The sequence below is a fragment of the Nicotiana sylvestris genome, chromosome 10 (genome assembly GCF_000393655.2).
Source record: "Nicotiana sylvestris chromosome 10, ASM39365v2, whole genome shotgun sequence".
Classification (NCBI taxonomy): Eukaryota; Viridiplantae; Streptophyta; class Magnoliopsida; order Solanales; family Solanaceae; genus Nicotiana; species Nicotiana sylvestris.
Window position 1 is genome coordinate 13,573,794 of NC_091066.1, and position 72,089 is coordinate 13,645,882.

At 35.4% G+C, this 72,089-nt stretch overlaps 4 protein-coding genes and 1 long non-coding RNA gene across 5 annotated transcripts; 4 read left to right on the forward strand and 1 right to left on the reverse strand.

The window, feature by feature from the left end:
• Positions 1 to 4,135: 4,135 nt before the first annotated feature.
• Positions 4,136 to 5,559, forward strand: LOC104230612 (probable glutathione S-transferase). Its single transcript, XM_009783469.2, has 2 exons — positions 4,136 to 4,522; positions 5,131 to 5,559. The coding sequence occupies exons 1-2, from the start codon at positions 4,214 to 4,216 to the stop codon at positions 5,482 to 5,484; spliced, it is 663 nt and encodes a 220-aa protein (XP_009781771.1). The 5' UTR covers positions 4,136 to 4,213; the 3' UTR covers positions 5,485 to 5,559.
• A 3,999-nt stretch (positions 5,560 to 9,558) lies between these two features.
• LOC104230607 (protein BLISTER-like) lies at positions 9,559 to 24,307 on the forward strand. Its single transcript, XM_009783463.2, has 13 exons — positions 9,559 to 9,980; positions 10,780 to 11,530; positions 11,694 to 12,217; positions 13,084 to 13,203; positions 13,815 to 13,880; positions 15,035 to 15,145; positions 16,037 to 16,113; positions 20,735 to 20,802; positions 21,934 to 22,047; positions 22,148 to 22,326; positions 22,466 to 22,534; positions 22,888 to 23,043; positions 23,724 to 24,307. The coding sequence occupies exons 1-13, from the start codon at positions 9,924 to 9,926 to the stop codon at positions 23,802 to 23,804; spliced, it is 2,373 nt and encodes a 790-aa protein (XP_009781765.1). The 5' UTR covers positions 9,559 to 9,923; the 3' UTR covers positions 23,805 to 24,307.
• Positions 19,510 to 20,162, forward strand: LOC138880461 (uncharacterized). The gene is made up of 2 exons (XR_011403135.1): positions 19,510 to 19,967; positions 20,052 to 20,162. It is a non-coding gene; the product is annotated as an uncharacterized lncRNA (long non-coding RNA).
• Positions 24,308 to 27,926: 3,619 nt separating the features above from the next.
• On the forward strand, positions 27,927 to 29,633 carry LOC104230600 (uncharacterized). Its single transcript, XM_009783455.2, has 2 exons — positions 27,927 to 28,395; positions 29,276 to 29,633. The coding sequence occupies exons 1-2, from the start codon at positions 27,993 to 27,995 to the stop codon at positions 29,500 to 29,502; spliced, it is 630 nt and encodes a 209-aa protein (XP_009781757.1). The 5' UTR covers positions 27,927 to 27,992; the 3' UTR covers positions 29,503 to 29,633.
• Positions 29,634 to 55,276: 25,643 nt separating this feature from the next.
• LOC104216355 (26S proteasome non-ATPase regulatory subunit 13 homolog B) lies at positions 55,277 to 60,972 on the reverse strand. Its single transcript, XM_009766375.2, has 6 exons — positions 60,689 to 60,972; positions 59,429 to 59,875; positions 58,144 to 58,224; positions 56,316 to 56,512; positions 56,118 to 56,217; positions 55,277 to 55,721 (listed from the first exon to the last, which is right to left on the reverse strand). Exons 1-6 carry the CDS (start codon positions 60,836 to 60,838, stop codon positions 55,536 to 55,538), a joined length of 1,161 nt encoding a protein of 386 aa, XP_009764677.1. The 5' UTR covers positions 60,839 to 60,972; the 3' UTR covers positions 55,277 to 55,535.
• Positions 60,973 to 72,089: the final 11,117 nt, after the last annotated feature.

Genomic DNA, 72,089 nt, shown 5'->3' on the forward strand with positions numbered 1-72,089 from the left:
TTCATCGATAGCTTCAACATTTTCAAATTGAGCGTTTCCATTTGCATGAGATCCATCAGGAGAGCCTTCACGAGACCGCCGAGGAGAGCTTTGTGGAGATGGGACCGAGGTTTGATTACCCTGTGGATTTTCTTGAAGTTGTTGGTTTCCTTGAATGTTGTCATTGTTGTTCGATATGGTTGATGCAACAAGGAAAGTTAAGCTAAAAGAGGTTAGATTATCAGATTCCGGGTAACGGAACCAATTTGTTTAACCAAAAAGTGGGATTTTGGTCAAAGCGATAATTTAGAAGAACTCGGGTTACTGATAATCAAAGAAAGTATAGAAGAAAGTAATTTTACTAGCAATGATATAATCAGAAGAAAACAAGTAAACCAGTATATTCAGATAATTTTTCGTGTATGTTACAATTGACCCATTCTCCCCTCTTTTATAGCTATTTGGGGGTATGCGTTTTGCCTTTATCATAATAAGGCAATTATGGACCATTAAAGACATTAAATGCTACGTAACATAATCATTGCATTTAATATGGATTCTCTAACGTTTTTAGTATTTAAGGCTCATTAAATATTGTATTTGTACTCCCATGTAGTGTTAGATTCATTCTCCTTGATTCATGGACTTAAATAAGTACGAGCGTTGAGTCTTTTACATAACCACTTGTGCCTCTTCCTTTGCCTTTGCTCGTATCTGTTGCAACTCGTGCCTCTTTGCCAATTGTAACTCTTTGACCAGTCTACGTGTCATGACACGTCATCTTTACACCACTTTAATATGTAAACTCAATTTTCCCAATACAGAAATTTATTTGATGAATTTCATGAAACATATATTTAAATTGGAACTTTTTCTGTTACATTATTATGAGAACTCCAGTTATATTTTAGGAAATTGACTTCATAAAATCTACTAATCTAGAACTATGTACTCATAATCACTTTCCATTTTTTGAAAAACTCATATTGCCATATTCAAGTATCATGCCAGTTTAGCAATATGGTTAATAAATAAGATTCTAAGTTAAATGTCCAATTTTAGAACAGATCATGATACACTTGACAAAAAAAAATTATGATACACAAGATTCTAACAACGTTTTATTTCCTTCATTAAAATCCAATACATGATTATAGTTTTATAGTGTCTATTAAAGTTGTTTGCGTCGTACAAGTTTGACTAATGGTGAGCCAGGAGATTTTCCTTTGGATTGTTACAACGCTCGTTAAACAATTCAAGTAGAAGTAAATAGGTAGAAGTAGAAAGCCCATATCAATCCATCTCCATAGGAGATAATATGAGCAAAAGACAGAATCTCTAAATCTCACCAAAAAAAAAAAACTCATTCCGGAGGGAGTGAGAGGGGGGTATTCAAAAAGGGGAGCCGTGGGTTCTTTCTTTCCTTGTATGAAAGGTCTTAGTTTGGTATGGCATTAGAGAAAATTTATTATGGTTATGCGACTATATAGAAAAGGTGGATGAGGTTTCATGCGGCTTTTTTATGAATAGTTTCAATCAAATACCATCGATTGTAGCTAGTGATTGCTCGGATCGGTGTGTGATCTCCAAAAGAGAAGTAACCCTTCAAATGCTATCTCCACCCATGCCGAATACCCCCGGCCGGTTCCGATTGGTTTGTTTGGAGTTAGAAGGTGTTTTACGTTGAAGGTAGAACAATCAGAAACACATAATTAATTATATTAAGGACATGCGTAAGCCCAAATTCTTGCGCTAATAGATGAACCAGAAAACTAACATCGTTTATTTACATTATGTTTTTTATTTGAACACACATTACATAGAATAATGAACTTATTCCCTCACTAACGAATCATGCAAAAGTATTCACACCCATAACAGAACAACAACAACAACTATCGCTACGACTATACCTCAATCCCAAATAAGATAAGATCGAGTGAAATAACAACCATTAAATCACCAAGTGGAAACTATATATTTTTTCCTTTTATCATCTTCCAAAAAAAATCCTGTATCCGTCACTGACCATCTGCATAGACGAGTCTGACCATCAAGTTGTGAATCTTTAATACATCCATGTAAAGCATTAAACACTTCAAAAGCTTTATCTTTTGAACCCCACCAAAAGTGACAAAAATAAAGAGTGTTAGACAAAACTTGCTCACGAAATGACCATTCTATTTGGCCATCTTTAACAAGGTCATGGTATCCAATATCATCATTTTTAGAAGCACAATGAACTCTCAAGATAGGTGAGTTTATAGGAAGGGAATTCACAACTTGAACATGGAATTTTCTTGTAACAAAAAAATCTTTTAGCTTGTTGCTTCTTACTTGTAAAATATTTATGGATAATATGAATAGTAGGAAAGCTGCTTTGATGTTGGAATAACTCATATTGAGAATGAATGGTAATGAGAATTTCCAAAGGAATTCACAATCTAACCACTTTTTTTGTTTTTGGGAGCAAGAAGTGGTTAGATTTATTTTGTTTTCCGAAGGAAATTGTTAGCTTACATTTCTTTGTTATTGCTACTTGAATTTATAATGCAAAATTAAGGCACTCATAGTTGCAATGAATGGTAATGAGAATTTCAATGAAGAACGTCACGTTGAATTATGTACGGAACGCCATAAAAAAATGTGAGTATTTTTTCTTGTTATTTTTGTAACCACTCGATAACCCGTGCACTGCGCAGGTAGTTCTTTTTAGTGAGGTGTAGATATTTGTTATGGTTTGTAGTAATAATATTGATAATATTATCACTTGCAAGTATTAGTGTTCCCTACTATAAATCTTACTAATTTATCTTGATTAAGTGATAAATTAAGATGAGAACGTAATCGAATTTATGATTGGGGCTCCTTTTCCAAGGTGTGAGTTACAATCCTATTTTTAATATCAATCTCAATGTTGTAAAGATTACGGTCCACAATAAGTGACCATTTTACCTTTTATTTTGGTTCAAAATAAGTATCAATCAAGATTTAGTGAATAAGTATTAATTTTTTTTTCAAAATTTGGCTTTATTTACATATTCCAATGTGTACTGCCAAGGTAACAATTAATTAAAATTAATTTAGTGAATATATCTTTTTTTTCTATAAGAGTTCGTATTTCTTTAATGGGTGTAAATGGTACATGAGGGTGAAGTAATTATCTGAAATTAATTATATATATATATATAGTCAAAGTCAAACTTGTCGTTACAGTTTCCTAAAGGTCATGCGTTCAGTAAATTAAAGGGATTAGTTGATGAAATTATTAATATACTCCACATATCTACCAGGACGAATATTTTTTGTTTTAAGATCATTGTGGCAGCTATTCTAGCAAGACTTTTGATAAATGAAAGATAAGAAAATGTATAGTTTATTGCATCGAGGTCACCTTTAATTTTTTAATGAAATATCTCAATAGACTTTTCCTTTACTTTACTATAAAGATGACAACAACGTACCTATTCATCTAATTGCTAATAATTATTCCAAATCCTTATCAGATATAGTATATATTTATTCAAATTACTACTGTATATAAAGAAAGAGGTTAAGGTATCAGGAGTTAGACTTTTGGGGAAAATCGTGCGAGCTTGGTCCAAATCGGACAATATCACACCATGTTAAGAGTATCTTTGGACCGTTTTAGCCTAATAATTAATATTAGAGCCAATGGTTTGGCGGGACTATGAAGATGACAGAGTGTGGCGTGAGGGTCCGGCTTAGTGCCTTTGGCCGTCTACGAGGTTTATGACCTTTACCCGTAGCTTTGAAGACGCATACACAGCCTTTGGGCTTCCATGATCATAAATACTCGGATCATGTGGGTTGCAGACAGTTAATCTCCAAATTAGCCCATAAATGGTGATGGGTCATGTGGAACTTAGTTCAAGGGAGATTGTTGGGTGTATGTGAACAAAGTCTCACATGGAAAAAAAAATTCAACTCTTAATGGTGTGATACTTTTTGGGGAAAATCGTGCGAGTTTGGCCCAAAGCGTTCAGAGTATTTTTGGACCATTTTAGCCTAATTTAGTATATAACTTCAACTAATTAAGAAGGAAAGAAGTCAACAACAAACATTGACCAAAGTTTTTTAAACAAGAGTGAAAGTGAAATAAAACTTATCTTGAAACTTGGAAGTTGCAATATTGCTCCCTAAGAAATACACATAAATACTACAACAAGTGAGCTTTTCATTCTTCAATTTTCTACTGAATCCAGATTTTGAAATGGAAACAGTGAAGTTAATAGGGACTCCTTTCAGTTTTTTCACATACAGAGTTATTTGGGCACTAAAGCTAAAGGAAATAACTTACGAATACATAACTGAAGACATGTCCAACAAAAGTCCTTTGCTTCTGAAATACAATCCAATTCACAAGAAAGTTCCTGTGCTAATCCATGGTGAAAAGTCAGTCTGTGAATCCCTGGTCATCGTCGAATACATCGACGAGACATGGCCACTGAATCCATTACTTTCGGCTGACCCTTACAACAGAGCCGTGGCTCGGTTTTGGGCTAAATATGTTGACGATAAGGTATGATGTTATTAAGATCTACGTTCTTTTCCTTCTACTTTCTTTAGCAAAATTGTAATTTCATACTATCCAGGTGCGATGAGATAATTGAGATTCCTCTATCTTTTACTAAAGGTTTGGAGTCGGATTTGAGTTTTGAGAGTGAGAATCTTTCGATTTACTGGCTGAAATATGAATTAGTCAGGCCAATGAGCTTTGAATATCGATAGTTAATATGTTAAAGATAAGGGTGTAGTATTAATATAAAAATATATATGTTAAAAATAAGGTATGATGTTATTAAGATCTATATTCTTCTCCTTTTATACTTTATTTAGCAAAATTGTAATTCCCTACTATCCAGGGTGCGATGAGATGATTGAGATTCCTCTATTTTTAACTAAAGGTTTGGAATTTGAGTTTCGAGAACGAGAATCTTTCAATTTGCTGGCTAAAATCTGAACTAGTCAGGTGAATGAGCTTTGATATCGATTGTTAATATGGAAAAGAAAATCACAATTTCACCCCTTTTTATACAAGCTAGGAGACCTAAAATACAGAAATAAATGCCTTAGTTTCTCTTTCTTTCCTTTCAAATGCTTGACAAAGGATGTTAATTTGTGCTGCAGTCGTATAACACCTGGAATGTGTTTTGCAACACTGGAGAGAAGCAAGAAAATGCCATAAAAGAGAGCTTGGAAATGCTTAAAACTATAGAGGAAAATGCTTTGGGAGAAAAGAAGTTATTTGGTGGTGAAAATATTGGGCTTGTGGACATAGCCTTTGGAGGGTATGCTCAATGGATGGAGATTATAGAAGATATTGTGGGAGTTAAGTTACTTGATTCTCAAAATTTTCCTCGTCTCAACACATGGATCAAGAATTTCAAAGAAGTTCCAGCCATCAAAGCAAATCTCCCTGATCGTGATGAGATGTTTGTGTATATGAAGAATGCTAGGGACAAGATGTTAGCATCTCCATAAGGAGATTTCTCATATGTTGACTCAATCAACTATGCTTTAATCTCTATATATGAATTTTCGGTATCCATTTCGTTATGTGTAATTGTCAAATCTATCTATAATTAAAAGCAGAAGACAAAAGCACCTCATGAAACCAAATAACAGAACAATAGAATGACACATGTAAAAAAATTTGGACAATCCCACCAACTACTCCCACTTCTTCCACTCCCCTTCCTTTTAAAAACTAACTGAATTACACTTCTTTTTTTTCAAAATTCAAGCAATAGAAACTACCAATAAAAACCACCAACTACTCCCACTTCCCTCCACTCCCCTTCCTTTTAAAAAGTAACTGAATTTCTCCTCTTGCATATATTGAATTAGAAAAAACGTATAGTTGAATTGAATTGACAATCCTCTTCCATTTGTATCTCATATGTCGAAATCAGGTTAGTCTTTTACACCTCTTATGTCAATGTATAATTTAATTCGGATTAGCTTCAGTTTACAACAAGAATTAACTTTTCATAAGATTAAATTTTTTGAGGTTGTCAACTGCAGATCAGAAAATTAAATTCATATCAATATGCTCTTTTTCTTTGTTTTTTCCCCATTCGTGATTTTGTTTGTTTTCTTATATACCACATACGAGAACTTTCGTCGTAGAGGACTAAGAGGAGATAACAGGATCAATGTGTATGACCGGGGGTGCACGAACAACTTTCTTGAAGTATTCTGCTCGAGGATAGAACCTTCGAAAAACAATTTCCGTGGATATGTACATGAAGCATTAAAGTCTAGCAAGGCAGGAAACATTCAAGTAACAGAAGTTGATAACTCCGACGGGGATAGAAGAGTCAAGGTAGAAGAAGATCTTGAGAATATTCTCATTAAAACTCATAATGTATTAGGAATGATTAAACTACATGGATTAAAATTTGTAATTTGTGCGACTCTAAATGGTGCTCTTTTTTTATTCAAAAAGTGCAGGTTCTGCATTTCAATTTTAATTAATTTACTTCTAAGTAGGTTTTGTTTGTTTTGTATTTTTGCAGTATTTTAACAACGAAAATCTGTGAGAGAATTCTTCTAATGTGATCAACGAAGGGAGTATATATTCAGTAGTAAGGTAAGTTTTATTTTGCCTATTTTTCCTTTATTAATCCAATTTGGGTATTATTCTTCTCATTCTATTGAGTTTAATAGTAGCAACTTTTTTGGATCTTCTTCTTTTTCTTCTTTGGGCTAATTCATTCAAGACCTTTGGCAGAAATCCTCTACACTGCTATTTTTACCATTGCGCTAATTGCTAAGAAACTACTTCTACTTGCGGAACAAATTAAAAGAAAATACAATCTCAAAATTTTCATCCAATTGGACCTTCATTAGGAAGAGTCTACTTCAATTCAACGGTGCAAACTTATGTCATTTCCTAATAACATTGATAAAACTGATAAATAGATGACATTCTTTCCCTCTAAATTTAGTGTAGATATATAATAAAAGGATAAGAATACAAAGGGGAAGGAGAATTTAATTTAATTGCTCATAAAAAATAATACAAAATAATAACTATGATGCTTATTAGTAGATTTATAATATACAATAAATAATAAAAACAACTTCTATGCTTACTCTTTGAATTAATTCAAGCTCATCCATTTAGAAAAACAATACAATAATATTTGTATTATACATAAACACTAAATGCGAAAAAAATTAAAATTTTGATGAACATAAATTAATTTATAAAGAGGAGAATAGATATAATATGATTATATTCACAATTTAAATTTATTTGATAAAATTAAGTAAACAGATAATACTTAAAAATATTGTTGATATATCAATAAATAGAGTAGTTGACAACGATATTAAGCCATGTGGGACTTTTAGGACAAAATCTAATAAGATTTAGGATAAAGTCTAATAATATTTAGAATCAAATATAATAGAAATTAGCACAAAATTTACTAAGAATTTTTAATAGATATTTTGAATTGAGTAGTTTGAGATTATGCCAAGTGGCAAGCTAATAAAAAGCCACTTGATAATTTTAAGATAATATATGTTAGACTATGTAATAAATTAAAATTGTATTCAAAGATAAATTTTTGAATCTATATATATATACACACACATAAAAGTAAGAATATAACATCACTATTTACAATCCACATAGCTAATTGAGAGCTATAAGATTTCATAAAATAACTAAATAAGTAAGACCAATAAATCGAGTTACTGAATTAAGAATCTATCAAAAAATAAGTTGAAAATACCTTCTAATTCAGTCAAAGATAATTTTCACATTATTTTTTAATTATTAAAAGCCATAACATTATTTTTCTCATATGAGACTATTTCTTTTTTTGATTTGCATCGGGTGTCCAAGTCTCTTCGAGCCCCGACTAATCCCGGAGGTGCACAGGCCCTCGGCAAGGAGTTTTCTGCAAGTGCACCACGGTTAATTCAGGTTTTACCCAGTTCGATGGCCCTCAGAAATTGTTTGCACCCAGTGGGTTTCGAACTTGAGACCTTGAAAGGGAGCAAACCCCAAGGCTCTAAATATACTTCTCTTTACAAAAGAAAAACTTTATGATCTTCATTACGAGGACAAAATTAAAGGTTCTAACAATGATTATGATGACAATGATGATCAAATAACAAATAAAATTATAAAAATAGAAAATCAAGCATTTTTTAGATTCATTAAATTATAATATATTCTAATCTGTGTAGAATCGTGTTATATTTTTAGATTGTGTGGAGCACAAACTATATAATTATTTCACCCGTTTTAATTATGTGACACTTTTTTCCTTTTTAGTCAGTCTAAAAAAGAATGTCACCTTTCCTTACTTAGAAATAATTTTGTTAGTAGAATGTATACTTTACCCCTTAATGAATTGATTTGTAGGCATATAAATATTTATGGTTTATTTTAGACCACAAGTTTTAAAAGTCTTTCTTATTTTTTACTAACTCATACTGCCAGATAAATTGAAAAGAAAGGAGTATGATATTTTAGTATCATCCAAGAGTTATTCGATGATTATATGATTTATTTAATTTAGTTACATATATTTTTATTATAAGGGTACTTACATTGAGATAAGACGATAACTACAATTTTGTTAAAATGTATACAAACAAATCAGATCATAAATGTTTGATATGATTAATATTCTTTAATAAAGTCCGTGCATCGCGCGGGTAGTAATACTAGTTAATTATGTATAAGATGTCAGCACATCACCATAAGGAGATTTCTTTAACAGTAAAACCTCGACCAACTCTCTTCATTAACTACGCTTCATTCTCTATATGAATTGTGTGTATCCATTTTGTCTTGTTCAGTCGTTAATCAGCAATGCTGCAATCCCTATATGAATACTCTGTTAAGTTAATAGGAACATAGTGTTTCGACTTCGAGTCACTGTCACATACAAAACCAAGATATATTTCATGGAAAAAGAAGCTTTTATTACGTCAGTTTTTATCGCTGTCTAATTGGTCAAACAAAAACACATAATTAGGAGCATAACTAATATACAAATTGTTTTCGTGTAAGTTTCGGTATATTACGTTGTTTGGTTGCATAACAATTATAGTATAAATTTTACCATAAATAATAATTGTATTTCGCTTTTTTTGTATGATTAATACAAGCATAAGCTATACAAAATTTATAGATTATTTTCTGTAATACGGAATAACATTACAGAAAGTAGTACTACGATGACAAAATTACCTCGTCACTTCAGACTAGATTTTTTTTTCTTTCCTATGTCTAATATGCAGAACCACGCTTCTTATGTTCAAAGTTTTAATCAAATGCTTCGTTAATATTTCAAAAGTTATTCAATTATTTTTTGTATTACTAATCCATCTATAATTTGTCTTTGAACTAAATGATTCCTAAAGGTGTATATGTCTCAATCCCAAAAACTTCAAAGGAATATATATATATATATATATATATATATATATATATATATATGAGCCTTTAAGTAAAAGAAAAATAAAAAGAAAGAGAATAAACATAAAATAAGGGAAATTAATGAGAGAGAGATTGAAAAAAAAAATAAGAGAGAAGAGAGCGAAAGAGAGATCTTGCTCCAAAATCAAATTTACAAAAAAAAAAAAAAAAAAAGAGAGCCGTTCTCCCTCTATTTTCTTCCTCTCCGATCCAATTTATGGATTCCTTTTAATCGAATTTAGGATTCATTTTCCTCCTCAATCTTTCAAAATTTACCAATTTTCTCCCATTAAATACTTGTAAACGGCAATTCAATTCTATATTTATTTCCATTCGTGCACCAATTGATTTACAGATTCACTTACATTGCTAATTGATCTGTGTTTTAGAGGACAGCCTGATAATTATTTTAGGGTTTTCGACAATGATTTAAGTGATTTTTTTTCTAGTTTTGTTGATTGAGATTTCGGATTTAATGGCGTCGGCTCAGGTGCTGCGTAAGCAAGAGCATTTGCAAGCTGGGAAAAAGAAGGTACGAATTCGAACATTTTAGAAAGTTTTAATTTGATTGCTTTTGTATTTATTGATTCATTTATGTGTTGAATTACTAGATTGGCGGAAAATAATGAGTCATTGTAGTTAAGGATATTCTTACTGTTTGTTTGATCAGTTTTTTATGTTATCTTTTGCTTAATGTTTGTTCTGAATAATGTTAATGAACTGATTACGATTTGTGGTATGCGTGAATTGCTATCAGAAATGTTGATTTTGTATGAGTTTAACTTATATGCACGACAGTGCAACTTTTTATACTATCGGGTCACTCAAATGATATCTACCAGTAACCCTCCATAAAAATGGCATTCGTAATCTTGAGAATAAGGCAGGTTACCTGCTACAACATGTAAAGGTGATAACGAACTTTGAGCCTTAATGATCTGAATTTCAATTAAGATCAATGGGATCTTCTCGATACCTATCCTATTTGTAATAATGTAATCTCACATGCGCATTATCTTTTAGATAGGGTGACCATTTGCAGAATAGCGTTTGCCTCTGTAATGTAATCTCACATGCGCATTATCTTTTAGATAGGGTGACCATTTGCAGAATAGTGTTTGCCTCTGTAGTTTCTGTTTTCCCTTGTGCCTATTCTTTTGAGAAAGAATATGCCTATTCGTAATGCCTTGATTAGCAATAGCAACGATGTGTGATGGGGAGTGTTGATTTTGGTGAATATTTGGTTGGAGTATCAGAATGGTTTTTTTATATTAAAATTTTGGTGCAATGTTTCTATGATCTTTTAATTATTTATTTTGTATCATTTGCAGCTAGAGGAGTTTCGTAAACAAAGAGCAGCACAGAGGTCTAAAAAGTCTACTTCCAACAATCAACCTCACAATTCGGATGGAGGCTTTGAGAATCAGCCTCTGGAAAATGAACCCACAAGAATCACTGACTCTCGTGGGGCTGGTACATCTGATGCAGTTGGTAGAGCATTTTTAGAGTTACCTCGAGCAGATGTTAAGCATGATTTCATGAATCCTGATCTTGCCCAGAAGAGTAGTTTAGCTTCTTCCTATGATGCTAATGCTAGTTCAACTCATAGTTTATACAACAATGACAATGATGCTAGCGCTTCTTCTACTGTTAGTGGAAACAATAATGGTTTTGATTCTTCCATCTCAGTGTCATCTCATTCTGGAGATAAAGTGCTTAAGGGTGATGAAAATCTAAAGTTGTGTAAACAATTCAGCGATGGTTATGATTCCTCTGAAAAGACGGAAAATTATGGAGCCTTAGGAAGTGTTGGATTTGGATTTAAGACTAGTCATTCTACAGCTAATTTTCAGTCATCAGCCCCCAGTTACAATAAAATTTCCAGTCAGTTTACTCATGATGGTCTGGGTAAAAGCATACCAGAGGAAAACAGCAGAAAGGATCTTTCTGTAATAGATACTGGTACTTCTCATTCTGCACCTGCTAGGATTTCACCTGAATATTCCCTTGGTCCTCATCTGCAAGAAAAACCAGGTTATATGGATCGTTTGGCTAGTAGATTGACTTCCTCGTCATATGAAGGTAATTTTGTGGTATGTTAAATTTTGCTTTAACTTCCTTTTATCCCTTGTATTCTGATTTCCCTTTACCTAGCAAACCTCATTGCATATATGCTATTCATTTATTCAGTTAATCACTTGGGGTTGCATAATCTGACATCTATTCCCCCCTTTTTTCTTTATAGATTATATGCACCCTGCAACCAGCAGCACAAATTTTTCTTTGCAAGTTGGGCAAAAGGACAGTGCTGTGGAAGCTAATAGTTCTATGGTTTCTGATACTGGGTATGGCCAGTTTAGCAGCTCCGGTTTTTATATGACCAACAATTCATCTTCTTGGCCATCTGATTCTAAATATGATGGCATCAGTTCTGAAGCAAGAAGTTCTTCTAGTTATTCAAAATTGCCTCCACCCACTGTTGGGAGGAGATCTCGTCCATCTTTCCTTGATTCCATCAACATTTCAAAAGTTCCTGCTATATCCTCTTCTCCAACTGAATCAGTTTCTGCAGACAGATTTGACCCGAAGGTTCATCCCACGGACACTTTGGAATTGTCCAACTCCAGGAACATGATGAACTCTTCAACTTTTTCTGCTAATGGGTCTGATAAGTTGAATCATCATACTGAGAAAGACACGGGCAACATGGACAACCATTATCAGTTTAATGCAAAAAAACAGAATGAAGATTTTGCAGCTTTAGAACAGGTTTTTTTTTTGGCATTTGTTTCCCTTGCTTTAGAAGTGATAAATTTAGGTCAGTATGTCTTCGAAGTCAAAATTTAGTTTGAAGATACTGCTATGTGATGGCTAATATATGAAAAGCACTCTGCTGTTGAAAATTATTCTTAGTAGTGAGAACGTTGCACTAATAATAAAGCCGTCCACTTGCCAGTTGTGTGATGCGTCTTGAAGAGAACTGCCGAAGTTGAGCTACCAAATTTCCTATATAGTCTTAGATGATCCAGATTCTGTGAATTGAATGCAAGATTTTGAGTCTTTCACATTGAAATATGAAGACTAAAAAAGTTTCATTATAAAATATAGTGGATGGTGGCTCGGTAAAATTGAACGCGACGCAAAAAATGTTAGTAAGGTAGAATACTGCCGCTAACCTTGAGGTCTGCGTTAGTTAAATCGATTTAAATTTATATTGTAGTACATGCACTTGGAAAAGACAGTGATTGTGTAGAGATTAAGCTGAAAGAAGTAAATTAATTTAACATGTTAAATATCTTAATAAATATGCTCTGATGTGAAGTGAACACTGGCTAATCACGTTTCTTTCACTCAAATCTTAAAAAGATCCTTTGTTTACTAGAACGAGAATATTCACATTTCCATCTGTTAGTCATTTCTCCTGTTGAATGTTTGTCAGTACAAGAGCACACTTCAAGTGCTTGGTTAGAGAAACTGGCAAGATTAAGAATGGTCTCTTGCATTTACATCGAGGTGCAGTGAGCGAGGATAATAGGGACCATACGTGATTGCATAACTCTCAGGGTTGTAGGATTTTGCATCAGGGTATTAAATTGTTAAATACTTGTATGATGTTTACTTTTGCATTTTGACAGCATATTGAAGATTTAACACAAGAGAAGTTCTCTTCGCAACGTGCTCTTGAGGCTTCACGAGCTCTGGCAGAGTCTCTAGCTGCTGAAAATTCAGCCCTGACAGAGAGTTATAACCAACAGGTACACATTATCTGTTCATATATATTAAACAGATTGGCTGAATACATAGACAGACACTTGAAAAGGTAACAGTGTCACATAAAATGGAATAGAAGGAGTAGTAATTATTTCATTAACGTGGTGGAAACTTCTACACAAAGTTATGATTTGCTATAAATAACACCTAAATCATCTTTACTAGTATGAACTTCATGGGTGCACTGAAAAACCTAAGAAACACAATATAGGCCTTCATTTGTATAAATCATTTTCCTTGAAGGATCTTTGGTTCCTTACTCCCCAAAGAACCCGCATGATAGCTAAAAGGGCTACATCCCATGATCTACATCTTCTTTTTCTTCTTCTGAAACACCTGCTGAACTTCGCATGCTTAACTATAGCCAACATTGACTACTGTATTCCAAAATGATTCGGTACACAAGTGATTAACAACCTGAACGTGTAGCAACAAGTAGTCCAGTCTTCTCCTTGAGGGTTCGCTTGTGTAACACCAGTTACATTTGTTGCATTAAGTATTGTTTTCACATGTCTAACATTCTTGGAAATTTTGTTGATAAATTAAAAGAAAGAATTTTTCTTACTCTAATCAGTTGCTTAATTTTCTTTTGCAGGGCAGTTTTGTTACCCAATTAAAGGGCGACATAGAAAACTTGCAGGCGGAAATTAAAGCACAACTGGTTTGTACAAATCTTGCTTACTTACTCCCAATTATTGCTGTATTAGCTGATCTGTGTTTTCCTTTTTGATGTTGACACTTTGAATTACATTGCACAACATAGCTAAAATTGTGAATTGGTGGTATTGGGTGTTAGTGTCTGCCACTGATTTTATTAAAAGTGTTAGTGAATTGGGTGCATTTTCAAGTTGATCGACCAAGTGAAACAACCTATTTGCTTTGCTATTGTTGATATGACATCTTAAAAGTGGTAGAATAACAAAAATGTTGCGGAAAGTTAGGGTAAATTTGTTCCGTTGTTTCTAAAGAGTACAAATAAATTTGGTTGTTTGGATCTTCCATTCTTCATTTTTTTATTTTTTTCTCCTGTTGGGTTGCATAACTTATTTCGACTCTCATAAATGAGTGACATATGAAGCACCTGATTACCAATAATTATTTGATAGATCTGGAGAGTTGATAGTATGTTGAAGGATCCAACGATTTTTCTTCTCTAAGTACGTCGCACTAATGATTTTTGTTTTCTTGATAAATTGTAGTGATTTACATTTTTATTTCTTATACATAGGTCATTGGTTCAAGCCGTAGAATCAATCACTGATGCTTGTATTAGGGTAGGCTTCCTACATCAAACCTCTTGGGATGCGGCCCTTCCCTAGACCCTGCGTGAACGCAGGATACTTTGTGCATGGGGCTGCCCTTTATACATATATTTTTGACATTAAAAACTTGGTCATGAACCATAGTTCTTGGTCACCCCTCTTTCTTCTGTTTTTTCTTTTGAGGGGGCGTCATGAAGTATTCAGCAAGGTTCAAGAGTTTTTAGAAATGATGTTGAATGGTTTTCCAGATACAAATTTTGTAAATGGGTACAATTTGAACCGTATTTCTTATGTTAATGCCTATTGAAGAATGTGTTCATTCATCTTAACTCTATAGTAAAGGATACATCGGCGATCCTATTAGGAGAATGTTTTTGGAATTGGAATTGTGGAATGAACTGGTTTCTCATAATGAGATTAGTTCAGATATCTGGCAACCTAAATTTGTACTAACATAGCCTTATGCATTTTAGCTATTCATAGTAATGGACTTGATTCTTACCATAATCTTGGAGGTTATTGATTTTCTATTTGTTGCATCTAATGTAAGTAGGTTGAACTTGAAGCTGTGAAAATGGAATATGCAAACGTACAACTGGAATGTAATGCTGCAGATGAACGTGCGAGGTTATTGGCTTCTGAAGTGATTGGATTGGAAGAGAAGGTAACCAACCATGGGATTGCCTGATGTTGACCCAACTCCTTCACGAAGCCCTTACGGAGAATTTAAAATGAATTTAAACATTAAATAAAACTACTGAGTTATACTTTTAGAAGACAGACATACCCTTTTTTTTCAAAAGAGAATCTGTATTCCACTTAAATAGTGTTTAGTTCCTATTGATATTCACGTTTGTGGACTTGAAACTTGAAAGCAACTTAGCTTTGTGAGTGTAGCCAATAAAGTCTGTTGTATATATGGTTTCTTTTTTGGTAAAATCTTTAGCCAACACATGTTATGCGGAGTCACCTGATATATCACTTTAAAAGTGTAGGGTGAGGCTATCTGAGAACTCATATGGTAGCCTCATAACAATGCATTGGTCATATGCAAAGAATTTAGCTTTTCTTCATCAATTGTCCAGAATTCTGCAAGGGAATTACATTTGTCTTGAACTTTTTGTTTCCAATCTGCTAAGTCCTCCACCGAGGTATCTTTTCAATGTCTGTCACATGTAAAACTTAGTTTTTGATAAATGTTGTCACATGTAATACTAGGGTGGTATGCGATCTTTCATCCCTTCTTCTTATGGTTTAAAAATGAAATTTAAATTGGCTTGGATCACAATGCTGACTTGGGTTATTTATATGTCCAATCTTTGTTGTCTATTTTATTTTTCCTTTGGATCAGTGCATACGGTTGCTCATGTTTCTTATTTGATTATATTTCCTGTTGATGTTAGAATTTTGGGACTGTCTTCTCTCTTTTTTGTAATTGTGCCTTCTCTAGTTTTCTTTTCTTCAGAATTGATGATTAAGTGCGATAATTTGTTTTTCTGATATATGATAATTTACTCCACTCCGGGATAATAACTTTGACTAAACAATCTTGTAGGCACTTCGTCTGAGATCTAATGAGCTTAAACTGGAGAGGGAATTGGAGAAATCACAAGCTGAAATATCTTCTTTCAGGTATGCTCAAAGCTTTCCTGTGAACACGTCTAGGCCATAATTTTCATTCCGAACTCTGATCTGGTCATTGTCATCTTTCGCTATATTTGTTCATCCCCTCCTCCCATCTCTTCATTATCCTTGCCTTGTCCTTTTTGAACTGTTAGAATAGTTATGTAACCCTAATCCCATATGTGTTAGGAGTAGGACATGTTATGTATATATATAGGGCTCATTGTATTATGTTTAACATATGAGAATAATATCAATCATATTTTCTCTCGTGCCTTCTCACATGGTATCAGAGCTTTAGTGAGAAATCTATCGTTGTGCATCATTCCAGCGACTTCCGGGAAGAAAGACCTCGTCGCCGTGCAATTTTCCGACGACTTAGAAGGCTGCCCGTAATCACATCAATTTCTGTTGGTGTGTGCAAAAAAAAAACCAACACCACCACAAGACTCCTCAGGCTCCGGCGACCAAACCCCAGTAAACCCCACCCGAAAACTCACGTACACGCGCCCTCATGCGCCAGAAACTTTCCGGCGAGATCTGACCCACGCGCCGGCGTGTGAGCAGTGTTCCGGCCATTTTTTGAAAACTTCCAGTTGGACAGTCGGATCGCCTAGTAATTCTGAGTCTATCCATACCTTTTTCGTTTGATTCCGACCACTTTGAGTTTTTTCTGGCGACTACACTGACTTTTTCCGGCAACTACAGTAATTTTCCGGCAAAAAACAGTGTTTCCTTCGTCTGTTTTAGCAAGTTGTCAGTTGATTCTTTCTGTTATTTGGTGATAATCCAACGATGTCTTTGGGAGTCGATGCTTTCGGGTCTAAAAACCCGGGTTCTGGCAGTTCCGGTGTTATGATTACCTCAGAACCTTTAATGGGAAGTTCAAACTACTTAGCTTGGGCTTCGTCTGTCGAGTTGTGGTGTAAAGGTCAAGGAGTTCAAGATCATTTAACAAAAAAGGCGGACTGATGCTATCTTAGCCACGGGAGAGAAGGTATCACTGTAATCGAGCCCAAATATCTGAGTATATCCCTTGGCAACAAGACGAGCCTTAAGACGATCAACCTTACCATCCGGACCAACCTTGACTGCATACACCCAATGACAACCAACAGTAGATTTACCTGAAGGAAGAGGGACGAGCTCCCAAGTACCACTCGTATGTAAAGCAGACATCTTGTCAATCATAGCCTGTCGCCATCCAGGATGAGACAATGCTTCACCTTCCGCCACAGAAGTCTTACCCATTCCAACGCGGACTAATGCTATCTTAGCCACGGGAGAGAAGATATCACTGTAATCGAACCCAAATATCTGAGTATATCCCTTGGCAACAAGACGAGCCTTAAGATGATCAACCTTACCATCCGGACCAACCTTGACTGCATGCACCCATTAGTAGATTTACCTGAAGGAAGAGGGACGAGCTCCCAAGTACCACTCGTATGTAAAGCAGACATCTCGTCAATCATAGCTTGTCGCCATCCTAGATGAGATAATGCTTCACCTTCCGCAACAGAAGTCTTACCCATTCCAACCGTTGGGGAGTCTAGTGTGGCTCCTCCTACACTCCCTGCCACAGGAACACCATTCTTGACATATTATCGTCGTTCGCACCCAGCATCAGGCCCAGCTGATTCACGTCCTGCACCTGACCCTGCTCCTACTGCGGACTTGTCTCTTCCTAGTACACCGATTGCACCTCGGAAAGGTATACGGACCACCCTTAATCCTAATCTCCATTATGTCGGTTTAAGTTATCATCGTTTGTCATCACCCTATTATGCTTTTCTATCTTCTTTGTCCTCTGTTTCCATCCCTAAGTCTACAGGTGAAGCATTGTCTCATCCAATATGGCGACATGCTATGATTGACGAGATATCTGCTTTACATACGAGTGGTACTTGGGAGCTCGTCCCTCTTCCTTCAGGTAAATCTACTGTTGGGTGTATGCAGTCAAGGTTGGTCCGGATGGTAAGGTTGATCGTCTTAAGGCTCGTCTTGTTGCCAAGGGATATACTCAGATATTTGGGCTCGATTACAGTGATACCTTATCTCCGGTAGCTAAGATAGCATCAGTCCGCCTTTTTCTATCCATGGCTACTGTTCGCCATTGGCCACTCTATCAGCTGGACATTAAGAATGCTTTTTTACACGGTGACCTTGAGGATGAAGTTTATATGGAGCAACCACCTGGGTTTGTTGCTCAGGGGGGGTCTCGTGGCCTTGTATGTCGCTTGCGCCAGTCACTTTATGGTCTAAAGCAGACTCCTCGAGCCTGGTTTGGTAAGTTCAGCACAGTTATGCAAGAATTTGGCATGTCTCAGAGTGAAGCTGGTCACTCTGTATTCTATCGGCATTCTGCTTCGAGTCTCTGTATTTATCTGGTGGTCTATGTTGACGACATTGTTATTACCGGCAATGACCAGGATGGTATTACTAAATTGAAGCAACATCTCTTTCAACACTTTCAGACTAAGGATCTGGGCAAACTAAAGTATTTTCTGGGTATTGAGGTCGCTTAGTCCAGCTCAGGTATTGTGATCTCACAACGGAAGTATGCCTTAGATATTCTTGAGGAGATAGGAATGACAGGTTGTAGACCTGTTGACACTCCGATGGATCCGAATTCTAAACTTCTGCCAAGATAGGGGGAGCCTCTTAGCGATCCTGCGATATAGGAGGTTGGTTGGTAAATTAAATTACCTTACAGTGACAAGACCTGATATTTCCTTTCCTGTGAGTGTTGTGAGTCAGTTTATGGATTCTCCGTATGTTAGTCATTGGGATGCAGTTGTTCGCACTCTTCGGTATATAAAATCAGCTCCAGGCAAAGGTTTATTGTTTGAGGATCAAGGTCATGAGCAGATCGTTGGATATTCAGATGCTGATTGGGCAGGATTACCTTCTGATAGACGTTCTACTTCTGAATATTGTGTCTTAGTAGGAGGAAATTTGGTATTGTGGAAGAGCAAGAAACAGAATGTGGTTGCTCGGTCTAGTGCAGAAGCAGAATATCGAGCAATGGCTATGGCGACATGTGAGCTAATTTGGATCAAACAGTTGCTCAAGGAGTTAAAATTTGGTGAGATTAGTCAGATGGGACTTGTGTGTGATAATCAAGTTGCTCTTCATATTGCGTCAAATCCAGTGTTCCATGAGAGAACTAAACACATTGAGATTGACTGTCACTTTGCCAGAGAAAAGATACTCTCGGGAGATATTGCTATAAAGTTTGTGAAGTCGAATGATCAGCTTGCAGATATTTTCACCAAGTCTCTCACTGGTCCTCGTATTAACTACATATGTAACAAGCTCGGTACATATGATTTATATGCACCAGCTTGAGGGGGGAGTGTTAGAATAGTTGTGTAACCCTAATCCCATATATATTAGGAGTAGGACATGTTATGTATATATATAAGGCTCATTGTATCATGTTTAACATATGAGAATAATATCAATCTTATTTTTTCCCGTGCCTTCTCACATGAACGACCCACCCTTTTGGAGAGTGGAGATGCATCTTTTCCTTTTGGAGCAAAAACATAAATTGGTTTGTGGTTTTGTTGTTTCTTGTTAGATGCAGGTGGAAATCATTGATAGCATAGAAGATATCATAACTGGGATAAAATCTAAGGGAAACTAGATAACAGAATCATTTTAATGAAATTACTATGATAGGAATACATCGCATACCAGTTATTAAACAATGGAATCATGCTGGTGCTTTTTTCCTGTTGCACTGCAAGTCCGCCCCATACATATGTTTTGGAAAGCTGGCGCTGCAGAGAACTTCTTGTGCTTTCACTAATAGAAAAGATGTGCAACTGGTATAAAGACAGATCTCCAGAAACTAAGTAAATCTGATCTGACTCACTTATTTTGGAGTTCGATGTTAATAGTTAGTTGGCTGATTTAGAGTGCTGTTGTGATGATTATAGGTATATGGTAATAAGGATATATGGCTTGAGGAATGAAAGCAAATACTCTGCAAGAGTGGACAGAGGTTACTGTTTGAAAAGTTAAGAATAGCAACATTAGAGGATGAAAAGGTTTGACGAAAAATCTAGAAATTAAGTAACATTTCCGCCAATATATTAAGGAAAACATGTGTTTATTAGCTGCCAACTCTCATTTTCCCTTGAGGATTCTTATTTTTTACTAAGATTAAAATTTCAACAACTTTGATTTGTACTCAGATAATTGACTTAGAATAAGTTAGGAAACCGCTGAATATCTTACACTCAACTGCTGAATACTTATGATTCCTTTCGATATACGGCAATTTGCCAAAGTACCAAAATAATTCTAAATCCAGGAGCTTAATTATATGGGGTCCTTGACCTGACATCCATCTTCTGAAGATAAGAAGAAATATGTTTCATGTCTAGACCCAAAAGTAACATTATATGCTCCAAACCATACCTCTTAAAAAGAAAGCAGCTTTCCTTGTTCCCACTTGCGCCTATCTCATCTTGTTTATAAAAAGATAAATCATCTAAATGCATATTCTATGGGATAAATACTTGAGTGGCATATGACTCGTTTTTCCTTAATCATTGACTTCTAAATTGCATTAAATGTGGGTGTTGATCTCATTCAACTTTCTCTTGTTTTTCTGCAGAAAGAAAATGACTAGCCTTGAAAAGGACCGTCAGGATCTGTTGTCAACAATTGATGCTCTAAAAGAAGGTAAGAAGATAGTGGCTGTGTGCTAGATAACAAGGTGGTTTTCATTTGTAGGAATACATGAGCTGTGGCTATATTGATATACATCTCCTCTTCACCGCCTTAAATAAAATTCACATAGATAATACCTTCTTGCTTCCTCCTATGGCAGTTTGACTCAATATAAACAATCTATTTCACAATGTTATTCTGTGACATCAGCTATTATATAAGTCAACTATCATAATCAAATAACTACCTAATACTCTTTTGTTGTTACCAACTGGATTACAGATTTCGGAAGTGTGTGATAATTTTACTGTTGTAGTGAAGTAAGTAGGTCCATGCATTTGCTGCTTGGCTATGGAGGTTGAGTTTATCTACCGGCAGAAAAACTTTCCTGTAATAAACCACTGGGGAATACAGTTTTGAAGGTCTTGTTTGGATCTTGCATAAATGCTTATCTTGTAAGCTGAAACAGTAATGGCATCCGGAGAGTCCGAGCAGGGGCTGGATCTGACTATTAATAATAGACCCATTCGACATGTTTTAAAACAATGAACGATTTCTTTTCTGACTGTTTATTTGGTTAGTTAGCCTTCTAGTGTGATACGAAAATTCAAGAAGAAATATGTGAGCGTTTCTTTTTGAGTGGTTGGTAAGTTTATCATGCAAGAATTCAAGATATTTCTTTATGACTGTGCCAGCAAATGATTGAGTTTTCTTCTCTCTTGGTCTTGCTTTAAAATATATATAGTTATACACTAATTCCTCTTCTGATATCTGATCCTCAAACCTCGAAAATTTAAAAGCTTTATCGTTCTCTCAGAGCCTGCTTGGACAAACGCTGCAGGTGTTAGAGGCATTTACCATTTTTATCCAAGAACCTATTTGGAGTCTTTTGAGTTTTTCTGCTTGTAATTGATTTAGAGCAATATTAAATTATCAAGGAATGTTCAAGTGATTTTACTTGTAATTGGTTTAGAGAAAAATTGAAGTGTCATCTCTTCCCTTGCCAGTTTATTAGAGACCCCTATTTTTAACTTGAGTGATTTTGCTTGTACTTGGTTTAGAGTGATATAGAGTTGCCATTTCTTTCCCCACCAGTTTCCAATACGTGTATTGAGATCTTCTTGTTTTTCTTTCTCTCTACAGAAAAGAAGCTCTTGCAGGTGAAACTACGAAAAGCTTCTGGTAATAGCAAATCACTTGATGTTAGCAGGAGTATTCCTAGTAAAAAAGATGTATCGACTTCAACAGAGGATCTCCGTATGTGGTTTCAGATTTCACAATACATCTTCAGAATGTCTCTTTATGTTTGTTTTTACATTTTCATAAGATTCAATTATATGGTGTTGTATCGGTTCAGGTGAAGATAAAGTCGTAAATACTACCATGGACGACCCTAACTTAGAAGCTCCCAGTACTGAGGGCCCGACCTTTTCATATCTGCCTGAGAATGACCAGCTCAGTCTTGAAAGTTTATCAACGGCCATTCCTCCATATCAGATAAGGATGATCCAAAACATCAATACTTTGGTTTCTGAGGTAGCTTCCTTCGCATAAAATATTTGAGATAGATCATTTTTGCTCCCTCAACTTCCTGTCTGCCTAGCTGCTTATATTTTAAGGCATTTTTACCATACCAAAGATCTGAACAATTTTCTTCCAACTTGGATGCTTACAGTTAGCCTTGGAGAAAGAAGAGTTGATGAAAGCCTTGTCACTGGAATCATCTCAGTGCTCAAAATTGCAGGTATTTTGATGAAGCCACTATCCTTGTTAGTAATATCATTCAGTACTTTTTTCCTTTTTGGATCTAATATGTGAGTCAAATTATATTTTCACCTTAACTTTAGGATCCTTTTGCGCTTTTCCTCTTTCTGTTGCTTCTACATAAATCACCGATGTATAATTGCAAATGTACCATTTTTGGTTGTGTGTCTCCTTTTGTAAGCCAGCCCCTCTAGTATGCTTGCGCATGTTTTCTCAAATATCTTTCAATCTTCATATAGTGCTTTGGGAAGTGCAATTTTAAAGGTGGATACTAACAATTTTCTTTCTCTACACTTTGTGGTGGATTTTTCTTTTGTTCCTTGCGGAGTAAAGGAGTTAAATAAGGACTTGACCCAAAAGCTTGAAGCTCAAACACAAAGATTAGAGCTTTTGACTTCTCAAAGCATGGCAACTGGTAACAACCAAACAAGGGAACCAGATGCTCTATCCATGCACGACAGCACCACGTATGCTGATGAAGGTGATGAGGTAATATTATGTACCTTGAAACTTTTCATTCTATAACGATACTGTATGAACCTTTTTGTATTCATATGACTTAAATATAACTGCTTCTGTATGCCTGTAAAATACCATCCTCTTAAAGTTATTTAGTTTCTCCTTTCATCTATCAATTTTAACACTTGTACTTCTATCTCACTCTGTATTTAGAATTTGAAGTTTAAGTTGGCACAGAGCACCCTTTGAATAAAAAGGGAACACCATTGTGCCCTTGGATTTGTTTTTATTTTTTAAGCCATGCTTCAAGAGTAAGCTGTTGTAGCTTTATCGACCTGTCAGAAATATAGAAACATTATAAAATACAGATATCAGTTTTCAAACATCTGCAAATTGTAGAGGTTCAAACATAGCTTAGCTAGTTACAGGAATGGCTATGACGCAGCGATGCCTTAAAACATCCACCTATAGGACTGTTGCTTTATGTTTTCTCGAACCAGTTGAACACTCTTTCTCCAACAAATTTTAGCCTTTTGTAAGTTTTCATTTTGAGATCTTGGAATAAAGTGTAACACAGCTTGCTAGCCGGTTATCAGGTGTTCATTCTCTTGCGCGTCAACCATTCTCACTATTTAGCCTCCTCATCTCCTTATAATTAAATTTCATACTTGCTACCTCGTCTTTGAGTATACTTTCTTCTTTTGCATCAGGTGGTGGAACGAGTCTTGGGATGGATCATAAAGCTATTTCCTGGAGGACCATCAAGGCGGAGAACCAGCAAGCTTATTTAGTTTCCATGATGGAGTTAGACAAGTGTTATCCATCAAAAGTTCATCTTTTCTCCTCTACGCCTTGTATTTTTTGTGGCCTGATGGAGATGGTTTATGTGTACTATTAATGGTTCATAGTCCCATTTTTTCCCAGAAGAAGCAAATTGCTTCTAGGAGGCATTTTAGAAGATGTGATATTTGATAATTTCACAGATTTGGCAACAGATCAGAACCTTTGTCCATTTTTTCCACCTACCGAACGCCCTACAGAGACTGGAGATGAGAAATGCTACAGAAAAAGTTAGGGGATGATGAAAAACTACTATGAAGAGACTCAAGATAAGTTTGTTAATACTTATATTTAGGAGATGGTTTTACTTGTGAATTAATAGGGAACAGGGAGGAAAAGGATCAAAATGATCTTTCTTTTTTTAAAAACTTTTGGTGTTGTCTTAGTACTGATGTATTTGTTTTTGGGTCTAAAGCCGAATATATCAAAAGAATGATCTCGTTAATTCTTTCAACATGCTCAGTACCAAGATTGCTAATGTGCTGCAAGTCATAACTTAGCATAAAGTTTAATTCATCAGAAAGGAAGTTCAAATTATAAATTTACTTGCATGTGGAGGGGTTAAAAACGAAATGCATACGAAGCTTGCTTTCAGGGATAGTAGAACTAGATTATTACAAAATTCTTCAGAAAGCTTGATCAAATGTGCACAACCTTATTTACATCCCTTGTGGTGGTAGGTAGGTGCTTTTGCACCCAGAGGATTATAAGCTATGGGTTTTTAAGCTAAACTCATAGCCTTCGCTCAAACCTTATATTTTTACTCAAAAAATCATTAAATATGTACAAATTATAAATTTTGAACCTATTAAATTAAATGAGATGTGGTAGTTCAAATCCTGAATCTGCATTTGTAATTGCACCACCAAAGCTTATGGTGGAATGATATGTATTCCTCCATGCTTAACTAGAGATATCAGGTTAGTGTCTTGGGTATGGATTTGCCATTGGTAAGGAGCGATCCCTCCGCCCCTCCCTTTAAATTAGCGTAATTTGGATTAGTCGGCGCTTAAAGTAGTACTAAACACCGAATGAAAAAAGAAGAAGAAGATGTTAGGTGCTTCTGTATATATTTGACCAACACACTTGAACTACTCGAATTTTCTGAACAAAATTGAAACCACTCTGCTGACTTGAAGAAAAAATCTTCATGTTGTTGGTAAACATCAATATTCGTACTAGTGCACATTTTCCTCATAGTACGTAACTGTCAGAAAAATAATCTTGGCCAATTGCTAAATTATTTGTGGACGCGTGGAGCTTTTCTTTAGTCTATATGTGACCACTGAGCAAAATCTATACTCCAGTACTCAACAAACATCTTAATGGAACATCAGAAAAAAACAAAAGGTTTACATTTTTTATTTTCTTGGAAATTTAAAAAGTTATACAATATTATTTTTAGTTGGATTGATAGCCGCCCCAGAATGTTGAATTTTTTTTCCTATATCCTATGTATGACAGTACCCGTGCATTAAAATATTTGTAAATGTGCTAAGTGCTACAACTTAGGTAGGAGCATAAGACTTTATTCTCTGGAATGATTGTGATAACTGATAAATTTTATAATGTCTAGTATGATTAGTATGAAATTGCCTTGAAAAATTATTAGTACTAGCTTTTATTGAGTTACTTGAACTATTAGCAGTTTAGAGTTTGTTAGTGTTTATTAGTAATCGGTTCTTTTTCTTTTTCTTTTTTATTCACGAGTTGAACTTATATGTGGTGACAATATTAAAGAACTTTTTCGTAAAAACAGCACGGATTAGCTAGTTATCGAATATGTAATTGAGAAATAATCAGCGTTTGCAAAGTCATTAAAAATAACCACTATTTTGCTGCAACACGGAAAGAGATTGGAGCACATGTGTATGAACTTTCAGTATATTATGCTGGAACTCCAATATATTATGTTGTAACTCCAGTATATTATGCTGGCACTCCGATATAGTATGCTGAAAGTCCAGTATATTATGTTGAAACTTTAGTATATTATGCTTTAAGTTCATATGTAAAAAATTTGAATCCAGTATATTATGCTATAATATTTTTCGGATTTTGAATTGTGTTTTCATTATATGAAAAATGATTAAATTTCGATTACTTTTTAAAACTGTGACTATTTTTTAATTACCACTTGTAAATCTGGTTATTTTTGAATTTCACCCAACTTTTTCACATTATTATTTGCTTAAAAGACCACGCATAATAAATGAGATGAAAAATACTCTAGGCCATTTGCTCTTAAAGGTTAAATCTATAGTGACAGACTGATAGTATTAAAAATGAAATTTTCATTTTACATAAGCTAAATCCAAATAAAATACTCCATCCTTTTTAATTTAAGTGATATAGTTTAAATTTACACCGTATATAAAAAAAATGAAGACTTTTAATTAAATATGTACTTATAATATTTATGTGGCTATAAATTTTTTAAAACTTGAGACTTTAACATAACATAATATTTGTGTGATTATAAAGTTTTCCGTAATGATAAATAAAAATAAAAAACTAATTATTTTTAAATTTTAAAGTATGTTATTCCTTTTAGACCAACAAAAATAAAATGTATCACATATATATACATGTAAACGGAGAGAATAGTATTATAATGCCGAAAAAGGTATATTCAAAGAAAGATTTATTGTCAAATATGCGCACCATGTTTTCCGCCGAGAATGTAGGCCCAGTAAGAAAGAGCTGGCAAAAAGAGATCTAAAATTCAATACCCCACACACACGCTCCTCCTATAAATGATTTACATGTGATTTTGGAAATATTGGATGTAGCCTTGTAGTATGGAATTCATCTTAACGCTATATTTTGGACACAAAATAAAATTTATGTGTAAATATTTATTAAAATTATACTTCATTCGTTTCAATTTATGTAAATCTATTTTTTTTAATATGTATATAAAAATTTACCTTTAAACATAAAATCTTATGAATTGAACCCATAAAATTTAAGTTTTAGATCGTCTCATTTGTTTCATGCACTCAATTGTCACTCTTTTCATGTCAAAATTGTCAAAGTATTGGCTTTACTTCTCTTTCATAAGCTGTCAATGTCAACATTTTCAAAGTATTTAGCTTTACTTGTCTTTCATAAGCATCTTACACAGTTTCATTAATAATTGAATTAGTGCTATCACTTCACATTCTATGGTTGGAGCCTCTTTTTCAGGCATTTATTTATGTCCCTTTCCACTCTCCTCTTTTATTGATCCAAGATACCCTTTATTGCATTTTGTTATTTTCTTACACCAATCAAAGTTCCATTCATGCAAGCAAAGAGTTGCAAGTTTTCTTTGAATTACAAAGAGTTGTTGTCACTGCAATATATATTTGCCTTTGCATCATCCTCTACTCATTCTCTTTTCTTTTTTTTATATTTAAATTATATACGCGAATAGTGTAAAAAATTCTTGTAGTATCGGTATATTTTAATATGTTGTAGCAAAGTACTTGTAGTGGCGTATGAAACCCTTCGACAACGAATTAATTCGATCCAACATTTTCTATGCGGTGCATAGATATATACTGTATAAATAATTCATTAAAATTTTAACAAATATCATTTTGGAACCTATAATCTTAAAAAATTAATAAGTTTAATGTTAATAACCTTAAATATCGTATCCATCAAATTTAAATCTTAGATTCACCCTTTCGTTACTTATCATGAATAATTACCGATTTTTATCTTTTAGGTGACCTTATCGTATAATTTTTTTGTTCAGATCCAGGTACGTCTACCCGTGCTAGACGCTAGTGATTGATTGGTTAGTTGCTTTCTGGAGACTTCAAGGTATGCCTCCACAATGTCCGCAGGCCTCGGATTTACCTTCCGTTATTTTTTCACTATCGTTATTTCCTTTATCAAACGGTGTTGTAGTAGACATGTTAGACATATGAGTTTATCACTTTTACTTTAGTGTCTCTATTTGATTATTTCTGTTAAGTTATAATTAAATGTTAGCCAACTCTATTATGAGAAGCATCTTACGTGGACTCTTTGACTTAGCCCTTTATTAGAACACACAAACCTGCATATGCAAACACTATCTATATATATACATAGGGGCCAATTGTAATAGTTTAACTAAAAGAATAGGAAGCCAAGGGAATTACCAAATGGGGAGTCTTCAAACTAAGGATAAAAGCAATCCAAATGCCAAAATTATTGAAGGGTTGAAGTATAAAGTAAGGCTTCTTCAAACTGAGGTGAGTGAAATTATGGGCATAAGGGAATATGAGAGTCAAACTTACCAACAGGAGATGATTATTTTTGCATTGAAAGAAGCAGAGTGGAAACAAGAAAAGAAGAAACTTAAAGAGGAAGTGAATAAATTGAAAAAGAAGTTGGAAGAAAAAGAAGAAGAGAAATTCAAAGGAGTGGAAAATCATGAAAAAGGGGATAAAGAGTGTTATATTAGGGAAGAACAAGTTAGAAGAGATGAGACAATTGAGAAGTGGAAACAGCTCTATTTTGCTATCAAAATTGAACTTGATGAACTTATTCAAAGGACAAATCAAGGTATTTTTCATTTTCTTATTATGTGTATCATCATAATGTATTGATTGCTGTCATTCCATAATTATCAGATTTTCATGGTGTTTTTTGGTTTATGCCCTTCTCAAATTATTTGCTCATGTCCTACAAAAAGAACTCTTCTTGATTACTTGCTTTTTTCCCTATATCTCCAACTTCCCTCCCTGCTTTTTATTCTTTCTTTTTCTTTTTTTTTTTGCTTGAATATTCGGTATTCGAAATTCATTGCTAGATTATATGTATTTGCATCAGGAAAGTACACTATAGGGTACATGGGCGAAACTATGCAGGGTTAAAGGATGATCAACTGAACACTCTTCGCTGAAAAATTATATTATGTATAGGATAAAATATTGTACTTCTTATTGATTAAAAAATAGACCTTGGACACCATTGCATAGCCTACTGGCAAAGGGTGTTCAAAATTTGAACACTCTTATTGAATTTTCTGGTTTCGTCACTAATAGGTTACAAAGCCTTAAAGGACTATATTCCCAAGGGGCTTGAACTTAAAACTTTTGGTTAAGGAATCAGGGCCGGATCTAGAAGCCCGTATGCAGAACACAATAACTTTTGCTTAAACAATGTATTTGTATTACAAAATTTACTACATATGTACATGTATTGAATTTTGAACCCAGATACTAGTGCTTTAAGTAGTCGTTCTAAAATACGTAACCCATATAGTTGAAATCCCCGGCTTCCGTCTGTGACACTTATCATCCAAACATTTCCTTCGGTGATACGAGGGGTTTAACTAAAGTTATCCTCTAGAATTTATTCTATTATGTTATTTTAAAGGAGTATTCTATTTTATTTTTGTAACGCTACAATTTAATCTTGATGTTTGTAATTTGTTTCATAGGAGAAAGACTCTACTGTAGAACAGAAGAGGTGGAGTTAATAGAGGAGCTACATGGGGAGTTGAAAGCAAAAGAAGAAATAATTACATATTTAAAAGAAAGAATTGATTCAATGGAAAAACAAGAAGTGAAGAGGGAGAGAGAAGTGGATATTTTGAGGCAAAGTTTGAAAATTATGAGCTATAACAAGAAAGGAACAATCCTTACTAAAGTTGTTTCCAAAAGCTAGAAATTTATAGAAGCATTTCATAAATAGTTTGCAAATTGCAATTACTATTGTAATAGCTTTGATATGTTCATCTTCTCAAGAATATTATGGTTATTTTTTTATTAAAATGGATGGTTAATTTTTGCTCGGAACATGGCTACCTAGTGATTAACAAGCACCCTAACTGCATGCTTTTTATATATCGGTCTCCATCCAATAAAAAACGTCCACGTCATAGAGAATCAGACTCAGCGAAAACGAGACTTGAACTATGCTCCTGATTTTCTCCCTATGACTCTATCTCAAATTCACAATGAATTGTACTTCTTCCCACTCAATGGACCTAAACTACAGACAACAACAATAGTAAACATCGGTTGCAAATAAATTTTTATCTGTTGGAAAATTTGAGTATCTTAGGGGATTGTCACAATATTATTATTTAAGCGTGAAATACTCCAAACACTTGTAACAAATTATCTCATATTGAGGTATTTTTTTTTTCTTTTTGGTTCATTTAACAAGTAATCTATTACCCAAACACCAATAAACTTTATTATATGCGTATAACATAGTGATGATAATTATGATTATAAATGCGAGTAGGTTTTTACCATACTATTGAATCTCTTCAAATCACATACGAACTACTACTAATATTTCACTCGTAGCATAATAAAGGCACACTAAAAAGGGAAAAAAATAAGAATGAAACCAATAGAAAAATGGTACAATATTAATTTGGTAATCTTTACTTTCATTTGTTTTTGTTTGATCCTATTCCTAGTGTGTTCTTCACCCCATCAACTGCGCCTTGAGCCACGTGCATCATTTGCTCTCCAGTCTAAAAGACAACCAACAAGAACAAAGAAAAAAAAGAAAACTAATTAAATATTACCAAAAATATTTATTAAAAATTATTAATGAAAATAAAAAGAGAAATGTATATTTTTAGCCTCTCCAAAAAACAATAACAGACAAAATGTATATTGTGTGTATATATGTGTATTTTATACATATAATATAGTATTTATTTTATATACTTTTTGGCTAGCAAATGCAATTAGTTTCAGCCGGCCTACCAATTTTGTATTTTGCCCAAATAAAAATACCTGATGAAGGAATCCAGAATTCTGTTCCTTTTTCGTTGAGCTGACTCACGAGCTCTTTGAATTGCATCTTCAATTTTATTAAAGGAATTTGCTGTACTGTCTGCTGATTCTACCCATTGCTCCGTCTTGGCCTACACGTAGAGTAGAAGAAAAATAAGAACAAGTGAAATCGTAATTCTTTTTCTGAGTTTAAATTCTACGCACATACAGACAACAAAGAAGTAATTTCAAATCATGTCACTTGTAACGTATAGTAATTAATACCTAAAATAAAAATTAATTTGATAACCTTAAAAAAATAGTAATTAACCTGCTATATCACAAATTAAAGTACAATGGTATTATAAAAAAAAATATTGATGCTGTGAATGCATATAAATCGAATCCATTTTATAACTAAAGAGTAGATGATATTTTACCTTGTGAGCACGTGATTTTTGCCATACGAGAACTACTCCCACAAAAATTCAAAATAAAATGGTTTTGTGTTGTTTGTGATTTATTTGTATTTTTGTCTGTGCATGTTTATTTCTACTTTAATTAAGAAAAATACAAAAATATGTGTTGCATGCGCATTTAGGATTTAATTTTACAATTTAGGAATTAATTAAACAGGTTTGTTTTACAAAAATGGAAAAATCACCAAAAAATATGTACTTTGCATTTAATGTCTGAATTGTGTGATTTCATCTTTATTTGATGATTAATTTCATGTGATAGCTATTATTAAGAGTTAATATTTTAGCTAATTGTCAATTCTATAATTAGAATTTTTAGTTGGTAATTAGGAATTAAAAAGAAAATAGAAAAAAAGGAAGAAATAAAGAGAAAGTCGGATTGGGCTAGTTTTGAATTAAATAGACCAGGCCCAAACCAAAATAACCCCTTTGCAGCCCAGTCCAAACATCCTTTTGCCCGGACACCCAAAAGGCATCGTTTTGGGGAGGCCCTGATCAGGGCCGTTGATCTCACTGGATCAACAGTCCAGATCACTCCACCCTCACCCGTAACCCCATACCCGACCCGTTACCCTGATCGACCCCGATCCCAACACTAAACCAAACGACACCGTTTTGATTAGCTCTTAGATCCTAGCCGTTGATCTTAATTGATCTAACGGTCGGGATTAAATCCCTCACATCGTATATATTCCTAAGATCCTACCCAGCCCCCCCCCCCCTCCAAAGCCATACCCACTTCACCTCTTCGTCTCTGAGCTTCAGAGGCCAAACATGTCCGCCTCTTTCAACCACCATCCTCCGCCCACCGGAAATCGCCTCACGGCGGTTCCGGTGGTCAAAACGACCCCATCTTCACACTCCTGAACCACCACACCCTCCTCTTTCCAAATCTACCCTCTATTGTCCTCGAATCCCAGCCATGTGCTTCGAATTTTAGATCGAAAATTAGGCCAGAACCCTATCTCGTCCAATAGCCCCCACTTTCACACCACAGCTTCCCCAAGACTTCCTCGTTCCAGTCCCACACTCAGTTTGCTTCGAATCACCCCCCGAGCTCCTCGAATCTTAAATCAAAGGAATCGACCCAAACCCTAATCCGTTCATGTGCCACCAAACTCACACCCTGCCACCCCCTGACCTCCCTCGTTCCAGTCTCATGCTCAGTTTCCGTCGAATCACCCCGGAAAGTCTCGAATCAAGGGTTTCAGAATGGCAATTTGAAGCTAGTTCAGAGACTGAGGTCAAAACGGACCGTAGTCGAATGTGTTCTCGTTCAGGAACACTCTACTAGGGTCCGTCTTGGCCCCAAGTCCAAAAGGCATCGGAGGTTCGAACCCAGGCCCCGTTTAATTGGTAGGTTTTCACTTTTACCTTCTTTTTCTATTAGTTTTGGTTCAGTAAATTCATCTTCTACTCCTTTCCTATTTTGTTTAAATTCGAATGTTCTGTGCTTACTCTGTATTTTGTTTCTTCTTTGTTTTCCTGAATGATTCGAATCAGTCAGTGCTAGTAAGTTTTGTATAAATTGTAGCTATTCCCGTAATTGCTCGCTATAACTGTAAGTTCAAAGTATGTCATCTGTGATTGCCCATCATTTTGTATAGGAATTCAGTGTTTTCATTTAATGTATTTACAGTGTTGTCCGTAGTTAGGATTAACATGGAATTGTGTCTGGTTTATTCCCTGAATCACCATGTCCTTCATCTTGGTGCAATGTTATTTTGATCTAGTTTGAATTCAATGGTTGTTTGAGTGTGCTGAGTCAAATAACAATGTTTGGGGGCTGATATGAGATTGAGTTCACCTCTGAGCTTTAGTTAGTCAATTGTTAGGATTCCTAACTTAGTTGAATTAGTTATAGCTGATGGATTGGGTACAAATTGAAAGGGGCTGAGGTATGATTTCAAGGGATTTAGGAGGGTAATTTGGGAATTGAAAAGGTTAAAAATGGCTAGTTTAAGTGGGTTGTCAGTAAAACACTAAACTAATGAATGGTTTAGTATTAGTGGGGAACAAAACATAAAAGCATGGGGGATTAATTGAATATTATAAGTTGCCCATGCCTTTAGGCAGAAGACGCATGATAATGGGCTGTAAGAGAATATCATGGGCAAAAGATGGTGGTGGTATTAGTTTAAGTGCTTTTGAGAGGGGGAAGGGTCTATTTTTTGGGGGGCAGATAAATAGAGGAAGGTTTGGACATAATAGGGGGGATAGTCGGACAGAGTGGAGGCTGGTTTCTGGTAGCTAAAAAATCAGTTCTGTGATCCTTTTTTAGGCTGGTCTGGCTGATCTTTTGGGCAGACTTCAGGAAGAGAACATTCTGAAAATCTTGAGGGCATTGGACATTCTAAAAACTAGAAGGGTCTTGAGAGTGAGCCTAGTTCTACCTGTACTATTCCATTAAAGCTGAAAAGAGCTTCAGCTTTAACTGTGGGGTTGCATTTTTGAGTTTTCTCTTGATTACTGAATTCTAGAGGTGTCTCTGCCTGTGGTCTGATTGAGATTTGGTTGCTATCAAGTTGTTTTGGGGTCAGTTACGGGGGGGTTGTACTGTTGTTGGTATTGCTGGGAATTTTAACTGGTTTCATGAATCGTTGCTGGCTATCTTTGTTGCATGGCTGTTGCAACTGGTGTTCGCTACTACTGCTGACTTTCCTCTTTTCTCTTTCCCCATTGTATTCCTTCCAGGTACACATTTGTACACTTTTGGTTTGAAGCAAAAATGAAGTGTTGACCAGGCATTGTTTCTGATTAAAATCCCTCTTGTTTAGATTTGTGCTCGAATAGAGTTCCCCCCCCCCCATCTAAATATGTAGTTGAGTTATAGGGTTGCATATATATAATGTTTAGTTTTCTGCAATAAGACTAGTTTGCATAAATTTACCTAACTGGACTGTATCTAGACCATGTGAGCCACCATTTTTTCCAAGTTTTTGTGGGGATTCAAATGAATTGAAAGTATCATCATATAGGTTCAAAGCTGACGAAATGGTTACTCGAATAATGTTAGGCTAATGTCAATATTCAAATATTGAGGTACTTTCAACAGTTGTAAAAGAGTTCAAAAAAAATGGATTGATATTACATTAGGTTTCTCCTAATAACCCAGTCATCTAATACTGTTAGTTTAAATTGATCAAAGAATCGCTAGTTTATTCTGACATTGTTGTGTGTCAATCTCGTGTTCAATTCCTAATCTCAAATTTAGTATTGTTAACTAATAGAACAAGGAACGACACAATCCCCCTTTGAGCAAGCTCGGTTGCAATATTCCGTTCGCATTTGTCTTAATCTAATAATTAACAAGAGGCACGAGCTTATAAACATGTAACTAAGTAGGACTTCTTCTCTTCTATTTAAAAGACGAAATTAATAGGAAAATGTAGTCACTTTAGGATTGCTTTTTTTTTAAAAAAAAAACGAGATGAGCCTCGCTTAGTAAAACGCATAATGGTTGGGCCCTCGTTAAATGTATATATTAAATACTTAGATTCCGGGACGGGCCGTTTAGCGAATTTCACGGCCTCGTCCAAAATAACAACGCGTTAGTCTCTTTAGGCGCGTACTTTAAATAAATATTACCTTCATAAACCCGGGTGCACATTTATGTGACCCCAATCCAAATCTCAACGAAGTCGAAATATGTCGACAATCACGGGTACATTGATTGTGACGTGGTTCGAGATGCATTTCCATGACATTGCAATTCCTTTTAAATAATAAATGAGACGAGCCTCGACAAACGAAATACATAAGCTGCGGGGCCCTCTATAAGTATTTGTAAAAATCCTTAGACTTCGGGATGAGCTGTTTAGCAAAAGTCACGGCCTTCCCCAAAATGATGGCACGCTAATCACTTTAGAAGTGCCTTTAATAATTTACTTTCTTAAACCCGGGTGCACATTTATGTGACCCAAATTCAAATCTCAACGGAGTCGAAAGATGTCGATAACCACGGGTACATTGATGTGACGTGGTTCGAGATACGTTGCAAATCTCTGTTAAATAATAATGATAATGATAAAAGCGGTTAAAAGTTAAAATTTTCACATAGGTTCATAATTGTATAAAATCAGATAATTAAGCCGAATATGATAGTTGAGCGACCGTGCTAGAACCACGGAACTCGGGAATGCCTAACACCTTCTCCCGGGTTAACAGAATTCCTTATCCGGATTTCTGGTTCGCAGACTGTAATACAGAGTCAATCTTTTCCTAGATTCGGGATTCAACCGGTGACTTGGGACACCATAAATCTCCCAAGTGGCGACTCTGAATTAAATAATAAATCTCGTTTCGATTGTCCTTTAATTGGAAAAACTCTCTCCGCGCCCCTTGGCGGCAGCGCGGGTGAAAAAAGAGGTGTGACAGCTCTGACGACTCTGCTGGGGAGGAACCCAGAATCTCTAGTTCAGGGTTCAGAATTCGAGCTTGGAATAATTGTTATAATTGGCTTTGTTTATTATCTGATCTTTACATGTTTGGGCCTAATGTGCTAAATGCTGCTTTTACCGCTTTGATATTATCTGAACTGTATATAAACTGCTACGAAACCCTTCTTTTCTCATCTTCGGGGATGTGCTCGCTGGTCGAGACTCTCTATTCTGTTAGTGTCATACCTTGAAATAAGAAAGAGGCTCGGACAAGTTACTAAGCCGGATGGCCTTTTGGTTCCCAGTACGTAGCCCCCTCCTCGACTCGAGTTGTCCGCTCGGGTACACAGTCTAGAACAAATACCCAGGTTATGAACCTAGAATAACTCAGCTTCATGCCGGATCCCTAGTAGGAACGTTTGTTTGCATCACGTGTATTTGACTTTGGAGGCTCAACACAAGGGTTGGGTCTGTCTAGGACAGGTGTACCAAAAATGAAAATGACCATCATGATGCATCTTACTTGCTACTTGTGCATTTATTTGCTTCGAACTTGCATGCTGACCGACTTTTGAATATTTTGAGGAAAGAGAAATAGCAGTATGAGGGTTAAAGAGAGCTAATCGCCTGTTTTGAAAAAACCAATGTCCAAATAGTGTCGAAACTCTGCCGAATTTTTTGAGAAAATGAAAAAAAAAAGAAAAAACAAAAATATAGTTTTATCTGCCAATGAAAAGAGTCTGGTTTTCAAAAAGAAGTTTGTTTTATCGACCGAACTACGCCGGTTTGATTCTCACAGGGTGTGAGATACGTAGGCAACCCTCATCGGGTCCAACCTCCCTTTTTTGCAAAAATAGCCAAAAATGTCAAAATTTTAATTTTCGTCATAAATAAGTCGGGTGATGCCGTTCTTGTCAAAAATAGCCGAATGTTCCCAAAAAGGGACACCGAAAGGCTGACTTTGCATAAACACCAACTTTGGTCATTTTTAAGGTTTTGACTGGTTAGCAAACACAACCTTTAAATCTTCTTCGAAGTGCTGAAAAGCCGTATTGACAAAATCGGATATTTTATGAATTTTTTTTTTTAAAAAAAAGAAAAAAAAGAAAAGAAAAGAAAAGAAAAGGGAGTACTTTTCAGTCAGAGTCTGTTAGTCTATTTTTAAGTTGTATTGCCATTTTGATAACAATGTCTTTTAGAGTCCGTAAATATTGTAATGGGTCGTTTCAATAAACACATTTTTCGTTAATGGAAAATTTGAAAAAAAAGAAAATCAAAAATTTTATCAGTCATTTTGGCACTTATCTATCAGAACTACGCACGGTCTGATTCATGCGGGGACATGATACGTAGGCAATCCACATAAGATTCGACCACCATCAAAAAGAAAAAAATATATACATATAGAAAAGAGAAAAAAGAGAAAACAAAGAAAATAAAGGAAGGATTGGGAGGCGTTCAAAAGGAGCACAATTATAAGAAGTCGGAATGATGCACGTAACTGAAGCAAATGCATGATAGAAAGGGTTAACTGTCTAGTTGCATTGCATCCTCAATGTGTGTTTTCCTATCTGTTGAAAACCCTAACGCTACCGGGTTGCTCCCATTTTGTTCTCTTTCAATCTCCAGAAAGGTGGTTGGTTGTGGTACTAAAGTAACGCTTCCCTGCAACACAAAGGCAAAAGACAATGGCAGAGAACAACAAAACTAAGTGGGTTGGTACCAATGCCCGAAAACAGCTGGTTGAATAGGACTACGGGTTGGTAGAAGAGGTAAAAATGTTGAGACAGCATGTGGCAGACATGTATCGGGCATGGATGACTGGGAAAGCACCACCCCCGTCACCGCCTAGCTTCCTGAACTCTATCCTTACCCAAACACCTAACACAATAACGGACGATCCTCCATACTCTCCATATCTACCCACTTATGACAGTTTTCCCAGCCACCCGAGAAGCTCCATCACTCGTCGTCCAGCTATATTTTTCCAACGCTACTTCTCTCAATGGGACTCCCAAAAACATGCTTCACTCTCCAAGTACCCATCTCCACAAAATGCCTATCCACCCCCACGAGCACACCAGAAACCCCCTAGATCAGGTTTTAGGCCAAATCAGGCATTTAGGAACGAGAGGTTGCTGAAACGAGGAAAGGCTCTCACCCCTATCGGAGAATCTTATGCAAGTCTATTTGAAAGACTAAAGCATGCTGGCCTAATTGAGCCGCTCCTCGGATATACTCCATATCCATATGCAAGAAGCCTTGATCCTACTACACGATGCGTATACCATTCCAATGTCCCAGGGCATAGCATTGAGAGTTGTCATTCGTTAAAAAGGGAAATAGAAAGAATGATTCACGAAGGAGTGATTGCGATCGACGACAGTAATAAAGAGCATGTGAACCCTCTTAGGATATTGACTAAAGTTGAAGATGTTGAAGCAGATGGTGGTCTTGATGCGAAGCTCAGTGGCTAAGATGTCGTGCTTGGTAATTAGGAAGACGCTCCCTTTCTTGGTCAGCCGGAGCGGAATTTCGGTGGTTCATTTTGTTATCATTTCTATTGTCCGGGTTATTTGTAGGGTTGTAATCCAGACATTGTCTTGTGTCAAACCCTCTTATCCTTCCATTTTGTCATAGTGGTTTGTTTAGTGTTGTCTAGGATTGTTTTAGGTTTGTCCCAAGGTTGTACCCCAGTTATTTTGCTTGTTTCGTTATACGAACCGTTTCACCGCTGGTCTAATACAAATTACGGTCTTTTGTTACCTCCAGTTATCTTTTGTGTTTAGTTCTTTTTATCCTTTTGTATTGTCTTTGTTCAACGCTGATTCTAGTGACATGACATGCGCGCACAGTTTGGGCCTAATCTTAAGAGTTAATTATAAAGCCATTGGGAGATGATCGGGACACTTAAGGGAAATAAGAACAGTTTGAGATCATTTGAAGCCCGAGCCACGTGAAACTGGGGCAAGTAAAACATAAAGAAAAACCATAAAAGCAAGTTAGCCATATTAACAAGGGGGTCGTTCATGGTAACAAAAGTGAGAGTATTGCCCAACGGTGCTTTAAAAATGACAAATGAAAAGGCGAATGTGTGGATATGGTTATCAAGTCCGGCACAATCAGAAGATGTGGCGAATGTCTAATTGTGTTGTTTGTGCTTGGCATGTTTTGAAGATTGGGATGACGAAGGCATTTTATTCTTCTATCTAAACACTTTATCCTTCGTTAACCCTTTGAGCCTTATTGGTTTTCATTCATACCCCTCGTTCGGAATCAGTAGCAAAGATTAGAAAACACAAGCATGGAAGATAAAGAAAAAGAAAAAGAAAAAAGGAAAAGAAAACAACAGAAACAACAAAACAACAAAAGAAAAAGGAGAAAGGAGAAATGAGCAAAAGAGAAAGAAAAAGAAAAGAAAATAATAAATAAGTGGAAAGGAAAACAAAAAGGACTTGGGAACTACGTTTGACCTGATTCCTCAAAGAGGATACGTAGGCGCTTCACGGCTCGGTCATAGTGTAACAAAAAAAATCAAAAATCCCCAAGCAAGAAACTGGGGCGAAGTTGTGTTTGATGTAAAGAAATCTGGTTCCGAAGGATGTAAATTTTTAACCCAAATCGATTCGTTTTGAGGCGCTAATACCTTTCTTTCTAAGCCCTATCCAAAACCCCACGTTACGGTCCAAAGAAAGACCTTTTGAATAGTCTTCGAAAGATGCCAAGTCATGCAAATGGAAGTCGAGAATAACACTCTGATCCCCGTCAGAAAAGTAATAAAATGAGAGAATCTTATCGGTGAAAACCTTCACGGGCACCTTGAGGCGGCTATAAGTTGAGAGAAAAATCAAAATGAGAGAGGCTTGATAGTGAAAACCCTTCGGGCACTACAAGTCGAATAAAGATTGAGAATCATACAGGAAAACACCAGACGAAGATTGTGAAAGGCGATTAACGACGGAGGATAGGCCACGTGTGCATGTCATGACCAATAGAGTTGGTATCCATATCTGATAGGTTTTACTCTGTAGTTTTCTTGTTAGGAGTCATCTCCTTCTTTTGCCTTTTACTCTGTTCCTTTTACCTTTGTCATTTCCTCTTCTTGAGTCTCTTTGGTCAGAACAAGCGAGAAATGATTTCAAAATTTGCCATCAGCTTTCCAATTATGCAAGACGAGATCTGACTAGTACATCAAAGTGATATAAGTCAGGAAAGAACAAGCACAATGAGCTGGTAATAGTCAACGTGCTTTGAAGTTCGCGCAAAATACCCAAGATTGGTCCATATCAATTCAGGGACAGTGCAACAAAAAGAGGGCTAAGGGGATTGAACCGAGGGTATATTCGATGATGAGCTTGACAAAAGGATGGACAGGTGTCAAGAAGGATACCCCCAGCAGAAATCGAGGGTTATAAGGCCAAGGCCAGCGGAAATCAATGGACATAATTGAGAAATTCATAGGAGACTCAAAGGTTGGAGAAATGCCAGTTCACGGACAGTACCGCAAAAGAAGATATTGGGTCTGCATCGGAAAAAGGTATTTCAGTAACACAGACAATGGAGGGAGTGGTTAATCAATGAACATGCAAGATCTTCAAGTGAAATCAGTTGTCATGAAAATACATGAGGTCAGATAAGGAGACTGGGAAAATGATTAAGAGGTTTGTGAATAAGGAATCGTCAAGATACGGAAGGTATCAGCCAAGCTTCAAGATGGTCAGACAATGCATAGATGGGAAAATGGTTGATAGTATCCCCAGCAGGAGTATCACAACCAACCACCACGTTTTAAACTGACCAAATTTTCTTTGATTTGAAGCAGGGACAGGGAATGTTACTGATGACGGAAAGATGCGCCACAAGAAAGATTATCAAACTAGGGCAGAAAATTTTTGTTTCATTTCAAAAAATTTCGGGAAGTCTAACACATGTTTGGTGAAAAGCAGTATCCCCAGCAGTTTTTCGGGAGAACGCGAAACAAGTTTTAAAGAAAGCAATGTCAGGAGAAAGATAACACGAGTTTTGAGGGAGGTAGTCTTTGAAGGAAGAAGAAAAAGAAAAAAAGAGGAAGACCAGTTTCGCAAAAGGAAACAATTTGCAGAGGAATGAAACATCAGTCCTAAGGGAAGTAGCCTTTGAAGGAGTAAGATAACATATTTTTGAAAAAGTGTTATCCCCAGTAGTTCGCAGAGAAATGAGACACCAGTTTTGAGGGAAGTAGTTTTGAAGAAGGAGGACAGTACAAGTTTTGAGGGAAGTAGTTTTGAAGAAGGAGGACAATACAAGTTTTGAGGGAAGCAGTTTTGAAGAAAGGAATGGCGTTTTATTTTCGAAGTTGTGTTGAAGTCAGGAGCCCGCCTGAAGAAGGGAATGGCGCTTTATTTTTCGAAGTTGTTGTTGAGGTCAGGAGCCCGCCTGAAGAAAGGAATGACGATTTTATTTTTGAAGTTGTTGTTGAGGTCAGAAGCCCGCCTGAAGAACGGAATGACAATTTATTTTTCGAAGTTATTGTTGAAGTCAAGAGCCCGCCTGAAGAACGGAATGGCGACTTATTTTTCGAAGTTGTTGTTGAAGTCAGGAGCCCGCCTGAAGAACGGAATGACAATTTATTTTTCGAAGTTGTTGTTGAAGTCAGGAGCCCGCCTGAAGAACGGAATGACGATTTATTTTTCGAAGTTGTTGTTGAAGTCAGGGGCCCGCCTAAAGAAAGGAATGGCGATTTATTTTCGAAGTTGGTGTTGAGGTCAGGAGCCCGCCTGAAGAAAGGAATGGCGCTTTATTTTTTTCGAAGATGTTGTTGAGGTCAGGAGCCCGCCTGAAGAATGGAATGGCGATTTATTTTCGAAGTTGTTGTTGAGGTCAGGAGTCCGCCTGAAGAAAGGAATGACACTTTATTTTTGAAGTTGTTGTTGAGGTTAGGAGCCCGCCTAAAGAAAGGAATTTCGAAGTTGTTGTTGAGGTCAGGAGCCCGCCTGAAGAAAGGAATGGCGCTTTATTTTTTTTCCGAAGATGTTGTTGAGGTCAGGAGCCCGCATGAAGAAAGGAATGGCGTTTTTATTTTCAAAGTTGTGTTGAAGTCAGGAGCCCGCCTGAAGAAAGGAACGACATTTTATTTTCAAGTTTTGAAGCTGGGAGTCCGCCCATATAACAGAGGAATACATTGAAGTTTGAAGTCAGTAAAGCGGAGGGTTACAACAAAAAACCCCAGCATAAGTTAAAACTCAGAAGTCGGAATGAAGGCAACACTAGTCAGAAGAAGGCAGTTCAAGCTTCGAAGAAAGAATAATTCGAAGCTCACAAGAAGGAAATAAGCAGTTCAAATTCGTCAATCAAGGGAGAATACGAGTAAAGTCAGAAGTAAAGAAACATCAGAGGAAACACAAGGCAACAGGACCGCAAGGCAACAACAGTCACATGACCAAGTTTGAGAACAAATCTTTGTAATTCATAGGTCATAGCTTAGTATAACTTCTTTATTTTTATCAAGGTGTAACAAGGAGGTCAGTAAGTAGCAGCAGCAGCAACAACAGCAGTAACAGCAAAATCCCAGTCTCATGGTAGTCTCAGCTACCAAAACTTCCCGAACTACATTGACCTGATTCCCTTTTAACCAGGGATATGTAGGAAACCTTTGAAGCAAAGGTTTGGTCAAATCTTTCTAAAAAAAAAGCTTCACACGGAGTAGCCGAACGGGCAAAAATCGCTCGTATCCGCTCACTTTATCTTTGCACGGAAACTCTTCATGTTTCCGGACAAAGAGGGGCGGCTGTGATCACGTGATTTTTGCCCTAGGAGAACTACTCCCACAAAAATTTAAAATAAAATGGTTTTGTATTGTTTGTGATTTATTTGTATTTTTGTCTGTGCATGTTTATTTCTACTTTAATTAAGAAAAATATGTGTTGCATGCGCATTTAGGATTTAATTTTACAATTTAGGAATTAATTAAACAGGTTTGTTTTACAAAAATGAAAAAATCACCAAAAAATATGTACTTTGCATTTAATGTCCGAATTGATTAAACAGGTTTGTTTTACAAAAATGAAAAAATCACCAAAAAAATATGTACTTTGCATTTAATATCCGAATTGAGTGATTTCATCTTTATTTGATGATTAATTTCATGTGATAGCTATTATTAAGAGTTAATATTTTAGCTAATTGTCAATTCTATAATTAGGATTTTTAGTTGGTAATTAGGAATTAAAAAGAAAATAGAAAAAAAGGAAAAAATAAAAAGAAAGTCGGATTGGGCTAGTTTTGAATTAAATAGACCAGGCCCACACCAAAATAACCCCTTTGCATCCCAGTCCAAACATCCTTTTGCCCGGACACCCAAACGGCATCGTTTTGGGGAGGCCCTGATCAGGACCGTTGATCTCACTGGATCAATGGACCAGATCACTCCACCCTCACCCGTAATCCCATACCCGACCCGTTACCCGGATCGACCCCGATCCCAACACTAAACCAAACGACACCGTTTTGATTAGATCTTGGATCCTAGCTGTTGATCTTAATTGATCTAACAGCCGAGATTAAATCCCTCACATCGTATATATTCCTAAGATCCTACCCAGCCCCCCCCCCAAAAGTCATACCCCCTTCACCTCTTCGTCTCTGAGCTTCAAAGGCCAAACATGTCCGCCGCCTTCAACCACCGTCCTCCGCCCACTGGAAATCGCCTCACGGCGATTCCGGTGGTCCAAACGACCCCATCTTCACACTCCTGAACCACCACACCCTCCTCTTTCCAAATCTACCCTCCATTGTCCTCAAATCCCAGCCATGTGCTTCGAATTTTAGATCGAAAATTAGGCCAGAACCCTATCTCGTCCAATAGCCCCCACTTTCACACCACAGCTTCCCCAAGACTTCTTCGTTCCAGTCCCACACTCAGTTTGCTTCGAATCACCCCCGAGCTCCTCGAATCTTAAATCAAAGGAATCGACCCAAACCCTAATTCGTTCATATGCCACCAAACTCACACCCTGCCACCCCCTGACCTCCCTCATTCCAGTCCCATGCTCAGTTTCCTTCGAATCACCCCGGAAAGTCTCGAATCAAGGGTTTCAGAATGGCAATTTGAAGCTAGTTGAGAGACTGTGGTCAAAACGGACCTTAGTCGAATGTGTTCTCGTTTAGGAACACTCTACTAGGGTCCGTCTTGGCCCCAAGTCCAAAAGGCATCGGAGGTTCGAACTCATGCCCCGTTTAATTGGTAGGTTTTCACTTTTACCTTCTTTTTCTATTAGTTTTGGTTCAGTAAATTCGTTCTTTACTCCTTTCCTATTTTGTTTAAATTCGAATGTTCTGTGCTTACTCTGTATTTTGTTTCTTCTTTGTTTTCCTGAATGATTCGAATCAGTCAGTGCTAGTAAGTTGTGTATAAATTGTAGCTATTCCCGTAATTGCTCGCTATAACTGTAAGTTCAAAGTATGTCATCTGTGATTGCCCATCATTTTGTATAGGAATTCAGTGTTTTCATTTAATGTATTTACAGTATTGTCCGTAGTTAGGATTAACATGGAATTGTGTCTGGTTTATTCCTTGAATCACCATGTCCTTCATCTTGGTGCAATGTTATTTTGATCTAGTTTGAATTCAATGGTTGTTTGAGTGTGCTGAGTCAAATAACAATGTTTGGGGACTGATATGAATTAAAATTGAGTTCACCTCTGAGCTTTAGTTTAGTCAATTGTTAGGATTCCTAACTTAGTTGAATTGGTTATAGCTGATGGATTGGGTACAAATTGAAAGAGGCTGAGGTATGATTTCAGGGGCTTTAGGAGGGTAATTTGGGAATTGAAAAGGTTAAAAATGGCTAGTTTAAGTGGGCTGTCAGTAAAACACTAAACTAATGAATAGTTTAGTATTAGTGGGGAACAAAACATAAAAGCATGGGGGATTAATTGAATATTATAAGTTGCCCATGCCTTTGGGCACAAGACGCATGATAATGGGCTGTAAGAGAATATCATGGGCAAAAGATGGTGGTGGCATTAGTTTAAGTGCTTTTGAGAGGGGGAAGGGTCTGTTTTTGGGGGGCAGATAAATAGAGGAAGGTTTGGACATAATAGGGGGGATAGTCGGACAGAGTGGAGGCTGGTTTCTGGTAGCTAAAAAATCAGTTCTGTGATCCTTTTTGAGGCTGGTCTGGCTGATCTTTTGGGCAGACTTTAGGAAGAGAACATTCTGAAAATCTTTAGGGCATTGGACATTCTAAAAATTAGAAGGGTCTTGAGAGTGAGCCTAGTTCTACCTGTACTATTCCATTAAAGCTGAAAAGAGCTTCAGCTTTAACTGTGTGGTTGTATTTTCGAGTTTTCTCTTGATTACTGAATTCTAGGGGTGTTTCTGCCTGTGGTCTGATTGAGATTTGTTTGCTATCATGTTGTTTTGGGGTCAGTTACGGGGGGGGATTGTACTGCTGTTGGTATTGCTGGGAATTTTAACTGGTTTCCTGAATCGCTGCTGGCTATCTTTGTTGCATGGCTGTTGCAACTGGTGTTTGCTACTGCTGCTGACTTTCCTCTTTTCTCTTTCCCCATTGTATTCCTTCCAGGTACACATTTGTACACTTTTGGTTTGAAGCAAAAATGAAGTGTTGACCAGGCATTGTTTCTGATTAAAATCCCTCTTGTTTAGATTTGTGCTCGAATAGAGTTCCCCCCCCCCTATCTAAATATGTAGTTGAGTTATAGGGTTGCATATATATAATGTTTAGTTTTCTGCAATAAGACTAGTTTGCATAAATTTACCTAACTGGACTGTATCTAGACCATGTGAGCCATCGTTTTTTCCAAGTTTTTTGGGGATTCAAATGAATTGAAAGTATCATCATATAGGTTCAAAGCTGACGAAATGGTTACTCGAATAATGTTAGGCTAATGTCAATCTTCAAATATTGAGGTACTTTCAACAGTTGTAAAAGAGTTCAAAAAAAATGGATTGATATTACATTAGGTTTCTCCTAATAACCTAGTCATCTAATACTGTTAGTTTAAATTGATCAAAGAATCGTTAGTTTATTCTGACATTGCCGTGTGTCAATCTCATGTTCAATTCCTAATCTCAAATTTAGTATTGTTAACTAATAGAACAAGGAACGACACAATCCCCCTTTGAGCAAGCTCAGTTGCAATTTCTCGTTCGCATTTGTCTTAATCTAATAACTAACAAGAGGCACGAGCTTATAAACATGTCACTAAGTAGGACTTCTTCTCTTCTATTTAAAAGACGAAATTAATAGGAAAATGTAGTCACTTTAGGATTGCTTTTTTTTTTTAAAAAAAAAAACGAGATGAGCCTCGCTTAGTAAAACGCATAATGGCGGGACCCTCGTTAAATGTATATATTAAATACTTAGATTCCGGGACGGGCCGTTTAGCGAATTTCACGGCCTCGTCCAAAATAACAACATGTTAGTCTCTTTAGGCACGTACTTTAAATAAACATTACCTTCATAAACCCGGGTGCACATTTATGTGACCCCAATCCAAATCTCAACGAAGTCGAAATATGTCGACAATCACGGGTACATTGATTGTGACGTGGTTCGAGATGCATTTCCATGACGTTGCAATTCCTTTTAAATAATAAATGAGACGAGCCTCGACAAACGAAATACATAAGTTGCGGGGCCCTCTATAAGTATTTGTAAAAATCCTTAGACTTCGGGATGGGCCGTTTAGCAAAAGTCCACGGCCTTCCCCAAAATGATGACACGCTAGTCGTTTTAGGAGCGCCTTTAATAATTTACTTTCTTAAACCCGGGTGCACATTTATGTGACCCAAATCCAAATCTCAACGGAGTCGAAAGATGTCGATAACCACGGGTACATTGATGTGACGTGGTTCGAGATACGTTGCAAATCTCTGTTAAATAATAATGATAATGATAAAAGCGGTTAAAAGTTAAAATTTGCACATAGGTTCATAATTGTATAAAATCAGATAATTAAGCCGAATATGACAGTTGAGCGACCGTGCTAGAACCACGGAATTCGGGAATGCCTAACACCTTCTCCCGGGTTAACAGAATTCCTTATCCGGATTTTTGGTTCGCAGACTGTAATACAAAGTCAATCTTTTCCTCGATTCGGGATTCAACAGGTGACTTGGGACACCATAAATCTCCCAAGTGGTGACTCTGAATTAAATAATAAATCCCGTTTCGATTGTCCTTTAATTGGAAAAGGAGGTGTGACACACCCCAGCTTGGTCATGGGATTGATGAGCATTGAATTGAGCACTTGCTATATTTGATTCTTGATATTAGTAATAGAATAGCTCCTTATTTATTTTTATTTATTTGTTTGGGAGTTGATATTCAATATAATTAAAAACCTTCTGGGCTGATAAAAAGCTTTTATAGAGAGGTTTTTCAGTGATTGGTTTAGATAATTGATATGCTTGTTTTGCTGCTATTGATATGCCTTTTTGTGGCTATCTTTGTTTGCCATTGCGCAAATTATGTTAACCCATATGTGTTTAATTGTTATCCTGTTTTATTTCATTCCCTTTTAATATCTTATCACTTTTTTTTTTCTTCTAGAATACTCCTACAATCTGAAAAGGGCGTGCTAAGAAGAATGATATTTAAGGGTGTAATATATATTGGAGGAAAATACATGTAGATAATAAACTACAATAAGCTTTACTATTTTAAAAAAAAAATATTTCTTACGACATTTCTTTATTAAGAAAAAAACATGATAAAACTTTATTTGAATATATTATATTGAAGTTTTTGTTTAAAGACGCAACCAACTAGATGGTGATGTCGAAGAACTTATTACAATTATTTCAAGTACAAATTTCGGATCTTCTGCACCAATCTCGATTTTCTTTTTGAACTGTTTTTTAAGGAATTTTTACCTAGCAAAGGTTAACATCTTATTTATTTTAAATAAATATCATTTAAAAAATTATATTTTATATATCTTTTAATGTTTGTAGAAAAATATCTAATTTTGGTTATCTCCTACCCCTAAGCCACTAAATACGCTATTCAGTTATACTATTTTATTTCTCTCTCTACTTTGATACATGTCATTCTCTTCCCTCATTCCCTGAAAACACGATGCTCAATCTCAAAATTCTTCTCTGTGTTTCCCATCTAACCCACCCCCACCACCCTACAACCCTCCTACTCAATGCCAATGCCAACCCCTTAACCAAAATCATCAATATTTTCAAGAAGCAAATCATCAAGTCAACAAAATACCAGAACAGCAAAATCAACGCATTGTTACATCTCTTCTCTGTCGGATCGCTGTCTTAGAATCTTCCCTCTGCCGTACCTCTTCTAGTTCTCATCGTTCTCGTTAGTCCCTACGCAATGTTGCAGCGCGTACTATTCAAACGCACTTCAGAGCCTTCCTTGCTCGTAGATCGAGAATCCTCCGACAGCCAAAACATCTGGCTTTCATTGTATTCATTGTCTTTTTTTTCTTATTGTAATTCAATGTATCTCGTTGTATTCCATGTATTTCATTGTATTCACTATCTTTTTTTTTTCATTGTATTTCAATGTATCTCGCTGTATTCTATGTATTTCATTGTATTCAGTGTCTCACTATATGCCATGAATATATTCATATGTTTTTTTTAATTAATATATAATTTATGCATTCAGATGTATTATATAATTTCTCTGAAGATTGCTATGTTTTTGGGGTATTTTCGGTTGAGAATCTTTTTTATAACTGGAAATACAAATTTTGTGTGTTATAATTGAGTTTGTTGAGTTATATTAGGAGTCTATTATGTTAATTGTTTCACTTTCCATTTAAAAACGCTGTAATCCCCTATTTCACGCCGTGAATACAATCGAATACAATAATCTATCCAGCTGTAATCCCATGTTTCACGCCATGAATACAGTCGCATACAGTAGCTTATATACATCTAATACATCTTATAACAACAGAAAACGTATCTACAATCCGTAGTATAGCAAATGGTATCTATAGATAGCTAATTACCACTAAAAGATAGTGCTTTATGAAAATTCCAAATATCTTTCAAGGTTCTCAAATTTTTAGTCCAGTTTCTCAAGCCTTTCCAGATCAGTCGGCTTGAAATTTTTCGATTTAGAGTGTCTGAAACTATCTTTAATAGCTCTTTGTTCTAATTTTCTCCTATTTCTTTTTGGAAAAATGACACTATATTGTCTCTCTGAAAATAATGGCAAAAAATGTATAATTTTTGTATATATATACAAAAATTATATAAATTTTATACACTTTTGACTAAACAATATAAATAGTTTCTGGCGCGGGCTAAAAATGATAAGTGATAACACTCCTTTTCTTTATCTTCTTTGTCTATATTTTCCTTTCTTTCACGGCCACTAATCCTTTTATATGACATACGATGGCTTGAGGAAGGCACAACTGCTTGCTTGACGATCGATTCAACATATGGGTAATCAAAAAAAAGATTGACTTCTAATCAATAAAATAATAATTGCAATCTAAATGTCACATAAGGTAGAAAAATATTCAAAGAAGCGCCGTGCAATACCAAAAATGCAAACATTTCCCAATAAAAAATTAGAATACAACCTAAAAAACTCGTGCTAAGAACAAAGGTATTGCTATTAAATATAATTTATTTGAATTATATGACACAAACTGGCTTGAGGAAGACACAATTGGTTGTTTGGCCTTCAAAAATCGGTTGACGACCAATTCAACATTTAGGTAACCAAATTAGAAAAGATAGAACTCCAATGGTAATATAATTGATTGCAATCTCAATTTTGCATAAGGTAGAAAAAACTCAAAGATGATGTACACAAATCTTTTGACGGTCGATTCAATATTTGGATAATCAAATACAAGTGATTGACCTCCAATCCGACAAAATAATAATTGTAATATTTCAATTCCACATAAGGCAGAAAAACTCAAAGAGGATACGTAGAAAATGTGCATCCCCGTGCAAGACCAAAAGTGCAAACATTTCAAAAAAAAAAAAAAAAAAAAAAAAAAAAAGGTATAACCTAAATATCTCGTGCTAAGAACAAAGCTGTCTTTACCACAAATAATTTACTTGGATCTATATGACAAAGGAAGGCATAATTGGAATCAGCTCTGTTTTACCAAATCGAAACGATTGATCTTCGGTTGAAAAAAATAATAATTGCAATCTCAACTCCATGTAAAATAGGAAACTCCTTTGTTGTTTTTACAATGAGCTTTCTTGTTTGTCTATTGAAGATTGTAACCTTACAGTACATTTATTCATGATAAATTTCATCTCTCCTTTTTCTTTTTGGGTGGGTGGGGGTGGGGGGGTGAAGAACTCTTTCTTTCCGTGATTAAATCAGAAAAATACAATTTCTTGCTCGAAAAAATCATGTAGAATCAAAACTCAAAGAGAATATACAAGACACCTGCATTTCCCGTGCATGACCAAAAGTGCAAACAATCCAAAACAAAAAATTGAGTAGAATCCAAGAAAAGTCGTGAACAAAGACTTTGTGGATACATTGGATATTATTTTAAAGCGTTCATTTTTAGGATACAATATACTAAATAAACTTCATTTAAATCTATTACATTTCAATTTAAAAACGACCATATATAGATGGTGAAGTTTGAGAAGTTATCGGATACATTTTAAGTACAGATGTTGGATCTGTTGCACCAGTATCAAATTGTAACTGAACCATTTCTGCAGTCGACTACTTTCAAGCTTTTTGATATTTTGGTATGACTCATGTCTATACCGAGGAGGCGAGGACTATGGTTAAAAATTCGTATTGTCTGCTCACAACTATGCAACACTGCCTACATGGTGCAGTTTGCTTGTTTCTCTAGTTAAATAGATTAACCCCTCTTAGCTACCCTCTACAATCAATAAGGCAGCCCCAGTTTTCAAGTCATCTCCCTTATCCACTTAAAAAATCACTATGTTCTGGAAAAGCCAACTCATTGGTAAGAAATCAAATTCACCTAGACACTAAGTGATACATCTTTAAACAACACGAATATCAACATCATCATAAGATTGTAGATCCATATTTGCAAAGGATCCCAACACAAATATTTAACATCAACATAAGGTTGTAGATCAAGATCTGAAAGTCCTATAGCGCCCAATTTAGGCGTCAAGTACCAACACATGCTCTACATAAATAACATCAGTATCAATACCAACAATGTCAATAAGCAACAGACGTGCAACCACAGAAACAAGATACTGGTCATCGGAAACATTCATTTAAGTACTAAACTTCCAATGGTAAAATATTCCCTAGATACCAACAGATAGCATGTACTCGGTGGATCAGCCAAGGTCCGCGCACAAGCTGGCTAGAACACAACCATTATGAAAGAAAGGGTAAAATAAAATATTCCCAACATGAAATGGAAAGCAAAAGTTACAATCTTTCATACAAAACCAAACATTCCTTGTCACTGACTATACATGAACAACCAACAAATACATAACCTAGATAAAAGCATTTTGAAAAGCTTATATGTTCTTGCAATACCTATGTCATTGATTTACCTTCCAATGTTTGGTAAAATGCACAGTATTGGCTCTAAAAAGACAAGCTTCAAAATGACATAGTATATTTTATTTTTTGGTAAGTACAAATGAGATATATTAAATTAAGCCAACACTGATGCCTAAGTGGAATCAAGCCACCCAGAGTATTATCCCTGTATTCCATAAGCTTGAAATGCTTGAACGCAGTAACCTAAACTTAGGTGTAAGCAATTTGACTCTCCAAGAAAACAATACTACAGAAGCTGACAGCTTAAGTTCTATGAGGAATAGTGAAATACAATGAATGGAATCACGCAGCTCACTCGAAAAGTATCAATTGTTATTCTGAAGCGCAGAATTACAAATTTGGGCAACCACCACGTAACAATATGAAAATCAATCGACTATGCCTAAATTCCAAATTACTTGGGGTTGATTACATTAATCGTGATTCCACCCATGTCAAGAGGATTCATCCTACTATCAAGCACGATCAACCTACATAAAATTCCTTTTTTATCCAGATTTGGGCCAACAAGGTTTTGCACATAGGTAAATTTGTAATAACGACAAGGCAACCACAAATTTCCAGCACACCAACAACAAGAGCAGCTACACCTCAATCCAAAGTTAATCGACAGTATGAATCCTCATTATCACAATGCTCTGTCTGGATCCATAATACAGTATTTGAATACTCCGTACTTGAGGATTATCCAACACTAGGGATTCTCTAGTATACACTAGTGGTTATATCAATAATATGCTAAGAGTCCTCTAATAAGCATTTGTCTTCTAGTTGATATAACCTATACAAATTTTCAACTTTGTATTCTATCTTTTGCTAGATCTGCCTGGATTTCAAGATAGTCTATACCTATTGTAGTATTAGTATTAATGATTGAGCGTCTTAGGAGAGAATCATATCTTTTGGGTAGATTTGCTTCTCTTCAATCTATGGCTTGCATATGGCAATTCTTCCCAAATCATTAAAATTATTACTTTTTTAATAACCAAGAAATCCCCACGGGCCAATGGCGTACGATTCGAAACTCAACGCATAATGGCTCCTTTCAACTTAGATACCAGACTTTGAATGTGCCAGGGTTCAGAACCACGGCGTGCATCAATGAATAAAATTTTATCAAAACAATTCCAATTCCAGAACTCTAAAATCAACAATTAACCAAACAAAAATACCAAAATCAGCTCCACAACTCATAATCAGCTAATACTCAACATCCAACTAAATATTGTTTCATGATCATAAATTAGAACACTAAGCCCAAAACAGCCCCTCAAAAGCTAAACATTGACGCGAATAAGCATATAAACTATGATAAAATTCTACAACGTTCGAAAATTTGTTTTATTCCTCCAGAAAATTAAGTACAAAATACCATCATTGAGAAGGAAAAAGGGCACGAGTAAACCCTAGACGGATAGGAACAGAACATACAATTTGTTGTTGTTTTGGAGATGAAAATTCAGTTAATGTCGGAATCATCGAAATCATCCTGAAAGGAATTGAAGAAGTCGGCGTCGGCGAGACGGAGGTGTTCGGCGGCGAGTGGGCCTTCACCGAAAAAGTCGAGCGCGTCCACTTCGTCAACGTCCATCGCCATTGTAGATCCTTGTTCTTCCATGTCTGCTAAAAAGTCCACTACCATTGGCTTCATTGCTGTTGATTCTCAAGGGATTTTGATTTTTCTTCTCTTTCTCTCTACGGTTGCAATGCGAATCGTACAAACTTGGCTAATGGTGCAACGGCCTATTTATATATTTGAAGAATCGGGTCAAACATGGACCGACTGATCATCATCTTTACATAAATAGCCCATAGCCCCATTGTTTACTTAGATTATAAATTACTTATCTACGTTATATACATCATATATGAATTATTAATATATTATATATCTTTTGATATTTTTAGTTTAAACAGTTGAGCGGGAAGTTATTTAAGTTAATTATTCTTTTCGTTTTCCGAGTTTAATTAATAGCCACAAACGTGTAAAGTTATTTTATACTACCAAGTTATTTTTATCTTTTGTATTAAAGAAACATGCCTTATATTTAAGATTATGATTTTACTTGTTAATATATTTTTCTACCTTATTTTCATTATTATTATTCTCACTTCTTATGGAGAATTAGTACGTGGAAGAAACTACCTCAATACTAAGCCTTTGTCTTTAGTTTAAAGTTTTGAACTACACTAATACAATTCTGGCAAACTAGTCGGTTTAATGAACTTTTTGTGGTCAAATTAGGTATAAGTGTGTTATCTCTAGTTTAAAGGAGTTCTAAATATAAAGACAAATTTAGTGTTGGAATGAAATGAGATCGAATAAAGGGGAATGTATTAAAATTTTACGCTGCAGACCTCAACTAGTTATGGATTAAAATTATTATTTTTAATTTATTCAAATGACTCTTTTCATTGATATGTCATTAGCAAGGATTCTACAGTGAACAAATAAGCGACCAAACATTGTTCTGCATAAGGGGTGTACATAGGTCGGGTTGGTTCGGATTTTACAATTACCAAACCAAACCAATTGTGTCGGATTATTAAATCTAAAAACCAAATCAAACCAATAAAATTCGAGTTTTTTACTCTCGGGTTTTCGAGTTATTCGGATTTTTTCGATTTTTTTCCCCGGTAAAATCTTTGTAGAATAAAACATATAAATAGTGCTCAAAATATTTCTTTAGTCATAGTAAGATACAACTATATAAAGTATTTTCCAAGAAAATAATACAAAATATGAAATATGTCATGACATTATCCTAAAATATTCAACAACAAAGACAATAAAATTATGTAATATAAATATTGCTAATTAAAAAGCCATAATAAAAATAAACATAATCTAAGTGGTCGTTTGGTATGAGGTATTAGGTGGGATAAGAGTTGGGATTAAATTTTTACCTTGTTTGGTTGGAGGTATAAATTTATCCTGGGATAAATTTGTATCTTGTATGGTTGGAGGTATAAATTTATCCTGGGATAAATTTGTACCTCTAACCAAACAAGGTATAAACATAATCCCAAATCCTATTCCACTTATCCCATCTTATCCCAATGTATACCATCAATTGTGGGATTATATTATTCCATCTTTTATGTGGTATAAATTAGTATCGGGGTTATAATCCCAGTACTATTTTGTCCACGTACCAAACGACCTCTAAAAGTACTAAGTCATGCTAAAATAAGTAGACTAATAAGGAAGTATTAATTACATGACTAAACGCTAAATAAAAAATAAAAATAGGTTATGCATTTTTATCTAAATTATTGCAAAACAAAAAATAAATATTCAATATGTTCGTAGTATTGAATTGAATGTCTTTTGTTAGCATTAGTATTGATTTGATTTTGGTTTGGGCGTTTGTTAGCACTATTCAATTTACTAATGTTAATGGCTATAAAACTTATTGGAACATTCAAAAGTTCTAAGTTCAACCTTGAAATAATACCTCAAAAGATAAAATTATGAAATCTTTTAAGAAATATTTATAAATTACATCACAATAAGTATATTTATATATTAAATATATCTAAAATTTCTATATATGTAATGTCGGGTTGGTTTGGTTTCGGTTTGACTTTCTTTAGTTAAAACCAAACCAAACCAATTAAGGTCGGGTTTTTTTTCCAACACCAAATCAAATCAAACCAAACCATAATCGAATTTTTTTTCTCGGTTTGACTTGAATTATCGGATTGGTGCAGTTTGTCGATTTTCTTTGTACACCTCCAGACTTCTGCAAAAGTGAGTTATCAGTTGACACGAGAAAACTGAAACATATCGACGAGTATGATGCTTTAACCAGTAGTACAATTTTTGCTAAAATAACAGTTGTTGCTTCGTCACATAAATGCTCAAACTCATCTTTGGAACAGCCAACAGAATATACCTAACATCTATGAATGGATATATCAACAACGAATAAATAAGGTTCATGTGGAAAAAAATTAATGAAATTATACGTATTAATATTGAGGAAGGGAGCCTAAGCGTAACTAGTAAAATTACATGTGATCAGGAGGTCACGAATTTAGGCTGTTTTTCACAGCCTCTTGCAAAAATGTAGGGAGACTGCATACAATAGACCCCTATGGTCCGGCCCTTCCCCAACCCTGCACATAGCGAAAGCTTAATACACCGGACAGCCCCTTTTTTATACGTATTATATTGAGCTATAATCCACCAAATCGCAAGGAAATCATGTCCAACAAAGGTTGTTCGTGTCCACTTCATTAACTGTTCAGGGAACGTAGCAAACAAAAGAATAGGTCAAAAACCAGAAAGCAAAGGACGCAAAACATCCATCAAAAACTGGATTCTTTTAGATTCTAGTGCATAAAAGATCTAAGTATCTAAAGTAGTAAAGTACAGCCATTTCACAACTTGGCTCCTTGTTTTCCCTAGGAATGTCATTATGAACCTGACGAAATTAAATACAATAACAAGCACCAGCTTCCCTTAAAAACACATTGAGATCATTGAATTTGTTACGTAAATCGGGACAATGACAACCCAAGAAACTAGATTTAGTTTCGCTAGCGTCTCTGCTTGATTATGATTTATGATGCAACTAAATCAGGAGTTTCAGCCTCTACTGATAGCAAAGTAGTGTGAACTTTCTCCACCCAATTGTCTAGCCGATCACGCAATGACTTGATTTGGGGGATTCCAAGAACTCTTGGTTGCACCCAGGAGACATGAATTGTCCCCTCCACTTGATCAATTATTCCCTCAATCAGATGCACCTACAGTAGGATAACATCAAAACAGTCGTAAGTAAAATAAAAACAAAAAGGCTTTCCTAAACCTCCAAGGGAAGACAGCTAACATCAGAACTGCAGGTGTGGAATATGCAAAGTACATCAGAATGACTGTAATGTTCACCACACCTCTTATTTTCATTAATCCACAAAACCAAAAAAAAAAAAAGGAAGATCAAAGGTCGTTGTGCTAAAATAAAAGAGGATTATGAAGCTAAGATGGATGAAATAGAAAGGGAAGGTGCATCATGAAAGCGAAGAATTCACAAAACTATCTAATTTCTTTCTTTTCCTTGAATAGATGGTAGAGCCAAATTCCCTTGTCCCTCGAAAATATATAAAGGCAACTCTTCTAATTTAACTACAAAGAGTTCCACTTACAGAAAGGCTCTTCATGAGGAGATATTCAACATCTTCCACACCCAACTTTGTGCGCTCTGCGATGACACTCAATGGGATAGTTCTATCTTCTGCCGCGCGACTGCATGCAAAATACATAATCCAGAAATTCACAAATCATGGTAACAGGCAACATATGATGAATATTTTCATTTCCTGCAGAACTTCCTATAACAATACCTGAAGATTATTTCCATCAAGCAGAGAATGTTGATCTTCTCCAGAAGCTTTTTCTCGTTCTGCACTAATGCTGGTTGAGCATTCAATGCAGCTTGATGGACATGGCACAATTCTTGGTAATGAATCAAATCGCCGGTGTTGAATGCTTCAAGAATATGATAGAGCCACTCAACCTTGGTCCCCAAGAGGCTATTTACCTATAACAAGTTAAAACAAGTCTCCTTATATTCGACATGACATCATCAACACACAAACATAAGACTGCTATATGGCTCCCGTGGTCAAAAACAGTAGTCAAAAAGGAATTTTCTGAGTTCCTTAGCCAATTTTACAGTAACGCTCCTAAGTTGATAGTTTGTTTTCGGTTTGATAATTGATCTGGACATCTTTTGACCCTATTGCATACGGTTTCAGTCTTTCGGTACTGAATTAACTAAATTCCCACAATAAATAAAAAGAAGAAAAGAAAATCTTCCCTTTTACAATAACTTGAAGGGAAATAAGAAAAAAGTCAGTCAAGGCGCTCACTATCAGGATGGACGGTTATAAGTGTTTAGCGAAAAGCTATAGTGTCACTTTTGCCTCATATGACAGCTTTTAAAGTCACAAAGCTCTTCAAAAGGAGGTTAAGGTATCTGGAATTCTGGAGTAGGTGTAGGACTATGGGATTCAATCCACCCCATTCATGTGAAAACTCAAGGAGTAGAGAAAAAAGATAAATAGTTTATCTATTAGCCAACTTGGATGTTCCAAATTCCAATGAGAAGAAACAAGATCTTTATGGAGAAGAGGAGAGATGTAAGGAACAACCAGTGATAGCTAGGACAATATACGACATTCCCTACCCTTATCCCTAAAAGGAGAAAAGAAAAAAAGAGAGAAGATATTATGTCCCTTATCCACACAGAACATGTAATATTCATAGTACCCTCTGACAATAAAGAATTCTACCATAAGGACCTTGAATGTTCGAGATCAACACGGTAAAACATGTTAGATATCCAGAACCAACACTGTACAAATAGGGTAGACGATAATCTTTTTGAAGACATTATGATAAATAACTACTGAAAGTAGTAAAATAGTAGAAGACACAAGTTTTATCATTAAACTTCCTAGAAGATGGTGCAGAGATTAATCAGCAGGCAAATTGAAATAGAATGACTTTTAATGATTTATCCGGAAATCTTCCAGCGACATATCATTTAGAAGTATCACAAAGACACAAACTACGACGCATTTCAGGCAGAACAGGACATCTAAATGACACTACCCTTGAATTTTTTAGCTAATACCATAAGACAGTTTTTATCCCTTAATGGGAAAGCTTGAAATCCTTATAGCAAAAGACAGAAGGAGGAAGCAAAGTACAGAAACATAAGCGCACAAGCTGTGATTTCTTAATAATACCCAGCTCAAGAACTAGGAACTGGAAAGCGCCATTGAAGCAGGTCCATTGTGGTTTAGACCAGTTTACTGGTTTTGCCTTGACTTAGGTGAAATCTAGTGTCTAACCAGACTAGAAACATGAACCATTCACAGTTTAATGGATCAAAGCACCTTGTCAACCAGTATCATTGGCATTAGCCCTGATAATAAACTTTCAGCAGCAGATGTGAACTCCCAGTCCAGCACAGATGACATCATGTTAAAGCTTCTGGGACTTTCAAGTCCTCGGGAGAGGACGCCAATAGCAAATTCCCAGAAGGGTCGTCACTTAGCCACTTCCTCAAGAAAGAGCTTTACCGGACACTCCCAATCCCAGAACTCTAGGCTCTCTAGCATACGGAAAGCAAAAAAAACAAGGAAATGTATGGTGTAAACTTACAATTGGATGAGCAAGCAGTTCACCAAAGTTGTATATGTTGTCTCCCAGCAAAGCTGACAGAGATAAATCAAACGCCAAATCCTACATGTCAAAGGAGAAATAATTAGCACTAAATAGCAATAAAACATATGACAATCACAAAATTTGAGGTGTACCTTCATTAACAGACTAAAGTTGCAAGGCACCACAACCAAGAATTATTTCTACTCAGAAATTAAATACCTAGTACGAACGGCCCTCAATAACAAACCAAGAGGCAATCCAGCTTAATGCAATCAACTGATAGAAAAGACAAATAAGCATTATGGGAATACCTTTTAAAGACTCAAGATAGATTGCCAAACACTTATCATAAATCCAAAACCAAGGATCTTCAACCATTTCTCCCAAATTTTGAAGAGTTAATAAGTAAAAAGGAAAAAACAGATGACCATCGGTTCAGAAACCCTAGTGAATAATACTGTACTTAAGGACCAAACTATGAACATGAGCTGCCACTGCCATACAGAAGTTCAAATTCTGTATATGTTAAAGGAACTCACTGATAGCACCGGCAGCTCCGTCCAACAATACTCTCTACCTCTAACTAGACTGGCACACAGCATAATGTGAAAACATTTATCACATGGAATACATATATACATATATATACATATATATATATATATATATATATATATATATATATATATATATATGAGAGAGAGAGAGAGAGAGAGAGAGAGCACGAAGAAAATGCGAGGATACGCAGCACAGAGAGGAGGCTGGAGTAAAAATGACAATATTTTCATTTTTGGTAATGTGACATGTCTAATGTTTTCTTTTCTTGTTAATGTGTGGTTGACTCATAGTACGCAATTTCAAACGTGATGGGGATTAAAGAAAGGTTCATGCCAAAGATTCCTCCTATCTCTTGAATACCAAGTAGCATAGCCATGAAGGAGAACCAAGGTAACACTAAAAAGTATCTAAACTTAAACTGAATCTATGAAGAAAAGCAAGATGCTAATCTAATGTTTTAAGCAAGATAATCAACTTAATTTAGCCAAGGAAATAACTAGCAAACTTTCCACTGGAATCTCAAACAGTCGTGTTGATAAAGCTGATAAAACACCATATTTAGTCCAAAATCAAATTATAGGATTTCTGATTAGCAAGCAGATTTGTAGCACCAAGAAAATTGAAGCAAGGGAGACGTATGCATGGGTGTCATAAATACAGCTAGCCATGACCAAAAAATTCTTAGATCAGTCTTCAAATATTATGAGAACCGAGAAACAATTACCAGCTTAAACGATTCAGAAAGAGATTCCACAGAAGTGTATGCAAGATAAAGAAGAGCACTTCTGTAAAACTCGGCGAACTCCTGGCGAGCTTTATGGTATTGAGACGAAACCCAATAATAGCTAGCATAAACAGAGGGATCAATGTCAGTCATGCTGTCAAGTGTAGTTTTCCCCTCTTCTAAAAGAATCTTGCAATCTTTTTGATCCCCTTGTTCAAGCTTAAATAGGGCAATCTGCAACTTAATGTATAGAATTGGCTCCTCTATGCGTGTCTCCTTAGTATTTTGAAGTTTCTCGATCACTCCTTCAAGGTAACCTATAGCAGCTTCTTTCTCTGCATACCGCCGGGAAACAATGACTGCAAAATGTGCAAGCTTGAGAAGATTGATCTTTGTCTCAAAATCAGTGATGAAATTGTGATACAGCTGTATCAGTGCATCGCCTGCCTGAAAGTAAAATAAGGGAACAACAAGAAATATGTTCAGAATATTACACTCTAAGCTCCAAAAGAGTCAGCACTCTGGAGCATTACCCGCTCCTGAGAAGATCTAATGCAACATAGTTTTACTAGTTCCATCCTCAATAGTATTCAGGTACACATGACATGTTTAAATAGCAAAACACAAATTAACAAATTCAGGGATGGAGCTAATGGAAGGCCTTATCAACAGGGGCGTATCCAGCCTTATGGTACCGGGTTCATCTGAACCCATTACTTTTGATGCGAGCACAATTTATGTGTAAAAATTCATTAATATTGCAACAAATTGTAGCTATAACCCATAACTTTAAAAATATAATGGGTGCAATGCTAAAAAACTCAGATATTGAACCCATACAGTCCATACAGTTTAAATCCTAGATCTGCTTATCAATTAGTTAAAATTATCTCAAGACTTCCCCAGCAAAGCTCTAATTTCTTAACTTGTGTTTTTGTTATTTATACAAGTCATGTATACCTGAATTCTATTGGGGCCATCTATATGAATCCTTACTGAACATGATTCTACAATTTAAATTCATCTCAGGCCAACATTATGCAGAACGGGAATAGAAATAAAAAGTAGTAGAAGTTCTGTGCACTATATATTCAAGCACGAGAGAAAAAAACAAATTAATCCGCAAAGACCCTAATTCTTTTACAAACCTAAACCCATCGCACAACTACAAAATGCCAAATATAACAATAATAACATATATTCCACTAATATTAGACAAAATTTTGAGATAATTCTACCATAAAATTTCAAAAAACAGACCTGAAAAACGGCGAGGGCAACGAATTGTTCGAGCTTAAGAGAAAGCTGGTGCCAGAGCTTGCGCTGGTACAGATCTGATAGCGTATTGTACCAATCGGATAGCTCTGGATGTGCATTTCGAAGTGAATCTAAGTACTCTAAAGCGGCCATCGCCGATTACTCTCAATGATGAACACGAAGAAGAAGAAGAAGTGAAACTGTAAATCCTTTTATAAAACCTCTTAAAATTTAGGATTTCTTCTTCTGCACGAAGAAAGGAATAGACTCTCAAAATATCTTATAGTGGGGTTTCTCGTAATTTGGATATGATTAATGGGCAAATGTGGGATTTACGAAGCTTTCATAAGACAAATTTACCCACTCAATATAGATTTTATAAACTTAAAAAGATTTTATTTTTTATAACCAAGAAAGAACAAAGGCAATTCAAAATTAAGTGGATAATAGACTCACCCCTCTAGACTTAGGGCTGGCATATATCAGGTAAAATCGATACTCGCATCGAAAAAATATTATTGGGTTATGGGTATTGGGTTATTGAATTAATAGTTCGGTAACGTTTTAATGTTATTTGACTATTGAGTTATTGGTTCGGGTCTTAGTTTGCCTAATTTTATTAACAGTTTAATCGATAACTCAATAAACTTTATTAAAATTACAATTTTACTCCTTCTCTCAATTCTCTCTATCGTCATCTTCATACCAAACTTTTCTGAATTTCTCATCTTTATTTTTCAATTAAATTTTTTAATTTTAAACTTTAAACACTAATTTTTTAGCATTCGCAAGATTAGAATTTTACTATTTTTCTATGAATATGTCTGCTCGTACTGAGATAGTTAGTAAAATTAGAATGTTGAGTGTCTTATCAATTACTCCTATTTGTTATAAAATAAAAGCAATGCAGTAAAATGTAAACAAGAAGAGATAGAGAGAATGGAGAAGTGTTTTCTTCTTTCACTTTGGTATAATTTTTCATTGCAATTACATGGCCTTTTATAGGCACAAAAAGTAAAGATGATGGACATAAAATAGGAAATTTAATCTTTAAGTTATTCACAACATAGGCATCCAATGTAGCATCCAATGTAGTATCCAATGTAGTATCCAATGTACAAACTATTCATAACACTCCCCCTTGGATGTCCATGTAAGATAATGTGCCTCATTAAAAACTTACAAAAAAAATATTGGGATGTACATAGTTATTTATAATATGCATTGCTTGCTGCCTCATTAAAAACCTTACCAGGAAAATCCAGTGGGACAAAATCTTGGTTAAGGAAAAGAGTGCAGCGTGTAGTTACTCCCCCTGATGAAAAATCACTTAATGTCTCGAAGACGACGCATTCCAATCTTATATATCAGCTTTTCAAATATTGAGGTTGGTAATGCCTTAGTGAACAGATCAGCCAAATTATCACTTGAACGAACTTGTTGTACATCTATTTCACCATTCTTCTGAAGATCATGAGTGAAAAAGAATTTCGGTGAAATGTGTTTTGTTCTATCTCCTTTGATATATCCTCCTTTCAATTGAGCTATGCATGCAGCATTGTCTTCATACAATATTGTTGGAATATTCTCTTTCGAAGAAAGACCACATGTTTGCTGAATGTGTTGAGTTATAGATCTTAACCAAACGCATTCTCGACTTGCTTCGTGAATGGCTATTATCTCTGCATGATTTGAAGAAGTAGCAACCATAGTTTGTTTTGTCGAACGCCATGATATGGTTGTACCTCCACTTGTAAATAAATAGCCTGTCTGAGATCGACCTTTGTGTGGATCAGACAAATATCCTGCATCTGCATAACCAATCAATGATGGCTTGGATTCATTTGAATAAAATAAACCCATATCAATGGTCCCTTGGAGGTATCTGAATATATGTTTAATACCATTCCAGTGTCTTTGTGTTGGCGAAGTACTAAATCTTGCCAATAAGCTTACTGAGAAAGCTATATCTGGTCGGGAATTATTGGCAAGATACATTAATGCCCCAATTGCACTAAGATATGGTACTTCGGCACCAAGAAGCTCTTCATCATTTTCATGAGGTCGGAATGGATCTTTCTTTATATCAAGTGATCTCACAACCATCGGGGTACTCAATGGATGTGCTTTATCCATATAGAATCGCTTTAAAATCTTTTCGGTGTATGTCGATTGATGGACAAATATTCCATCTTTCATATACTCAATTTGTAGACCAAGACAAAATTTTGTCTTTCCAAGATCTTTCATTTCAAATTCTTTCTTCAAACAGTCTACTGTTTTTGGAAGCTCCCCAGGAGTTCCAATGATATTTAAATCATCAACATACACGGCGATTATAACAAATTCAGATCCAGACCTTTTTATAAAGACACAGGGACAAATTGGATCATTCTTGTACCCTTCTTTCAACAGGTATTCACTCAGGCGATTGTACCACATACGTCCTGATTGTTTCAATCCGTATAAAGATTTCTGAAGCTTTATTGAACAAGTTTCTCGAAAATTTTTATATGCTTCTGGCACTTTAAATCCCTCAGGTACTTTCATAAAAATTTCGTTGTCTAATGATCCATACAAATAGGCTGTAACAACATCCATTAGATGCATATCAAGTTTTTCTTGTACTACCATATTTATGAGATACCTGAAGGTGATATCATCCACTACAGGAGAATATGTCTCCATATAATCAATTCCAGGCCTTTGGGAAAACTCTTGTGCCACAAGTCGTGCTTTATATCTAACGACTTCATTTTTATCATTTCGTTTTCGCACAAAAACCCATTTATACCCTACTGGCTTTATGCCTTCAGGTGTTCGAACTATGGGTCCGAAGACTTCACGTTTTCCAAGTGAAGTTAACTCTGCCTGGATAGCGTCTTTCCATTTTGGCCAATCATTTCTCTGTCTACATTCATTGACAGATTTTGGTTCAAGATCCTCATCTTGTTGCATTATTTCAATAGCAACATTATAAGCAAAAATGTTATCGATAACAATATTATTTCGGTTCCATCTTTTCCCGGTTGAGACGTAACTTATTGATATCTCTTCATTTTCATTATTTTTAGGTACCTAGACCTCCCCTAAGATCTTATTATTTGTTACGTCTTGGGGCTCTTCTTGAGCCACAACCTCTGTGTTATGTTCACTTTGATCACTTGCTCATTTTCTTCTTCGAGGATTTTTATCTTTAGAACCGATTGGTCTACCACGTTTCAAGCATGGCTTAGACTCATTTGCTTTAATTAATTATTCTGTCGGGATATCAACTCGAATTGGAGCATTAGCAGCTGGAATATGTGACTTAGTCACCCTTGGTAGGTTAGTGAATACATCTGGCAATTAATTTGAAATATTTTGTAAATGAATAATCTTTTGAACCTCTTGTTCACATTGATTTGTTCGAGTATCTAAATGAGACAGTGATAATGCATTCCAATCTATATTCTTTTTCAGCTGCTTATTTTCTCCCCCTAATGTTGGATATACTGATTCATCAAAATGACAATCAGAAAATCTTGCCGTAAATAAATCTCCAGTCATCGGCTCTAGATATTTTATAATTGAAGGAGATTCATATCCAACATATATCCCCAACCTTCTTTGAGGACCCATCTTTGTGCGTTGTGGTGGAGCAATTGGAACATATATCGCACAACCAAAGATCCTAAGATGGGAAATATTTGGCTCCTGACCAAAAGCCAATTGCAATGGGGAGACTTTATGATAACTTGTGGGCCTTATCCGCACAAGTGCTGCTGCGTGCAAAATAGCATGACCCCATACTGAAATGGGAAGTTTTGTTCTCATAAGCATTGGTCTAGCAATTAATTGGAGGCGTTTGATCAATGATTCTGCTAGACCATTTTGTGTATGAACATGAGCAACCGGATGCTCAATTGTTATCCCAGTTGAAATACAATAATCATTAAAGGCTTGGGATGTAAATTCACCGGCATTATCAAGACGAATTGTCTTAATTGCATAATCTGGAAATTGTGCTCTTAGCTTTATTATTTGAGCCAACAATCTCGCAAATGCCATATTGCGAGTTGATAGTAAGCACACATGTGACCATCTTGTAGATGCATCTATCAAAACCATATAATATTTGAATGGTCCACATGGAGGGTGAATGGGCCCACATATATCACCTTGTATACGTTCCAGAAATGCAGGGGATTCCATCCTAACTTTAATAGTTGATGGTCTAATAATTAATTTTCCTTGAGAACATGCAGCACAAGAGAATTCCTTAAATTGAAGAATTTTCTGATTCTTCATTGCATGTCCATGTGAATTCTCAATTATTTTACGCATCATATTAGAACCAGGATGGCCCAACCGGTCATGCCAAATAATAAAATTATCTTGATTAGTAAACTTCTCGTTTACTACGGCATGTGTTTCAATCCTGCTAATACTTGTGTAGTATAAGCCGGAGGAAAGAGCAGGTAACATTTCAAGCACATATTTCTTACCGGACATTATTGTAGTAATATAAAGATATTCAATCTTTTCATCATTTGTAGTCTCAATATGATAGCCATTTTGGCGAATATCTTTGAAACTTAATAAGTTTCTTTGAGATTTACTACAATATAGTGCTTCATCAATAGCCAAATTTGTTCCTCCTGGTAGTAATAAATTGGCTCTTCCAGAACCTTCAATTAATCTTGTACTACCGGATATTGTATTAACATTCGCTTCTTTCATTACCAAATAAGAGAAATATCTCTTATCTTTTAAAATAGTGTGTGTTGTAGCACTATCCAGAAGACATATATCATCTTTATTAATCTTGAGTCCAATTGAAGATTGGGGAATTTTCATATTCTTCATAAAAAAACAAATAATACATCATAAGAAATATGAAAGACAAGCGAAAAAAAAACATTAAGAAATACATTAGGAATGTAGAAACTAGCAACACATGATGCATTAGGAAAATACACTCAAGAAAAATAAACTAGTTGCAAACATAAAAATAACAACTTTTATAGCTTCATTCCCCAGTAAGATGATTAGTTCTTCAGTCAATATCCTCAAAGAAGTCTCCAACTTCTAAATGAGTAATATTTGTTAGGCCTTCAAAATCATCATCTTTATATGCAAGATGTGCCTTAGAATCATATTTATTTGAGGGACCTGCTTCATCATCATTATTTTGAAAGGTCAAGTGTGCCTCCACATTATTTTCTTTTTTCTTGAGGGAGGCTTGATAAAGTTTGACAAAATGTTCTGGCGTACGACAAATGCGTGCCCAATGACCTCTCATACCACATCGGTGACTGGTAACTGTAAGCACGTGATTTTTGCCCTATATGAGAATTACTCCCAAAAAATTCAAAAATAAAATGATTTTTCTTTGGTGTACAATTTTGTGATATTTTGAAGAATTATTTGTATTTGTCTGTGCGTGTTTATTCGCTAAATTAATAAAAAATACAAAAATATGTCGCATTTTGCATGTAGGATTTAATTCTACAATTGTTAGTAATTAAAATTGTTTTACAAAAATTAAAAATTACAAAAATAGGCATCGTTTGCATTTTTAGCATTTAATGTCCAAATATACAATTTTATGCTTAATTAATACTTAATTGTGCGTTAATTGTTATTGGGAGTTAATTTGCGCCTTTATAACTTAATTTAGTTCTTAATAATAGTTTAAGTATTTTTATAATTTAGTTTTAGAAAAATAAAAGAAGAAAAGAGAGCGAAAATATAAAGAAAGTCGGAATTGGGCCTCTTCTTCAATTTCAAGCTATAGGCCCAAAAAATGGCCCAATCTTCCCTACGACCCAGTCCATTTCGAACTGGGTCGACCCAGTCCATTAACCCAACACCCCTTCTTCATTTTTGTCCAACACAAAACAAAACCAAAAAAAAATAAAAAAATAAAAAGTGAATTATCACTATTAATAGTTTTATTTTTTGTTTTTTTATATATAAAAAAATCCGAAAATATTTTATTTTATTTATTATTTTTATTTTAAAATATATATATATATATATATATATATATATATATATATATATATAGTAATTTCGGAAATGATTTTAAAAAAATAAAAAATAAAAAAATAAAAAAATGTAAAAGAATGTAGAAAATTTAAAAAAAAAAAGTAAAAAGTTTTAAAAAATTTAAAAGTAAAAGAAGGTTGGAATTAAAAAATAAATATAAAGATATCTGAAAATTTAAAAAATTTAAAGTAATTGAAAGTAGCATTTTTAAAAGAAAAAGAAAAGATAGTGGTTTATTTTTTAAAGAAAAGTTAAATAAAGTGAGATTCTCTTTTAAAAAAAATAAAAAGTGGGATTTTAAATAAGATAAAGTAATTAAAGTTGGAATTTTAAAAATAAAAGTAAATAAAGGTGGGATTTCTTTTTCTAAAAAAATAAAAGCAATTTGTAAGTGGGATTTCTTTTAATTAAAAAAATAATAAAATAATAAAAAAATAAATCTGAAAATTTCGAAAATTTTGCTATAAATAGAAGAGAAAATTTAGGAAGAAGGGTGGAAAAAAAGAGAGGAAAAACTAGATAGAGAGAAGAAAAAAAGAGGGGGCGGAGTGAGAAGTATACACCCGATATACATTCTGGATACACTGAATATACAGGGGCAGAATTCATTTTGGAGAGTTTTGAAGTTGAAAAAGAATAGTTACTGCTTCATTGCCTCGCTTAAGATCTGAAATAGTCAGAACCTTCCTACCTTTTACTTCTTCACTATACTTGGAGTCGTTTATAGTCTCCTGGGTTTTCTGCTATTCCTACTGTACTGGTTTGCGATGTTGCTGAATCTGCTGTTGCTGTGTTATTACTGCTGCTGACTTCTCCTTCTTTTGTTCTTGTACTGCTGTTTCCAGGTACACATTTGTACAATCTCGGCTTGAAGCAAAAAATGAAATATTAATCAGGCTTTGTTCCTGTTGAATTCCTCCTGTTTAGATTTGTGGTTGAATATAATTTTTCTTTCTTCGTATAAAGATGTAGTTGAATGATTAATGAATAATGAGGTTGCATATGTATACTTTCTTCATCTAATAATGTTAGTTTAAATTACGGAGAATAATTAATCTGTTTTGATATTATGGTCAATCTCATGTTCTAGTATTATTGAATAACAGAATATAAAATGAAAGCAGTTTTTCTTTGTACAAACTCGATCGCAATTTTCCATTCGCATTAGCCGTAAACTAATAACTAATAAGTTACGTTTTTCAGCATGTAAATAATTAAGAGATTTTCTTTTATTTTAGAGACGAACTTAATAGAAAATATAGTCATTGTAGGTTTATCCTTTAAAAATAAAAATGAGACGAGCCTCGCCAAATAAAACGTATAGATTGCGGGGCCCTCACAAAATGTATGGTTTAATTAGAATTCGGAAGGACCGTTTAGCGAATTTCACGGTCTTCCCCAAAATAATAACGCGATAGTCTCTTTAGGCGCGTGTTTAATATTTTACTTTCTTAAGCCTGGGTGTGCATTTCATGCGACCCGAATCCAAATCCCAAAACATCAAATAAAACGTGTTCCGGATTGTGGGTGCATTTCATGTAACGCAGTCCAAAGACGTGTTTTAAGCGATGTTCATATTTCTTTTAAAAACAATAATAATAAAGCGGTTAAAATATAAAATTTGCACATAAGTTCATATTTGTATAAAATCAGATAATCAAGCCGAATATAATAGTTGAGCGACCGTGCTAGAACCACGGAACTCGGGAATGCCTAACACCTTCTCCCGGGTTAACAGAATTCCTTATCCGGATTTCTGGTACGCAGACTGTAATATGGAGTCATTCTTTTCCTCGATTCAGGATTAAAATTGGTGACTTGGGACACCCTAAATCTCCCAAGTGGCGACTCTGAAATAAATAAACCAATCCCGTCTCGATTGTCCTTTAATTGGAAAAACTCCCACGCACCCTCGCGGGTGCGGAAAAAGGAGGTGTGACAGCTCTGGCGACTCTGCTGGGGAAGAAACCCAGAACCACTGGTTCAGGGTTCAAGAATTCGAGCTTAAAATAATTGTTATAGTTGGCTTTATTTATTATCTGATTTTTTTTACATGATATATGCCCAATGTGCTAAATGACACTTTTACCGCTTTAATATTATTTGAATTATGAATATATACAACTGCTACGAAACCCCCTTCTTTCTGAGTCTTCTAAATTTATGGTGCACACGTGCGCGTGGCCCACCTTTCTGTTAAAGTCATACCAAATAAGACGAAGTTGGGACAAGTAACTAGGCCGGGTAGACTTTCGTGCTCCCGGTACGTTGCCCCCGCTTCGGCTCAAACTGTCCGTTTGGGTAAGCCAGGGCTAGATCAATATGCCTCAGGTTTTTTCACTTAGAATAACTCAGCTTCATGCCGGATCCCTAGTAGGAGCGATTGTTTGCATCACGTGCATTTGACTTTGGAGACTCAACACAGGGGTTGGGTCTGTCTAGGACAGGTGTACCAAAAAAAATTGACCATCCTGATGCATCTTACTTGCTGCTACTTGCGCATTTATTTGATCCGGATTTGTGTGTTGAGTGACTTTTGAATATCATGAATAATATTTTAAAATTGAAAAAAAGAAAATAGCGGTTAGGGAATTGACTGTTTATTTTTGGAAAAAAAAAACCAATGCCCAAATAACTGTCAAAACTCTGCCGAAATTTTGAGAAAATGAAAAAAAAATGTTTTATTAGTTTGTTTTATTAAAAGCAAAAGAAAAATAGAAAATGAAAAAAAAAGAGTCTTATTTTTAAAAATGGTTTTTTTTATTTTATTTGCTTATGAAAATGCAAAAAAAAATAAAAAAATAAAAAAAGGTCTTTCATTATTTGTCGCAAATATATATATATATATAAATCCGAAAAGTTTTTTTTATTTCCAAAAGATATATATATCTTTATTTGTTGCAAAGAGTATTTGTCTTGCCAAGAAAATTCAAAATAAAATTCCAAAAAAATATGTCTTGCAAAAAATAATATAAATATCTTTATTTTCCATTGTTGATAAAACAAAAATAATAAAAATGTTTTCTTTTAGGAAAAAAAAAATCCGAAAATATTTTGATTCCTCTTTCAAAATTGAAAAGAAAATTCAAAATTCAAAAATATTTTTTAGAAGCATTTCTTTTATCAAAAGTAAAATTCCAAAAATATTTTTTTCTTTAGAATAAAAAAAAAGACAAATGGAATTCGAAAAAAAAACTTCCTTTTACTTTTGAAATTTTCAAAGTTCAAATCAAAAGAAAAGGAATTTTTACGAGTTTTTCTTTTAAAAAGAAATCAATCAAAAAAAAAATATTTATACTTCCTTTGAGCAGTTCTTTCACAGTTCCAATAAAAAAAAATATTAGTTCATTTACTTATTCACGAGGCCCGAACTACGCGGGTTTGATTCTCACTGGATGTGAGATACATAGGCAACCCTCATCGGGTCCAACCCCCTTTTTTTGCTAAAATAGCCAAAAACCAATAAATAAATAAAAAACGTGTCAAAATTTTAATTTTTTTTCATAAATAAGTCGGGCAGTGTCCAGCCTCCACTTTTTGCTAAAACAAAATAGCCAAAAAAAATATGTCTAATTTTAATTTTGTCATAAAGAAATCGGGTGACGCTGTTTTATCAAGACATAGCCGAATGTTCCCGAAAAGGACGCCGGAAGGCTGACTTTGCATAAACAGCCACTTTTTGGGTCATGTGTAGGATTTTGGTTCAGTTGACCCACACGGCCTTAAAAAAAAAAATCTTCGTCCCCGAGGCGCTGAAGGGCCGTGTTTGCAACACCCGGTTTTTATTGTAATTTGAAAAAAAAAACAAAGAGTCAACGGTTAGGTGAATACCATTTGGATTTTTGGTCAAAATAAGCCGACCCAGCTTTGACCACGTCTTAAACCGTTCTTGCCAAAATAACCCTAGAGTATCTTTCAATTATTGAAAGGCTATTTTCGTAAAAGAATGAACAAGTTTGTAAAGTGTCGTAAAATAATACTCTCCGGCCTCAAAATTTGGAAGGGGCCACATTTGAAAAATAACCGTTTGATTGTCTTTGTCAAACGGGAAAAGAAGCTGGTCGTTTATTTTTGGAGTTTGTAAATCTTTTAATTAGAATATGTGGGTTGTTTGATTTTCGAGTTTGTAGGTCATCTTCAAACCTTTGAAACCCAGTTTTGTTTAATATGAAAATTGAAAAAAAAATGATTAGTATTGTTTATCTTTTATTGGTCCGAACTACGCAAGGTCTGATTCATGCGGGGACATGATACGTAGGCAATCTCTATAAGATTCGACCACCACAATAAAATATATATAATAAAATAAAATAAAATATAAGTGAATAAAATTTTCAAGAAAACTGGGACGACACAAGCAGTCGAGCAAATGCATAATAGAAAGGGGATATTTGTCTAGGAGCATTGCATCTCAACGTGTAATTATATATGTGTTAAATTCTCAAAACTAACAAGTTTGTTCATTTCCAGAATTCAAGCAGTTAGTTTCTCTAAAGAGTATACTGGCATATTATCATTATCACACGAGATCAAAAGGACGAATACCCGAAAGTATGTCTATCCCAGATGTTGACACAGGTATTGAGCTAGAGGAGATGGATGTCGGGAAAATGAAAGAAGAGATGTTTAAACTCAAACAGCAAATGGCTGAAATGTACCAGGCTTGGTCTACAGGGCAGTTACCCCTATCTTACCCAACTAACCCTGCTCCATCAATGACCCAAACTCAGGATAATATTACCACTGAATTATCCCCAAATTTCCCCATTTACCAACACTACCGAGGAACCACCTCTCAAACACCGCAGTCTCCACCTCCAAAACCAGTTTCATACTTTCCTCCACCTGTGACTCCTGTTTTCGTAGCACCTCCCCCGGCTACATTCCACAAATCTCCTAGTGAGCCTACATTCCAGGCCCAGGACAACCAATATTACCCCCCGGAGCCCACCCTCAAAGCCTCCGAAATCCATTCAACTGCTCCTCGTTTTGATATCCCAACCGAAATTGACAAGCCAGCCAAAAATGCTGAACAAGAAGAAATGTTCAGGAAGGTCAAAAGTCTAGAACAATCATTCCGAGACATGCAGGGATTAGGTGGGCAAGTCAGTGTAGCTTACAAGGATTTGTGCTTGTTCCCAAATGTACAATTACCAGTTGGTTTCAAGATGCCTAAATTTGACCTATACGATGGGCACGGCGACCCAGTAGCCCACTTAAGGGGTTTCTGTAGCAAGATGCGAGGAGCTGGGGGAAAGGATGAATTATTGATGGCTTACTTCAGTCAAAGTCTAAGCGGATCAGCTTTGGAGTGGTATACACGCCAGGACCATGGGAGATGGTACACCTGGGATGACCTGGCACAGGCATT

Excerpts from the sequence above, each read along its gene's own strand:
- LOC104230612 (XM_009783469.2), top strand. The coding sequence starts at position 4,214 with ATGGAAACAGTGAAGTTAATAGGGACTCCTTTCAGTTTTTTCACATAC. Across the intron at positions 4,523-5,130 it reads CTAAATATGTTGACGATAAG|TCGTATAACACCTGGAATGT; the intron begins GTATGATGTTAT and ends TTTGTGCTGCAG.
- LOC104230607 (XM_009783463.2), top strand. The coding sequence starts at position 9,924 with ATGGCGTCGGCTCAGGTGCTGCGTAAGCAAGAGCATTTGCAAGCTGGG. Across the intron at positions 15,146-16,036 it reads TGATTGGATTGGAAGAGAAG|GCACTTCGTCTGAGATCTAA; the intron begins GTAACCAACCAT and ends ACAATCTTGTAG. Across the intron at positions 23,044-23,723 it reads ATGCTGATGAAGGTGATGAG|GTGGTGGAACGAGTCTTGGG; the intron begins GTAATATTATGT and ends CTTTTGCATCAG.
- LOC104230600 (XM_009783455.2), top strand. The coding sequence starts at position 27,993 with ATGGGGAGTCTTCAAACTAAGGATAAAAGCAATCCAAATGCCAAAATT. Across the intron at positions 28,396-29,275 it reads TATTCAAAGGACAAATCAAG|GAGAAAGACTCTACTGTAGA; the intron begins GTATTTTTCATT and ends TTTGTTTCATAG.
- LOC104216355 (XM_009766375.2), bottom strand. The coding sequence starts at position 60,838 with ATGGCCGCTTTAGAGTACTTAGATTCACTTCGAAATGCACATCCAGAG. Across the intron at positions 58,225-59,428 it reads TTTCTGAATCGTTTAAGCTG|GATTTGGCGTTTGATTTATC; the intron begins GTAATTGTTTCT and ends TTTGACATGTAG. Across the intron at positions 56,513-58,143 it reads AACTGCTTGCTCATCCAATT|GTAAATAGCCTCTTGGGGAC; the intron begins GTAAGTTTACAC and ends AACTTGTTATAG.